The sequence below is a fragment of the Crocodylus siamensis genome, chromosome 1 (genome assembly GCF_052110815.1).
Source record: "Crocodylus siamensis isolate JL-2025a chromosome 1, ASM5211081v1, whole genome shotgun sequence".
NCBI lineage: Eukaryota > Metazoa > Chordata > Crocodylia > Crocodylidae > Crocodylus > Crocodylus siamensis.
Genome location: NC_143395.1, coordinates 153,509,494 through 153,581,582, shown reverse-complemented (window position 1 = coordinate 153,581,582; position 72,089 = coordinate 153,509,494). Strand labels below are relative to the sequence as shown.

Here is a 72,089-nt window from a genome sequence, read left to right as displayed (position 1 = left end):
TGATTTTTGCCAGACATTTCAGGCTTGTGAAGAAACAGGAATTATTGGAAATGTGAAAGAAAGGCATTGCTCACCTATGGCAGTGAAGAAGAAGTCTGAATGTATTTGATATAGAAGTTCACTATGTCTTCAGAAATAATCAGAGCTGAGGAGCACTGAGTTCAATGGGTAGTATATCTTATTCAGGTAAGCTGTACTAATCTATCTGAGGGGAGAGACCATAGTTGTTGGCCCAAGTGGTTGTATATACTTGGAAGGGGTAATACCATATTCTTGGCCTTGAATGACTTTGTGTACTTAGAGGGTAAAGGCCTGTCCCTTGCACTGTGGTAGGTTGAATTCTGCAAGAGTCTATAAAAGCTCAAATGCAAGGATCTTGGCTACACAAATTATGGTAATGGAGGATTCCTCTTGGTGTTTTTTCTCTAGCTGGTTCCTTTAGTCTTTTGAAAAGGAACAAGAGAGATGAGGGGGCATCTGAAGTCTAAGGTTTCTGGCTTGGGGCTTGCATACCTGCCATGGATGTGGGAGTATCTGAAGCCTGAGGCTGAAGAGTCTGGGAAGGAGAATACTTGCTAGTGGCAGCACCACACAGACTTGAACAATTAAGCTCTGCTCAGTTGACAGAATTCGGAACTGATTTGGCCAGCTTTGCCCAAGACAATTTTTTTTTTTTAATTTAGCATTTTTGGCACCAGCGGGACGGTATCAAGGCTGGCTCTGGCCTTCCCAGTGCTGGCGTGGTATTGCAGTACTCCCAGGCCCAGTGCCAGTTCCCTGTGGAGGGAACACCCACACATTTTTTAAGGGCCAAAAAAAAACAAACCAAGATTCCTATCAGTGTGTTTGCCCCGTATGTGTTTTATAGGCCATATGTTTTATAGGCATCTTCAGCATAGACTGCACTCAGTCAACTTCATAGTCACATAGGCACATACTGCCTCTAGCAGCAGCTGATGTGTTTAGAGGTGAAGGTGGTTTCTGGTAGGTAAATATAAGATAAGGGGCATTTTTCCCCATGCTGACTGTGGGGAGGGGAACTCATCTTATATTTGAGTAAATATGATGTGCTCGCTCATTTTTGGATGGGAATTGTCTAGGGCCATCAAAGGGGTGATTCATCATACATGTATAAGGAAAGACTGGTATGGGGAAATGTGGTCCCCAGTGAATAGAACATAAGACCTGGACTCAGGAGATCAGGATTTTATTCCCAGTGTGGCCATGTTACTGGGCCTCCCCTTGTTTCTGCTTTCATTTCTATCCTTTATCTTATTTATATTTTTAGCTTCTCAGGGTTGTCTCTCCCTAGTCATTTGTACAGTGGATAGCCCAAAAGGCTCCTGATCTGGATTGAGTCTTTCAAGTACTACTGCAATATGGATATTCAATCAAAAGACGCCCAGTAGGGAAAAGGTAATCTCCCTGGGAGCAGATGCTCTTAAGATGATCTTATATCCTGCCATTTAGCACAGAGCAAAAGTTCAAAACCTTCACATTTGGGTTTAAGAGCCAAATCGCCCCTCTGAAGAGTTTCCAACTTAGGGATTTTCTAAATGTGTTACCCTGAATAAAGTAAGTCAAAGATTTGCTATCCCTGGTGCTACAGGATGCAACATTGAGTCCTGACACAAAATAATCATCTCTGTGAGATAGTGAGGATTTGCCTGAGCCATGGAGCTGAGATCTGAGACCATCTGTCAAGCTTTAGGACTATTAATAAAAGACTCTGAGATTTACTTGATGATCAGTAAAAGAGTTTTAGATCCAGACCTATCATTCAGGTAGTGGCATAAGAGAAAGAGACAGAGACAGAAACTAACCCTGAGTCACTTGTTACAAGGGGTTAGAGCTACTTGCTTGCATCACTGCTGACGTAACAGTCTCTTCCAGAAGGCCATCCAGCACCATTATGGCTTCCATGGGGCTCCTTGGAAGTGAGGACAAGAAAAAGTGAGACCCAAGAATAGTTCCCCTTTTCAGCTATTTTCTAGGCAGCTTGGGTGTTAATGCTGCACTAGGGCAGTGGAGGCCTATCTTTTAGGTAGGCATGCCACAAATTAGCCCCACGGCCTCTCCATGTGCTACTCTGATCTCCTTCCCCTGTCCTATTTGCTGCTCTGTTTTCTACTCCCTGCCTTTGCTGCTGTGCTGCTTCCTCCCCAATCTGCCACATACCACACACTTGTGGCATGTGTGTCATAGGTTGGCCACCTCTGCACTAAGCCATTGTTTCACTGGTATCAGCCCCTTTTAATTAGCCAGCACAGGCTGATAAGAAGGTCTTGTGCTCAGATAACACAGTAATGGGCATGGTGTAGAAACCTAGAGAGAGAGAAAAAGATGGTTTTTAGGTCACAGTTCTACAGTACCAAGTGAAAGAGTTAGTTCTCAATCTCTCTCTTCCTTTTGGGACTCTGGAAGTGAGCTGGGAATACAGAGGAGGCATCTGAGGCTCAGCTTCTCAGGCGAAAAGGAATGGCTACTCTTTAGACAACTTTAGGCTATAGGACTATGCCAGCAGTCTTTGGCCAAACCACAAGTCCTAGAGATACGGTAGATGGGATCCTCGTGGTTCCAGAATCACATAGACAACTCCCTTAGAGTCCACAGCTATCTTTGTAATCCTTTACTGATTTCTGTCCAGCTCCATCTGTAGATATGAAGCCATCATGCACAGAATATCACAAGGCTTGTGGCATTACAGCTAATGCTGATCTCATATGTAGACACCACAGGAAGCAATATAGAGCTCTACCCAGCTCTGCAGAATGGCAAATCCAAGGTGCATGAACATCCCAGGCCCAGCCTCTCCCTGGTAAAATCCACATGGCCAGAATGTTTTCCACATGTCTTATAAATAACACATTGGCCTTAAATATTCAGAAACCACAGTTATGTCCTTTAGGACTGAGGCCAAACAAAATAAACTAACTGAAAAAAGTAACATGTCTTTGAATTTTGAGAGCTGGATGCTATAACCATTAGTGGCCTCAGATGTAAAAGCCCCTATCTGCACAGCAAACACAAGGAACGTACAGTGTGCCTCAGGCTACAGGCCTGAAGGGGCCAAAACCAGAGATGATTTGTATATTTGCATTCTGGATAAATCCCCCTCACCCAGATGTCTTCTGCTATCTACTCCTGAGAGGCCAGGAGCTGGGGCACATGTCCTAAAAGAAGACAGAATGAGACCTATTCTTCACTGGCTTAAACCCCATGCAAGCTTATTGAGTTAGGCTCATACAAAGGTTGTTGAGCAGAGAGGGTCAGGTTTTCACAGCAGAGTATGTTGTAACCCCAATATAATGAATGTGAAAGCACTTGCACATACAAAAACTAGGCTGTTTCCAGAACCCCAATGCACTCATCAAAGGGGACCAGAAACTGCCTGAGGGAAAGCCCAGATGGAACTCATTGCCATCAGTGAAGCCAAGAGCTTTGTGGAATTTGCAAAAGGATCAGACATTTTGATGGATAATAAGAACATCCAGCATTACATAAGAAGGATAAAAATATAGGAGGTAGACATCCCTTTGCTTCCAGATATAAGCCAACCATTGGCTGACAGGGATTAAGAAGAAACTTCCCTAATGGGCAGGTTATTTCATAATTGCCTACAGCTGGATTTCATGCACTAGCTACTTTCAGAAACAAGATTCTGAATTGGACCACTGGGATGCTTCAGTCTAGCCATGTCTGTGGAGCAAAGAGGTGGAAAGAGGCTGAGTGGAAGAGAAAGAACTGAGGTCTCTCAATTTCTATAGCATGTGTGCATTTGGTTCTTTTCCCTTTCTTTCTCATATTTGCCCAGCATGGAATCCTATAAAAAAGATCACCTTCTTTGACACTTTTTGATTGTCAGTTCAAATTTTCAAGCTACCTGTTTTATGCTGTTCTATTGAGAGATGACTGCTTGTCCCCACACTAAATTCAATTCAATTTCAAGGGCAAAGCTGTCATCATCTGGAGGTCATTTAGCTCTACCCCTGTGGAGACATCATTTTTGATATATCAGAAAACATATTGACAGAAACCTATCTGAATCAGATAAAGGCCATATTGTCTATTAGGTGTTGTTGGGAGAGAATGCATCTCCCAAAGACTTTGTTTAGAGACCAGGATTAAGGGAGGAACAACCTGGAATCTTCTAAGTCTCTAGTCTAAGTGTCTAGAACAGTGGTTCCACGGCACCTTGGGATGCCTTAAAATCCTTTCAAAGATATTATAAAGTGCCACACAATGTTAGCACTGTTGCACTGTTAGTGCAACCATGATTTACATGAAAAACCTAGACATTTCACATAGAAATGTGTAGTATCAAAACTATTCTGACTTGTGGTCTTTTTGAGTTTTTTGCAAGAGAAGAATTGCACTATTATTTTTCTGTAGCAAAAAAAAAATGTGAAAACTAAGAGTTGGCATTTTCCGAGGGATGCCTCAATACTATCCAGGGGTGCCTCAAATCTAATATAGGTTAAGAATCAGTGCTACTGAAAGGCTGAGAATTTGCCTCCAGTTGAAGGCGGCAAAAGAAAAGACAAGACAGGCTTCTCTAGCAACTGATTTTGTAGGACAAGCAGATCCCTAGAGATAGGGGCCATGTAAGTAGCTCTACTAGTAGTCCAGGTGCAATGTTGTCTTTGTAAATCAACCCATTCATGAACATAAGGCAAGAGGTATGGCAGAGGTTACAGGTTTTGTCTTCACTGGGGTAGAGGTGTGGAGTTTTTGATGGCATAGGGTAAGTCTACATTGCAATCCATAGCAATAACTGTAGCTGACATAGACAGCCTCACATTACATATTAGTTTGCTAGCCTGGATACTGAAAGCAATGCAGCAGAAGCAGCATGGAGCTCAGCCTGAGCTAGCTGCACAAAGCCTTACCACAGTACCTGGCAGTTTTTGCAGTCCAAGCTAAGCCCTATGCTGCCCACAGCTACACAGGCCAGTTTAAAGCTAATTTAGGTATGTCTGCACAAGCCTCTGTCACACTTTTGGATTATAATGTAGATCTAACCCAATAGTTAACAAGATATAATTACCCCTCTATTACAGACAAGACACAGAGTAGTGTTACTGTGATATAAAGTAAACACTGGTGGATAATTCAACACCACAGTTTAATTCACTGCTGTTCCAACTCCCCAGTGGCAACTCCTTTTCCCCAATTAACAACCCCTGAAAATTGGTTACAAACAGGATAATCTGCCATTATTTGCATTACCCCTGGAGTGGCAAATTAACCGGACTTCACTGGAGCTACCCAAGGTCCCTTCTAGACCATCTTCCCAGCCTATGGCTTGACTAACTACTTCAAGGTTAAACAATCCTATACATTCTCTCCAGTAGAATTAAACTAGTGAAAACTGCACCAGCTTCCAAAAGGCGACACTGCCACAATGAGGGAGTTTTAATGCGTACTGAAGGGATCAGAGGCAAGAGAGTTGGGCCCAATGTCAGATGTGTTAGAAGTCAATCTGTTGCTGCACTGTTTTATTGTACATCCTAATTAAAGGAATTTATAGCTAGAACCACAAAACCCGTCCACTTTACTTCTTTTTTTCTTCTTCCTCAAAGCCTGCTGCTTCTGTGCCTGAGTCACTAGATAAATAGACATTAAATTCAATGAGTGAGGTGTGGAAGATGGATTTGGGTCCTGCTTTACATGCAGCTCTGAATACAATCTTGACCGTAAGAGTGTGGACAGATAATACAGTTATACACCTTTGAAGGGTTGGGGGAGAAGCAAATTTACCATAGTTGTAGCCGATCCTGTGGAACTGTTATCGACCAACTCCTAAACCACTGGTTCGTTCAGATGTAAAGTACTAAGATGTAACTTCACTTACTGCCGGACAGGAGCAGACAGACCCAGTAGTTACACCAGATCACCTGACGTGGGTTCCTGTGTAGGAAGTTCACACACCTTTTAAAGCAGTTTACAAATATATGTGTCCATGCCCTGGAACTCCAGATATACTGAATGAGAAGATAACAAAGACTAAAAAGAAAACCCTCTTAAGAGGTGCATCTTCCCATGTCCCCATTGTGCAATGGAGTGGCAGTTTACACCTACAAACAAGCTGACTTCATCCTTTGAAGCTTCTTCTTGGCTGTAGACATGGGAAAGGGGAGACAGTCCACAATAAAGAGAAGAATTAAGGAGCGTGAGTTCCTTCCCTTCAGCTGTAATAGGCTCCAGAGTAGGTGTGCCATTGCTAATGAGTGTCGAGTCATGCTGGCTGGGATTTCCTCTTGAGCAACCTAGCAATCTATCTTTGTGGACTGCTCTCAATCTGCCTTGTGATAGGTCTGTATCTGGAGATTAGGGCAGGTATCTACCTCTGCTAGCAGTAGGTTTCATGCAATGCTTGGTGACCTTACCAGAACTGAACCTGGGTATTCTGTTTTGGTGCCCATTTTCAAACCTAAGGTTCACTTTTCCTCCCACCCCTTCTGTATCTCTAGCCAGCAGCTGCATTAAGCAGAGAAGGGGACTAGCACCAGAATCTACAACCCCAGCCATTCTCATTGCATATGCATTAGGACATCAGTAGCAGAGTCACACTCCTCACCTCTGAGATCATCAAGATCCACACCCAAGCACACCAGTGCCAGGACTCTCACTCCCAGCCCCTGAGCATGGGAGGAGTCATGCACTAGCACAGTGAATTATACTCCCAGTGCCAAATTCAATGGAGTAAAGTAGTATAAATTGGAGTCTTTCCCATGTACATTCCTTTCTATGCAGTTAGATTTCTGTAAATCCCTCTACCAGACCCTCTGAGACCCACCACTGGGAGTCTCCAGGGTGGTACAGCTTGTATCACAGAGGGCAGAGGGCAGTGGGCATGGCCCACTTCAGCATCCACTTACTGTTCTTTGTCTGTTTGTCTATGCCTTTCTTTTCTGCTCCTGAGTGAGATACACACATGCCTGACACTCGGTTAGGCTCTGTGCGCCATATCTGGATGGGGCATGTACCTTGTGGAGGCAGCAGTTGGATGCTGATAGGCTATGAGCGAAGGCTGGTAAATGAGTTTCAGTTGGTATAAGACACTGTTACAGGGTGGCAGGTTCCAGGACTCAGCATAAAAAATAGATGGCTCCCCTGTCTAGTCTGCCTCGTGTCCAGTGCCAGCCTACTCTGTCAAGCTGCTGAGTGAGCTCTGCTGACTCAGGCTGTCAGGAGTGCTGTGTTCGCTCCAGCCCAAATTTTAAGAGTGGTTGCAGCTTCTCTCCATGGCTCAAGTTTTGTGCTGACATTGAAGGAACCAGCAAAATGTGCATGAGCTCAGACCATAACTAACAACCTGTGGAGGGCAGAATGGGAACTCCACTTTGGGAACACATGCACATTGAAGGACCAAAGGAAGGTGTGCGTTATACTGACTCAGGCTCGCTGCTGAACCTGGCCTTCGGTCTCTGAGTGGATCCACATACCAGGGCACTGTGTCCCAGCATTAAAAATACCAAGGTTGAGAGACAGTGTTTTATTAATAGCACACGAGATGTGTATTGCTGAGCCACAGTCAGCAGCCTGGAGGTTACTGCATGCCAAAATCTGAGCTTCTTGCTCAGATCATACTGTTTCATTCCTGGGAGCAAGGCTGCATCCTCAGAGTAGGCTGCAGTTGAGCTACAAGAGGATGGCAAGCTCCTACTCTATTAGAAAGCAAGAGTTGCCAGGTGTCGTGTGACTAGTTTACAAACAGAGAATCACCTGAGTAATAGGAAAGCTCTGATAGGCAGGGAGGCTCCCCTGACTTTGGAGTGGTGACCTGTGTGACACAGCGTACTATGTGGTAAGAGGGTGGAGTTTCCTCAGGCATCTAAGTGTGAGTGTCTGCCTTCCTGTAATTGCTCAAGACTGTGGGCACACTTGGATGGAGTGCCAAGAGATCTTACCATCATTTCTGGAAACACCACCCCTTCCCATGAGGAGACCTCGCCCTTTGTGCAGTTGCTAATAGTCACACTTGTTCTCCTGAAATTTATAATACTGATGCTGTTCCAACCCTGTACATGACCCCTCATTCCTGCCTGACCTGCAGCCCCACTGCTGTCCCAGCTCTGGGCTCTGCACACATAGCTCTGCCAGTCCCCCTCCCTCCTGACCTGCAGCTCTGCTCTTCAAATCATAAACTACCACTCCAGCTAAATAATGTCAAAAGAAAAATGCTGGTGTAATGTAGACCAGAAGAATAGCAATGGCACCGAGTGTTTTTCATCCACAGATCACATAGTACTTTTTCACAGGAGATCAGGAACATTATCCTCTTTCTATAGAGAAAGAATCTGAGGCCCAAAGAAGTGAAAGTATTCGAAGTCACTGAACAGTTTTCCACAGTCCTGGTCCATTTTCCTATTGACTAGGCCATCAGTGTCTTCTAGTGGTTCTCAACCTGTGGCCCACAGGTTGCATGCAGCCCAATCAGCACACTGCTGTGGCCCATGTGCCATCCTGTTAAAACATTTTTTAACTGGATATACAGGAAGTAAGTTGTGTGGGTGCAGCCCACATAACACATTGAGAGCTGCAAGTGTGGCCCTCTATGGCTAGGTTGAGAACCACTGGACTACACTGCAGCCAATCCCCTTCTAATGAGGGCTGGGATTTAGGCCACTTTTTCAGAGGTGAATAGAATAACCCTGAAACTCACTGTACCCTTGCACTTACAAATTTAACACAGAAAACCTTGAAAAATACTTTTCATTACTTAACTTTCTTTCCTTTAGAGCCTAGTCATTGCTTCAGAGGAAGAAAGCAGCAACAGGACAAATATTTCGTCCTCAAGCCATGCAGCCTGCTATGCAGCTAGAAATAATGTAACATATGCACCAAATTTTTGCCTTAATCAAATGAGAAGCTTCCTTTCAGAGCAATGATGATAAGAGTAAAGACTCAGGAATATTTTGCAATATAGGCAATACTTGTATATTGCATGTATGTGACATTGTTTTAAGCCACCACTCTGTATCATCTAAGAATCTCAGAGCATTTTACCACTTTATTAACAAACTGAGCTTCAGCTTTTTAGCCATTATTAATTTACCCTTTAGCCATGGGGTAGATTCATATCATTATCCCCATTAATAAATTTGAAAACTGAGGTATGGAAAGGCACAGTGACTCACCTAAGATCACATACCAGGGCAGTGGTGGAGCTGGGAATAAGATCTAAGAGTTCCAGCTCTAATAAGCCAACAACTCCTCCTCATTACCAGGGTTTAAGACCCAATGGGAATATTAGATTTTCTAATCTGAGCTCTTGCATATCACAGGACATTTAATTTCACAAACCCTTCCTCCCTCCCACAGAGACCAGTGACCTGTTCATGGCTAAAGCCTATCTTCTAGAAAAGCATTCCGTTTTGATTTGCCTTAGTGATAAAGCCCACCAAAGCCTCCTTGTAACAATAGAAAGGGTCCTCTTGAATTGCCTTACCAAAAGTTTCCTTCTGTTGTTCTGCCAATAGCCTTTCCCCACAACCCTACCACTACTTTGTGAGTTTGCTATAGCTCTGAGTGTGTATCCAGATCTTGCCCATACAAAGAGTATGCTACAAGCTGTGTGATTATTTAATTCAGGGCTGTCCAGCTCCTAAGCAGCCTAGGGCCACATGCCCCCTGGGCTGCACTAGCAAGAGCCACACCAACAGGGGCCACGGGCCCTGAGGCTGCATGCTCTCCCTGCTGCACCACTGTCCCCAGCTGCACTGTGTATCCAGGCACCCACCTCCAGGGTACCATGTGCATGGGCCCTGCTCCCTACTGAACTCTGCCCTGCCTGCAGTAACACATGCCTCCACCCACCCTTTGCTGCTGGCCACAAGCTCCGAGGGCAAGGGCAGGAAGGAAAAGCCAGAAAGAGAGGCAGTCTGGAGCTCCCAGCTGTTACTGCAGCCACAGCAGTTGGGGGAGCAGCAGGCAGGTGGGGATCTGGAGGAGTGGAGGGCAAAATTTAACTCCTTACTGGCCACATTTGCCCACAGGCCACCAGCTGGATCACCCTGACGTAAAGGTATAGAATGCAATCTGCTTTATCACCCGCTCTCAGATGCAGGACCCAAGCAGGTTGTTCCTTAGCATGATGCTATTATAATTTGAAAGAGCATGAAGGATGTGCTTCAATCTGTGAGTCTCTTTGGGCATTTGTAACACAGTGTGACCTAGTTGATACACATATTGTGTACTAGGGCATATATATGAAGAGCTTGCATCTTCAGCGCTTAAAACAATGCAAAATACTCATACATTCAAAAATGCTCAGTTTTGGTCATGTCCAATGACCACAGTCTTTCATCCAATAATCCCTGAAAGGACAACACAGTTATGCTGTGAGCTATTTTGATGCTGCATCTTGTTGAATAGCCTGGTAGCACATTACCCAGTGCCAAGTATACAGCTGTTTAATGTCACTGGAGAGGCTCAAAGCTGCCAGAGTATACCTGTGAATGAGCCCTTTAATTGCTCAGAGAAGAAAGGAGCTTGGTTCTGGTTTTCCCTTCTTTGAACACCTCACAAGCAAATAAAAAATAGCACTGACACTCAGTCACAAAAACAAAAAGGCTCTTTGTCCCTGCTCTGCCTCAAGGAGTAAAATTGAAATAGGTTGTAATATATAGACAGACACGCACACACACATTTCTTTTTAATTAACATTACTGGAAAAAAACAACTGAATAGGGTTTTGCTGCTGCACTTGCACTCAGCTGCTCCCCCCGCCAACCCTTTAAAGTGTTAATCTTACTTTAAAAGACTGAATTGGCAGCCCTAAACCAGTCCCTGATTCAGCCTGGTGAAGTGGAACAGACCAGCAAACTGAAAGGAGCAGCACTTTTCCTCTCTGAGAGCATCATCTTCAGAGTTTATTCAGAGATGAACTGCCACTTCCCTTTATAGCCCAGCTCCAGCTCTCAGAGGTGCTGGAGGCTGCCATGCTGCTTTGTTACACTAGCCTCAACTGGGGAGTACTTTAAACTCTTGATTCAGCCCTTCAAGTAAGATTAATAACACCTTAAAGGACCCTGTCTGTCTGGAAAAGGGGCAGCTGGGTAACTGGTAGCTGCAAGCGACCATAGAAGCTGACCTCTGCCATGCTACAGGGTGCTGGCTGACCCCTGTAACCAAGGCCAGGTTATAAAGTGCAGACCCTTAGCCAGGCTTCATGTGTCCCAGCTTTTTGCATCTGCGATGAGTAGGCTTTGGCTGCTTTGTCAGCTGTAAGACTTATATACAAGACAGCTAAAATTGGACTTTGGAGATACAAATGTTTTTACCTCCCCTTTCCTTATGCTCCCTTAGCTTTCTTCATGCACATGCTCACTAAGGACTGCAGGGGAAACCTTGACCCACGCTGAAAGCCATGAGAGCTTTGCTATTGACTTCAACAGGACCAGGATATCATCCTGTGAGTGCAAGAATGGTTATGCGGTGATGAGGATCCCAGCTGTGCACTGGCGAGCGCTGACATCCAGGTGTGAGTTCCCTACACTTGTAGAGGCTTCTGTAGCCAGTGTAATGTCATATTAGTAAACATTAATAAGATGGTAAAGAAAATTAACCAGTGGACATGATCTGCTTGTGTTTCCAGAAGTTTATTTTTTAAATAAGACTTGTCACAGAAGGCTGCTAAAGATAATAAATAGTTCCTGGCAAAGGGGCAACGTCTTATACATTAAAAGCTGACTGTGTGATTAAAGGAAGAGCTATAGCAAAACAGCTGTTTCTCAGAAGAGAGGCAGGCTAACAGTAAGCCCCCCTGGGACAGCTAAGTTGTGACCCATGCTAGTTAAAGCTCCTATTAATGATCCAGATGGCAGAGCACTAAAGAGTTAATGAACTTTGCTGTTGACTGCAGATATTCAAGGAGCCTGAAATGGATTTAAAGGCATTCAGGATGGGGCAGAAAGATACCTTTTGAAATGTCATTTTGCTAGGTGCACAAAATAACCTAAATTTCTCCTATACACCAATGGGTTCTAAATTTCCCCTGAGGAAAAATATTTAGGAGTTGCTGTGGATACCTCAGGGTAGATGCCTTCCCTGTGCAGAGCTGTGATCCAAAAAAACAAAGAGCGTGTGAGTGCATTATTAACCAGCTAGGAAATAATTCAAGAATATTTATGATGGCACACTATAGTATATCAAATCATCCACTTTCCTTTTTACACAAGGTCTAAGATTAGAAGTCTAAAGATAATCCAGAGATGATGATAAGTAGGAGGAAGTCTATACATGAAAAGACACTGGGGGGAAAAAACCCTAGAAATCTGTAATCTGGAAAAGTTGGAAAGGAATTAATTAATGGAGGGATTTAAGATTGTGAAGGAAGATCAGTATGGCCAACCCCATGCATACAAAAATCATGTCAGGCCTTAAAAAAAAATCATGAGATCAGCTTCAAAATCATGAGGTTCTAAATATAATAAAATCCAGGGCTCTCACCTCTTCTCTCTCGCATCAGTTTTTAAGATGCCCTTGGTCACATATTCATGTTTTCTTTTATAGTCACGTGGTCTAGTAACTCTTAAATAAAAATTATCAAAGCTAGAAGTTTCACATAATCACAGAATTCCAAGAACTGCGGCTTTAGGTGGGGAAAAGCATTCAATCACACAAGACTCGCAATAACATCATGAGAGTTGGCACCAGTGGAAGCGGACTGATGTCTCTTTTTATACACAGTCCCACAGTCTAGGAACACTGGGTGACTAAATGAAATTAATACCCAGGAGAGGGAGCATCAGTGCAGGATTTGAGAGCTGTTAGGGTCTGCCTGTCAGTTTATAGGTCTCCCCAAGTGTTGACCCAAGAGGGAAGAGTGAGTTGTAAAGGGGGCTGTACCGGGTGAGCTCAGAGACCGTTGAATGCCTATTGAAGCTGAGGAGGGAAAACATTCCTGCAAAACCTAACTGGCAGTTTCCAGCACTCAAAGCAATTTACTCAAATGATAGATTTCTCCATGATGCTGGAAGAGATTTCATAACTTCACAGGGGTGGGGTTCCCTGTGCCTCAGGGCAGGCAGATCATCTTATGATTGCCACACCTCACTTCTGAGACACAATTGCCCTATGCCTTCTCATGCCCTCAGCTTCACAGGCCACCTTTCTCCCCCTGTACTCACCTTCTGATGATTCAAAACCAGAATGGACTCTCCTAAAACGTGCCTCACAAAGAGGGGCTTGTCTCTCTTGCCCTTGCTACCCTCCATCTATCTTGTCACTCACCTGTGGTACTGTAGTCCTTTACAGAAAGCCATAGCATGAGGCTACCTTCCCTGGGCATGGATGGATGACTGCTGCCATAGAAATAGCCATAGCAGGTGGGTTATTTAAAAGTGCAACAGTTTAGGATAGGAAGTGAAAATAGAGAAAGTGAAGAAATAAAGGGAATTGCCTGATTTGGAATTTGTGCGTGGTGTGGGAAATAACTCTTCCTTTGGGAAAAGTGTTATGTTTACAAATAGGCAGGAAGATTTCTATTTACATATAACAACAGCAACAACAACTAAGGACAAGACTTTCGTCTGAGGATCTCAGCATGCATGGAAAAGAGGAGGGTCAATCTCATTTTATACATGGGAACACAAAAGCCAAGAGAAGAGACTAGTCTGAAATCATGCAAAAAGTAAATGACCCAGTTGGGTTTCTCAGCTTTAAAGAGCGGGTCTTTCTGCCTCTCACAGCTACCTCACCTCTTAGACTGTGTCAGAAGACGACTAATGTGGCATGCGCTCCAAGGAAAAGCAACACGCACAAAATAGTGAATCCATGCTCTCTACTAGGCAGGGACAACATGTAGGGGGTGCACATGGGTGCATATGCACCCCGTGTGTGGCGGTGCACCCTCTGCAGAAAGGCACTGCCGACAGGCGGTCACTGCTCACCACCAGCACCACCAGCGGTGTCTGAGGGCAATCCACAATCCCCCCAGCTGCCACTGCCACTGCTGGCAGAGGCTGTGGGTGGTCGCTGACCCCTGGTCAGTGCTTGCCATGCCTCCCACCCCCACTGCCAACAGTGCCAGTGGCATCTGTGGGAGCTCCCCACTCACCCCCGCCAGGCTGCTGCCACCGCCACTGTGCCCCTCCAGCTTCTGGGGGCATGCACCATTCATGCTATTAGGGGTGTGCAAAGCAGGTCCTGTTTGATTTGGATTCAGATTCGGCCGAATCGGATCAGGGATAGCAATTTGATTTCCTGATTAAGATCACTATCCCTGATTCGATTCAGCTGAACCCGAATCTGGAGATTCGATGCTGATTTGGAGAATTAGCATTTCAGACATAGACACAACTTTAGAAATTTTGGAGCAGCCCACAGGAGTGCAGGGGAGCCTCCAAGTGCTCGATGCTGAACCTGGTGAAATACTTCTGGTCCACTTCCAGGCCTTCCAGGGAGCATGCAGGGCCCTACCCCCCAATCTCCCTGGCTCAGCGATCTGCCACTGGGGGACTCCAGGTGCCCCTCCCAGACCCAGGAGGCACCAGTCACCTAGCCGAGGGGGGCAGCGCACTCCCTGGCAGACCCAGAAGTCCATTTCCAGGTCTGCTGCCGAGCACGCTGGGGATTCCCCGCACTTCTGTGGGATACTCCATATGCCCCAGCATCACAGCACTCACAAGCCCCTGCTACCTACAGGTATGTAGAAAAAATATTTAAAGCTGTGTCTGTGTCTGAATCTTTCTGAATCAATTCAGAGGGTTCTGATTCAATCTGAAGAGATTAAAAGTTCCTCTGATGCGATTCAGATTCAGAGATTCAGCCACCAAATCGGGCTGAATTTCCATTGAATTGAATCAGGGACTGAAGCTTTGCACAGCCCTACTATCTAAAGCATAGCCTTCCCTACCACCACTCTAGGGCAGGGCTCTCCAACTGACAGCCTGTGGACCACATCCAGCCTGCAGAGGGTTAATGTGTGGCCTGCAGGCTTCTGTCCTGCCACTACTCCCCGCATTGCTCCTGCTGCTGCAGTGGCTAGGGTCTCTGCTCACAGTGGCACTGAAGTGCAGGAGCTGTGAACTCCAGTAAGGACAGAAAGATAATGCAAAAGGATCTGGAAAGTTTAGAAACATGGGCAGAAGACAAAAGGAGATTTAACTTGGACGCACAAGAGCTAAATACCCATGGTGAAGCAGATTTATAGTGTGAGGGATCAGCTTGAGAAGCAGAGATGCCAAAAGATACTTAAAGATGATAGGGAGCAGACATGTAGATATGAGCCTTCAATGTGATACGGGAGCAGAAAAGGAGGAAAAAATGGAGGTGATTGTCGAGGAGATGTGTTCAGTGGTGTCTTGTTACAGGAAAAACAATGATTAATTGGAGGGAGTTCAAAGAAGTCAACAGAAATTGTTAAGGAGCAGGTGAAGCTCACATGGGCAGAGACTGGAGAAATTAAGCATAGTCTATTGAGTAAACACTGTACAAAATAGGAAATATGCTAACAGTCCACAAGTATCTGAGGGGTTAATATCAAGGAGGAAGAGGAAACATGTACAAAAGTGCCAAGTTTACTATTGGCAAAAGTTTACTATTAACAAAAAATGAAATTAAGAAAAAGAAAATACAGGAAGAATAGGATGATTTACAGACAGGAAGACGTGTTAGGCTGTGGAACAGAATATCAGAAGGAAAGGTGGAAGCACACTTACAACAGGGACACACCAGCACTGGCAAACAGATTAAGTAGATAGCGTGTTTGGAATTTTCCAGCCCTAACTTCTCTAATTCTATGACCCGTTACTGCAGCGCAGCCCTATTTTGGCACCACTCTGAGACACAGGCATGGAACTTATACAGAAGAAAAGTATCCCGAGCTGACTCACTGATGCCACTGCCTGCAGCACTGCATCCCATACTACCACACTGGGACACTGGATAAGGCCACTTGCTGAGTCATCAGGACTAGTTCCTGCAGCAGGGCAAGTGCTTCCCATCCACATATTGGCCAGGCCTGCAACAACTCAGATTATGCAGTCTCAACACAAAGCCACAAGAACAGCCTAGAATTATTCATCTATCTAGCCAAAGATGTGGCCTGTGACTCAGAATGTATTATGCCTAAGGAGCATCCAGACTCAATAGTAATGGCCCCATTCATCTTACTTTCAAAGGTAAGAGAATCAAAATAAGTAGGAATCAGCTTCTTAGCCCCTGGCACAGCAGGGCTAGTGCGTGTTGTGGAAGAGGCACACTGAGCTCCTGGCACTGACTGCTTATGACTTCTGACCTGTGCCCAGAGAATACAGCACCATACCCAACCATCTGAGAAGGAAGCTGTTGATAAGGCAAGAGATGGGAAAGGAAGACAACTGAAGGAGGCCTTTCAGGAAAAAGAAGAGTGGATACAAAGAGGAGTAAAACTAATCAAGCCTGCAATCAGTTTTTGATGCTATCAACCCAAAAGATACCTTTCCAGAAGAGGGCACCTCTGCTGGCCTAGAAGCAGCCAGGACAGAGGCCTCTTGGGAAGAAATAAAATCATCACATGGATTGACTTGCTATTTGGTCTTATACTACTGCCTTAAAATGGAAGAAAGGGTGACACTAGGAACACTTGCCCCTACCCTATCAGCTTCTTTAATGGAGAGTAGGCAAGGGGAGTTGGAGGCCATCCTTTAAGTAATAAGCCACTTGCAGATACTTACATTAGGCTCTGACCTCATCAGCCTCCTCTCTGAGTCCTTCCACTGTCCTTCACTGCATCATAACTTCACACATCTCGACAGCTTCTTGTTCTGACCTTCTAGGCCTTCCACAATTCAGCCCGTCCTATTATGTTATTGGGCTGGTCACCCATGTGAGGCCCTAGACTGGAAAACAGGAGATCTGGCAGAGGCATGCTCACTGCTGCACATTCACTGTGGGCTTTTGGGTAAATCATTCACCTTCCCAGTTCTTCATCTGTAAAATATGGATAATTACTTCTTTGTTCTGTCCTGTATATTTGGATTGTAGGCTTTTCAGGGCAGAGACTGGTTCTTGTTGCCTCAGTGGGCAATATGATAACAGATGGCATCTCTAGACACCATCCTACACAAATCCGTAATAATAATAATGACATTCATCCTTCTGGAGAAGGTCTGTACATGACCAAAATACTCCTCAAAACCCTTATGCATAAAGGGGACACAGCTACTATCTAGGCCTTATTCCTGGCTCCCTGCACAAGGGTGAATATTACCAAGAGCAAATAATAGATAGGGGTGTATTTGCCCTCTGGGTCTTCTTGCCTGGGTTCATTTCTACAGTAGAGGAGAAAGGGATTAACGTATGCCTGGCAATCCAGCTGCCATTACTGCTGCCATCACCCAGGATGTAAAACATCTTAAATTACTTCTCTGGGGGACTCTGTCTGAACTCATGAGGAAGCCTGAAGACCTAGACGTCAACCAGCACCAAGGCAGTTAGTTGAAAACTGTCTTGGGGGCATCTCTACTCTTCACTGCTGTGAGTGCAACTTTGATATGACCCGAGTACAGACATCTACAGCAACTAACAATGGCTATTTTGCATCCAAGCATCCACAGAAGAAAATGCAGACAACTTTTGTGGGAATAGATTCATAGATTCCAAGGCTGGAAGGGACCTCAGAAAATCATTGGGTCCAGCCCCCTGCACCAGGCAGGAAAGACAATTGGGGTCAGGTGACCCAAGCAAGGTGACTGTCCAATCTCTTGAAGATTTCCAGGGCAGGTGATTGAACAACCTCTGGAGGGAGCTTATTCCAGAGTCTGGTAACCATAGCTGTGAAGAAGTTTCTCCTGATGTTGAGCCTGAAATGATCTTCCAGGAGCTTATGGCCATTCCTCCTGGTTTTCCCCAAGGATGCCCTGGTGAACAGTTGTTCACCAAGCCCTTGACGTATGCCCCAATGTAGCAGTAAGCCACTATCGAGTCCCCTCTCAGCCTTTTCTTTTTCAGGCTGAAGAGCCCCAGGTCCCTCAGACTTTCCTTGGATGGCTTGTCATGCAAGTCTCTGATCATACAGGTGGCCCTTCTCTGGACTCTCTCAAGCTTTACCATGTCCTTGTTCAAGTGCAGTGCTCCAGCTGTGGTCTCACCAGTGCTGAGTAGAGTGAAAGAATCACCTCCTTGGTTTTGCTGGAGATGCATCGATTGATACATGCCAGGGTATTATTTGCCCTCTTGGCTACAGTATTGCACTGACGGCTCATATTCATACCATGGTCTATTATTACTCCCAGGTCCCTTTCATTCATGGTGCTAGTCAGTTTGGTGCTGCCAAGCCTGTAGGAGTGTTGGGGGTTGTTTGTCCCCAGGTGGAGCACTTGACATTTCTCGATGTTGAATTTCATCAGATTCCAATCTGCCCAACTTGCTAGCCTGTCTAGATCCACCTGTATCTACAGTCTATCTCCAAGTGTGACCATGCTTTCCTATTTTCTATGATTCTATAACTTGGTGTTGTCTGCAAACTTGGCCAGTGAGCTCCTAACCCCCACATACAAATAATTGATAAAGATGTTGAAAAGCACTGGACCAAGCACAGACCCCTGAGGGACACTATTGGCCACTTCTCACCAGGATGACACAGATCCATTCATTAGAACGCTTTGGATCCTACCCGGTAACCAGCTCCCTACCCACCTAACTGTCTCATGGTTAAGCCACAGTCCTCCAATTTTTTCATGGGAACATCGTGGGATACCAAATCAAAGGCCTTTTGGAAGTCAAGGTATACAATGTCAACCTCCTCTCCTTTATCCAGGTGGCGAGTTACCTGATCATAAAAGGAGATGAACTTGGAAAGACAAGACCTGCCTGTGACAAAGCCATGCTGGCTGTCATTCAGAATCCTACCTTCTGCAGGCCTTTTGCACATAAACCCCTTGATGATTTTCAAGTATCTTCCCTGGGATAGAAGTTAGGCTGATTGTCCTATGGTTACCTGGGTCCTCTCTTCTCCCTTTCTTGAAGATGGGCACAACATTGGCCCTCTTCCAGTCCTCAGGGACCTCTCCAGAGCATGAGTTTTGGAAAAGTTTCACCAGCAGTCCCGTGTTGACTTCCGCCAGCTCCTTCAGCACCCTCGAATGAAGTTAATCGGATTCTGCTGACTTATATGTCTAATTTTTTCAAATGATCACAGACCAGTTCTACAGTAATAGTAGGAAGGCAGTCATTTCTACCCTGCTCATTCTGTACTCTCTCTGGCATGATTTTGCCTTTGGCCTGGTGAAAGACCAAAGCAAAGGAGTCATTCAGTTCAGCTTTCTCCTAAGTGGCAGTAACCAGCTGTCCTGAGTTGCTGAGCAGTGGCCTCACACTCCCATTTGTTTTCCTCCTGTTCCCTACATACCCAAAAAATGACTTCTTGTTGTCCTTGACTCCCGTTGCTAATTTTACTTCACTTGCTGACTTAGCCCTTTGAATCTGTTGCCTACAAGTGTGGCCCATTGTTGTATAGCCCTCCTTGGGACGTGCCCAAAGCTTCCATTGTTGTACGCCTCTTTCTTCTTTCTTAAGAAAACCATGATATCCCATGACAACGAATGTGTGTCATCTTACCAGACAGCGCTATTTAACTCAATGAGTAGCAGGATACCAGAGTTGCCTGACTTTGCAAACGTCTGATTTTTCCAACACCTCTGTGAAGTTTAACATGAGAGACACATTGTCATTACCATTCCCTGTGCAAATAAGAAGCAGGTCGGGTGACAGACTGGGTTTGGATCTCGCAGCTTCTCTGAGCCCTTGGATTCATCCTATCCTAATGATACCTTGAAGGAAGCCAGCTGAGTTCCTGGGGCCCAAGGTTATACTGCTAAAAGGATTTTGCGCCTGTGCCTGTAGTAGCCACCCAGATGGCCTCTATTACTTGTGAACATGGGAACATCTACCCTTTTGCTGGGCTTACAAGGTGTTAGTAAATGAAACCGGCACAAGTTAATAAAAAGGTGGGGCCTCCTAAAAACCCTGCTGCCCTTCCCCCAAACTGCTTCCTGTAGGGCAAGTTATGTAACTATGTGTGTGTTGACACTGCCACCACAGGCATAGTAGTTACCTAAGCTAGCGTCATACAACCTAGCATGGGTCCTGGGAACAGTAAAACCACGGCAACTAGCAGCTTGGCATGGCCTTTTTCCTTGCTAGGAAGTCATATGCACCTGTGGCCACAGTGTAGACACACCCTGTATTCCACTGACTCTGTTAATCCTACCAATGCTAGTGAATAATATCCATATGCCCAAGCTCATGGAAGGCACCTGGGAAGGGCTGCTCTTTTCCAAGGCACCTAGAGGTTTAACCATATCTGATACACTCCCCTCCATGGCTGGGAAGGAAGAAAGGAAGGAGATGGTTTAATACTTACACAGTGTTACTTAACCCAGTGATCCCATTTTACAGAGATACCTTGGCATCATCATCCACATTTTATGAAGGGAAGAACTGAGGCACAGAGATCTGGAGGGATTTGCCTGAGATCATGCTACAAAATGATGTCTTGACTAAGCCATTGCTAATGTACTGATGTAAAAAAAAAATCAAGCGTTTACAATAGTATAGGAGAAAATCATGTCCACACAGTCTGTTATGTCACATGCCTTAGACCGCAAGATCCTTGTATACCATTAGGCTAATGTCTAGCTCTGCGTGTCTATAGGTGAGCCAGGGGCATGTCTAGTACCCAATGATGCAAGAATGGATCTAGACCACACTGGGATAAGAAATGTAAAACCTGCAAATACATCACCACTCTCACAATAACTACGCCCCAAAACAGAACCATCACTATTCCTGGATCTTATACCTGTACCTCCAGAAACATAATATATCTCAGCCAGTACACTAAATGTCCCGATGGAAACTATGTAGGAGAAACCAAACCACAACTGCATACCAGACTGAATGTGCACTGAAAATCTATAGAGAACAAAAATACCCAATTACCTGTGGGTGCACATTTCTCACAAGATAACCACTCTCTCTCCAATCTCTCAGTTCTAATCCTCAAAGGGAATTTACAAAACATCTGTCATAGACGAGCCTACAAACTTCACATCATAAATCTACTGGGTACAAAAAAATCATGGATTAAATATAGAAATTGGATTTGTGGCATGTTATAACCTGCCTGCCATCTGATAACCCCAGGTAACATCTCATTTTCCCAACTGAATTACATCACCTGTCAGCATTCCCTTTTTGTTTCCCTCCCACCCCCAACCTGTCTCATGCCTATTATCTCTGCTACCCATTTGCATTTTCATAGACCTGCATTTTGCATATTGGCTTCAGCTTTGATTTGGACCCTAGAGAAAACACGAAGACCAGCAGACTTTCCCTATGCCTGAGGAAGGGCGCCTGTGCCCAAAAGCTTGCAAAGAAAAATTATTCCAACTATTCAGTTGGCTTAATAAAAGATATCATGTTTACCCAAATAACCTTGTCTGCCTAGCACCCATTAGATGCATCTACATGTACACCATTACTGTGCTATAACTAGATTACTGTGCAGTAACTGAAAATTACTGTGCAATACAGATGCGCATCTACACATGCACACCCATACTGTATAGTAACTATGGTGACTTATGCCGACTTGGGCGTAAATTTGCTACCTGCATCTTGCTGAGTATTTACTGCGCAGTAAGGCACATGTAGATGCCTTACTGTGCAGTAACCCTGTTTGTGTGGACTGACCTGGGACTGACTTTAGTCCCAAATAAGCCCACATACAGTGTTACTGTGATGTAACACCTGCACATGTAGACGCCACTGTAAAAGCCGCTTACTGCACAGTAAGTTACTGCGCAATAAATACATGTGCAAATACAATGAGGCTTTGATCTTAGCAATTATGACAGACTGAGGAAAGACTTGTCTCCTGACTCCCAGGCTGGCGGTCTCACCAGAGACAAGGAAATGACCCAAGACTGCTTGAAGACCCAAGCCATTCTTGAGAACCACATCTAGAGGTGACCCACCATTTCCAAAGACAATTCTTGAGGGGCTGTTTCCACACTGGAGGAATAAAAACAAACAAACAATGGGATATAAAGCAGAAGGAGAAGGCAAAGGAAATCAAGGTCAGAATTAAATTCTTTAATACAAAAAAGGTTTGTTTGTTGCCGTTGTTGTTTTTAAGATATATCTGTAAATTCTTTGTTTAAAAATAAATATGTACTATGGAATATCTTGAAAAAATTCACTAGACACAATATGTAGTGTTAATATCTTTTTTCCCCGCAATTATTACAGATAAACAGTAGCACCAATAAATAAAATGATAACAAATATTAAAATTAAAAAGGAGAGAGATTCAAGATGTAGAATTTTCTATTTTTCCTGGGTTTTTTTTACATATATAAAAATTCGTAGTGTCTATTTAATCCGAATCACACATATACATAAACATATATGTGTATATATATACATATACATACATACATACATATATATATATATATACACACACACACACATTATATATATACATATACATATATACATATACATATATATATATATATATATACACACACACACACACATACACACACACACTTACATACATATATACACACACACGCATAGCCAAATATATATATACATATATATATATATAGTATGTAGATGTATATCTAACCCTTGTCGCAATAGGAATGTGTAGGGGGATGTGTTAGAGAAATTAATTAAATAACTGCCTATAACATGCTACTGACTCTGCCAATAATTGGGGAGATATGGGATGGGACCATAGGAGAGTTAAATTTATACACAACCAGTACAAATAAAAAAAAAAAAAAAAAGAGGTACGACTTATAAATAGTTGAAATTAAATATTAACAAAGAATACTGAAAAATCCCTACTCTTTAATTAAATTATCTGTTTAATTTCTAATTTTAAAAGGGATATTAAATAAGTATATAAAACACTTTCTCTTCCCCCTTGGAAGTCTCTGTCTTGCACATGATGCAGCAGGAACATGTATATGTGTTGGAGGCAGGCAGATGCTGGCATGTTTCTCTCTCTCTGAAAGCCATCAGCTGCATGGGGAATTCCTAGTGGTTAGTAGTCACTTGTTGTGAGTCTGTTTTTAGACTGTCTTGTCTTTTGGAAGCTTCCCATTTGGTAAATTATCAGGCGTTGAAAGTTCAATTGCAGATGACATTTGGCAGCATTCTGACACAGACCTAGTACCTTTTGGGTGACTGCATTTTTAAATCACAGAACTAGATTATATATCCAAGTAGACAAACAAACACACATTTTTGTGTGTGGGCATGGGTGTGTGTGTGTGTGTGTGTGTGTGTGTGTGTACACCCATCACGTATTACTGATATACACACATACACACAGCCCAGACTTTCAGCAGCGACTTGCGATTTTGCGTGACTCAGCTTTGAGTGCCCAGCGTAACACTCTTCAGAGGCACCTGCCATTAAGAGGGCAGCTGTCCAGCACTTTGTGAAGAATCAGGCCTGTTTAGGGAGGGAACAGCTTTGGCACCTGAAAAATAAGGCAGACAAAATCCCAAGCCATTTTTTTGAAAGTCTTAGTCATGTATATTTAAAATAATATAATTATACACACACATGTGCGCACACATTCATGACACACATACACGCAAACCTACTGTGTATATACTTTTGATTAATATCCCTTTCCAGAAACGTTCCATAAGCATCTTGGATGCTCTTCAGTGGCAGCTCTGTGCATGAAGAGAGCAGACAGTGCTGAACAAAGGCGTGGCTATACACCGGTCCCCATTCTTGCTTCAGCACACTGTAGGCTATGTGTCCTTTTTGCAGCCACCAACGGCAGAAAATGTAGACTTCTGTGATACTTCCTTGAACGTAAAGGTTTGTGTATCAGCTGCTCACCATCCTTTAAGGCCAGACTGTACCCCTGGCAGAGTTTCTACAGTGAGTGATATCAACACAAAACATACACTGATGTCCCATGTGCAAGCAAGGCAGACAGGTCATGAGATGAGTCAGAGTGAAGGCTGTGGGAAGGAGGGGAGAAGGAATCCTCAAACATGCAGCTGGCCCAGCATCCTGAGCCATTTCCGTGATCTTTGACCATAATACCTTGAGGCGCTGCTCTTTAGAATCCCCTGCCCCTCCTCTCTGTTAATTCTTCTCCCCTTCCAAGGTGAGGAGAATGTGGTTTGTGGAACAGCACGCTCTACAGAGAAACAGCAGAAGCCGCACAAGTCAGTAAGGGTTAAGAAGATTACACTCAGCGCTTCTGCCAAAGTCCAGTCTTAGCTTGTTTCTTATGCCCCAAGTAGCCCGCTTGTGTCCACAGCAGTCGAATATATCCAGTGAAGACACCAATAACATTAGTAATGTTAAAAAAAAAATCTGTCTCTGTGTGTGTGTGTGTGTGTGTGTGTGTGTATGTACACACACACACACACACACACACACATATACACACATACACACACACATTTTCTCTCTCTCTCTATATATATATATGTATATGTGGTTAAAAATAAACACATATCTACACACACACATACACACGTGCGCGCACACACAGATATACACGTGTATGTGTGCGCACGTGCACACGTGTGTATGTGTATATATATGTACACACACATACATACACGCACACATGTATACACACACACACACATATATATATATATATATATATATGTATGTATGGGAATCCCATAAAATACACCCTATAGTCTTCCTGGCTCCATTATTTAGCAGCATGAAAAGAAAACAAAAAACAACAGTTCAAAACCAAAAGGTGTATTCTGTGCGGCGGGTGCCTTGGGGAATGTTCCTTCCAGAGTCCATCGTCCGTACTGAAAGTGCTGTGCTCTACCGATCCTTCATTTTAGGGTTCATTTGGATTAGTGTTTTTTTTTTCCCCTGTCCAGGTGAGAAATCAGGCTCCAAAAACAGGGCTGTTCCCCCTTCTTCTCCGCTGCTCACCGTCTTGGCTTGTCACATCTGCCAGGAAGGAGAGGGAAGAAAGAGAGGTTACATTTGTGATTTGTGGGGGATGGGACAGAGGTAAAGAAGGGTTGGTGGTGAGGTTAAGGCGGCAGCATTTCTATGCTACTGCACCCCTGCTGGGGCACTGCAGACTTTTCACACATCTGTGGAAGGTCGGGACAATATAACTAAGGACATCAACCTGGATGAAACACATTCCCCTGGGTTCTCCGAGGCTGAGGTTAGGGGGTGAGTTTAGGAGCAGAGTCACAGCAAAAGAGCTTTCTTCCTCCTCAACCTTCAACCCCACCTTGCTTTCCATTTACCCTTACCATCTACCCACACACACACACACACACACGTGCACAGGGCCTGAGCCTCCCACGCAGAGACAGACACACACACACACACACACACACACACACACACTCTCTCCATCTAGCCTATCATTTCCATTTGAAGCAGTGCAGCCAAGAGTCTCATACAAGCAAAAAGATGAAAGGAAAGTGCCTCTCATTCCACTGGCTGCTGAGAGCAGGGGTTAGTGCCAGAGAAAAGCAGCAGCAGCAGCTTGCAGAAGCAGCAGGACAAACAAGAACTTGCCCTGCCCCATAGGGCCCAACTTCAGAAACTCCAGAGAAGAGAGGGGGAGGAACTTCAGCTTAACCAGCTTTAAATCCGGAAACAGCTAAATTACCCGCTCCCATGACTCCATCCTGTGCTCCTGGCCAATGCACTACCTCTGGAAACCTCTAATCATGCCACTCACCCCACCACAGGGAGGGACTGGCAAGAAAGTCTAATAATTCCTCAAGCCAGGAAGATTTTTTTTTTTTCACTTGAGATTATTTCCCACCCTTAAACTCTGTAGGGGTAATGCCAGCTGTTCTGGGAGTGGGGAAAGGGAGGGGGGAGTGGGACACAGCAGTGAGAGATAAAGGTCAACGGCAGGAAGCTGTCTGTTCTCACTCTCCAGGGAACTGCGCCTGCAGGGTGAAACGTAACTGAAGAAGAACAGCTCTGTTCTGCCCCCAGCACTAGTCGCCCTCCCATTCAGGTAACAGCTTCCCAGATAATTTCTCTGCATCCAGAGCAGTTTCTCAAGCCCTGGCAATGCCGGAGAGCCAGGCTTCATAGGGTTTGGCACAGAGCACAATGGCATGAGGCCGTTGGCTTGGTGAGCACCAAATCCCCAAGGGAGGGCTCAATACACAGACACTGCCCAGCCACAAAGTTTTACCAGGCAGCCAAACAGATGCCTCAGCTTCCAGCCTCTAGCCACAGGGGACCCTCATTTCATAGCTGTTTGACCTTTTAGCCTGACTATAAACAGTGCAATGCTCTCTAGATGGGAACAGACTCCAGAATCTTTGTGAATGGGAGCTAGAGTTTATAGCACCAGGCCAGTCCAGAGAGGGATCTCAGCAATCAGTTTCATGTGCCTATATAAATATATATATAGATGATCTCACGTACAGATGATCTCACACGTTACACACATGCACGCAAAGCCAGATCTTCAGCCAACGTAAAGCAGCATAGCTCCCCACAATTCAGTGAAGCCGTACTGATTGACACAAGGACCAGGCCCACTGTTCCTAGTCATGTTTCTCTATGGAGATGCACAAAAGCAAACACACAGAGATATATACAGGCAGTGTAGGTCACTAAACAGGCCCTGAACACAGTCTCTCTGTACCTGGTTCTCATAGGCAGACTAAAGAAGGGACCCTCTGCCATGCATATCCTATAAACAGGCACCATGGTGTGGGGCACAGCACAGAGTGTAGGCCTCAAACAGAAATGTGCCATTAACAGTTAGTGGATGTGAGGCATATTGTGTGCAAAGTGCAGTACAAGAGTGCCCCCCTGGGTTTTAGGAGCGGGAGGGCAGAAAAATGCTAGGGGGTTGCAGGTAGGGATTTGGCTTTTCTCTCCCCAGAGGAGAGGGGCTACATTTCCTCTGAAGAAAAGGGGCTTTTCTTGTTCTCTCTACAAAGGGAATCCAGTATGAAGCATACAGAGCTCCAGGCTCCTTCCCTGATTAACACAGCAACCCAAAAGCCACCATCTTATTCTATGAGAGAACCCCTTGAGCACAAACACCTCAGCTGTCAGAGCATCTCATCCAATCCTGACAAGCACACACACAAGCTCACAGCAAACATTTGGCAAAGAGTAAATGCTGTCCCCATCCTAGTTACCCCTCAGCCCTCCAGCCCCCAAAGTACAGAGGAAAGGAGCGATCACAGAGCAATGGTGCCAGAAGCCAGCAGAAAGCAAGCTCCCCCCTCTTTCTCTCTCTCTGTGTGTTTCTCTTTCATCCTTCAGGACACAAACCTGCAAGTGCGCTCGTTTAACTCAAGCTGCCTCGATTTGCAACGTGAATCTGTGTTTTTGCAGGAACATTTACAGGTCTGGGGATCTTGTACAAACAAGTGCTTTCTCCTCTCTGAGCAAGGCTCACAGTGACTGCAAAAAGGCAAAAGGAAAGACGTCTAAGCTACAGCGCTTCAGCAGGAAGAAAATACACATGCAACACCCTACACATCAAAGCAATCCCCTGCCCCCTCCCAACAGCCCCCACGCTGTCCCATTGAAGCATCATTGGCTGAGGGACACTCATAGCACTGCCCCGAAAGCCCCAGAATCTGTTCACGACAAAACCCTCTTGCATCAGCATAAAGAGACAGAAAACAGGTTCTCTGCACGGTATTCACAAATCCTGCATCAATTCCAATCTGCAGAGGGCCCAGGGACTGGAAACCGACAGACCCTTGCTAGCAACAGATGTGTTAGCAAGGGGGCTCCTGAAACAGAACATCCAAGCTTCACTGAGGCCAGCAGCTAGCAGGCAAAGAAGCAGGAATCTATCCACCCCTGAAAAGCAGGCCAGACTCCTGAATCATCAGGGGCAACAACTGTGCAGAGAGCAGAGAGGACATCCCTGCAGCTTGCACCAACTGCCAGGTATTGCCTGGTCATTTCTTGAGGATAGGGGAAGTGAAGTCATCTGTTAAGCCCCCATCCCACTCCAGACTGGCCACCCGAGAATCTACTAGGAGACGGGCCAGAAATTTACAATGCAGAATTGTGTGAACCAGAGTGAGAGAGACAGAGACCAGAAGACAGAGAGAGAGGAGCCGCCAAGTCCAGCAGAGGGAGAGAGAGACGCCTTCTAAATTTCCCACTGCTCCTCTCCGCTTGTGTTTCCACCAGACACACATGCGTGAGTGCACACACATACCCACACATACATACACACCCACATGCATGCATGGTAGGTGCCAGCCTCCTGTTGCAAGACTCTGTAGGAGTGACTTGCTGGGGACAGAAGCCAAGTGGTGAAAGTGGACGGCACAGGTGCGTCATAAAGGAGCACTAAGAGTGCAGAGAACCCTCCCGCCCCACCCTCTCTGGCACGCTTAGACATGGCTGCTGTTGCTTGTTAATAGAGAGAAGGCGCCAAGCAAGCAAAAGCCACCTTCCCTGAGCTCTGCTTCCCCTCAGTGCCAGAGCTGAGCCACCACCAGCGCAGCCCCTGAGAGGGATCTGAGCCACCCAGTGATTTGAGGGGGGGGAAAGGTAAGATTTTTCAGTGTGCTGCAAGCAGGTGGGACAATTTAGGGACAAGCTCTACGAGCACAGGACACAAACGTACAAGCTGTGTGGTTTGTACCGGCCTTTCTTGCGCTTTCTCTTTTGACCCTTTCCCTTTCCTCGCTTTGATTTTCTGGAAGAAAAACAAAACAAAACAAAAAAAAAAAAAACAGAAAGAGAAAGAGAGAAAGAAAACGGAAAGGGGAGGGAAGCCCCAGCCCTGTGCCTGCTGGGAGGAGGGGGAAGCACACAGTGTTGTAGAGAAGCAGGTCTGTGGGGTGTTGTATTTGTGTTCAGCCCCAAGCCACACACACTGACTGGCCTCTCCACACTGCCAGCGCCACCACACTAGGGCCACGTATGAAGCAAAGGCAAGGCCAAAGGCTGGAGTGCTGCAGAAGCCCCCTTCAAGGCAAAGGCAGCTTGGACCCTCACCAGCAACAGCAGCTGTCCCAGGGGTGCCTTCCTCCTCTGAAGAGGGGCTTTCAGAGATTGGGATGGGACAGGGGCAGGGAAGGGAAGCAGAGACACTCAATTAAGTGCCGCACAATACCCGTGCCTTGTAAATGCTTTTCTGGCAACAGATCATAAGTCAGTGCTTGATGAGAGGCAACATGAATGAAGGGATTCCCTTCCCGCCTCGAATAAGGAAAACACTTAGGCAGTGCTAGCACCACCCTACAGGGCAAGGGCATCCCCCACAGTCCAAGGAAAATGTTGGCACTCCAAAGACTCTTCCCATGCTGAGCAGCAGTGCTGGGTTAACATGTGAAAGGAGCAGGTGAGGAAGCCACTTCCTGTTAGATGCAGGGAGTGGAGGCTGGGAGGGGCAGGAAGGGGGCCTTGCCACGTGAGGCTCACCACAAAGAGGGAAAGTTTGGAAGCATGTGACCACCCAGCCCTTTGCCCTGCAACCACCACCCTTGCAGCAGCCGGGGCAACCCAAGGAACCTGCTCACCTGTGGAGCAAGGGCCTGCAGCACTGGGCACCCAGCCCACCTCCCTTTGCCACCCCTGCAGCTGCACAGGCAGATCCGAGGAGTGACTCATGCAGGCAGGTGAGCAATGTTGCAGGAGGAGGAGGAGGAGGTGGTTGTCTAACCTGAATCGCCTGTTCAACCATTCTGCCTCCTGCCTGTCACTCCACTCAGTGGTTGGGAGCCCCTGCCACCTACCTACTGGCAGCTTCCGAATTGATCATATGAAGGGGAAGAATTAAGAGCCCTGACCTAGTTAGGACATGTGGCGGGGGTAGGGGAAAGAGCCCCCTCTCAGCCAACCAAGCTGTTTTCAGTCCTCCCCACACACTTTCCACATGGATCTGCTGGGCAGGCAAGCGAACGGAGCCAAGACGCTGACCCATTTGACACTTTCTTCTTTCAAAATAATTCACTGATTGCACCTGGTTTGTAGCAGCAGGCTGGGATGCTAAGCGCACTAAGCACCTATCTTCATGCCCAGGGAGAGAGCCGGGGAGAAGTCTAGAACCTGCTCTGTTCCTTGAGCCACACAATCACCAGGGCCAGGAACAGACACGTAAACTGGGATAGAGAAGGGCCAGTGTTTATTGGTCGAGTGAGCCCTAGTGGCACAGCTTTTCAGTCCACCTTGGGTGGGTAGGAGAGGGGGAGATAAGGAAGAAAGAGTGGGGAAGGAACCTGAAGGTAACTGTCAGGGTATTTTGGGAGTCCCGTTCAAGCTTATGTGCTGCAACTGGCAACTGAGTGCTAGTTCCCTTCCAAACTCTCTCCTAGCTGCAAGCAAAGGGAGCATCCCAAGAACACACCAAGAGTCATAATGTGGTGGTGGTAGAAAGACGGGAATTTCCTTTGGGAGAGATTTCCACACCCTTGCAAACTAGAGAGACATTAAGGGCAAGTAAACTCCAGGGTCAAGGGAGAAAGTGCATCAGACATAACAGGGACTTGAGGCCAGCCCTAGTGTTCCTAGTGTACAGAAACAGCAAGGGACTGCACACCTGGTCAGAGAAGGCAGGGACACTACAGAGTCAGAGAGGAAGGCCTGGCTGCCTCACCCGCTCCCCATTGGCACCCGTGCTCACACAGAACCAACGCTCTCACACCATCGAACCACAGAGTCACGTGGATGAGCTGCCACTGCACAAGTGAGTCCCAACTCAGCCTACTGGTACCATGAGCAAGACTCCAGGGATGGGTGAAAGGCTGGTGAGTGGCTACACCTATGAAGCCAACCAGAAGATGCGTTCTCTCTCTCTCACATGCATGTGTTCTCTCTCTCTGTTTCTGCTTTATCTCCCCAAGCCCCAGCCCATTCTTTACTCATTCAACTCAGTGCAGCCACATGGCAAAGATGCTGTCCCAGCAATATGCAGTTCTGCATAACCGCTCACATGAGGGGTTGCTCTTTATTTATGTATGTGTTTATGTATTTATTCATTCATTCACTCCACGTTCGTTATCATCACGGCGGTGGTCGGGATGGTGTAAAAATCATCACCCTCTGCAGGCAGGCTGTACCCTACCCCTCTTATGTCCCTAGAATGGAACCACAAGCTTGAAAGAGATTCCACCTTCCCTTGAAGCCCTCAGCCAAGTTCATCCCCATCTCCTGCTAGGAGGGCTAAGATGGCTCCTTTCCCTCACCCGCCCACCCACCCACCCAGCCCCGTCACCAAGCAATGCTCATCCACATGTAGAATCACCCCTGCCTTCACCAGACTTCCAGTGCTACCACCTCCTACTGCCAGCCAGCAGAGCACCCACTCAGCTAGAGGCTCTACTAGGAACCCAAGCTGAGAGACTGTCTTGCTTCTGAAAGAGTCTCTGCGCAAGCTGCTGAGAAAGAAGCCAGCAAGTTCTCACCAAAGCAGCAAGAAAAAGAAAGACAGCAATTTCCAGTGATCAAAGAAACACCTGGGGAGGGGGAGAGCAGGGAGCACCTAGAATCCATTCCTGATAGACACATCAGATTCCACTCCAGAATACCCTGGGTACTCTCTGTAAATCATTAGGGAACCAATTCCATGTTCTGGGTCAGGAAAGTTCCTGCCCTAGCCTGAAGCAGGGAGAACTACATCTGGATTTCTGTGCCCACCTGGAATGGATTTAGGGCTTGCCACCTAAAACCACCACCTAATAATTAAAGAAACAGCTCCTGGATTTGAGCACCTCTTGCTGACAAATGACCAAAAGAGGGAAAAGGAAAGGAAAAAAAACAACCAACCACCATGAGAAAAAAAAAAAGGGAGAAAAAGCTCGCCACTTACTTTTCTTGCTTAGCTTTGACATCTTTCTTTGGTCTGGAAGGGAAAAAAGGACAAAGGCCTGATTAAAAGGGATCCCCCTAGAGACCCCACCAATTATACCCTCCCCTGGCCTGCCCCAGGGTCTGCAGTCACAGGTCTGCTCCCCAAATCCTTGCCCCGTACAAGGCAGGAACTGCAAGCACCACAGAACATGCCCATTCTGACTAAGGGACCACCCTGGAAGGTTTCTGCCCTTCCTTGGAAGCCAGTAGGCTCCCCCATGACATATCATTTGTCCACAGGATACACCCTACCCTAACCCATCCCAGGCACTGTCCTCCAATCACCTGCCATCTTGAGAGTGGTAACACCTGCAATGGAAGGACCCCCTCCCCACTAGTCCAGCTGTCTCTCTGCACACCAGTTTGGAACAGACTTGAAGTGCTAATTGGGCCAGGTCTTTAAGTTTAAGGCAGTGAAAAAAGACAAGGCCAAATCCCTGGAGGTAGGTTTATTATGACAGCAGTCAGAGCCCTGGAGATCCCAGCACTGTTCCATTCTCACCTGCATTCACATTTACTGTGCTGTAAGAAGCTCATGTATGCTATGTGTTGACTCTGATGGGGTTTAATTCTCATGATCTGGAAGGAAAAAAACAAAGTGTCATCATCCTGGCCCCTAATCAGCACCTCAGAGAGGGTCAGCAACCCCCACACAAGCTAAAAATACATTCTCAGCCCCAGCTGACCCCTGGGGAGCACAGCAGAGCCTATAGAGAGTCACCAGCCACATCCCCACTGCTCCCGGGTTCAGCCCCAGGTTTTCTTCTTCCAGATGTTCAGTCAGGGTAGAGCTGGTGAAAAGTGCAGGCTGACAACCCCAAAGGCTGGTGGTGCTGAAATAGCAGTAGCAATACCAGCTTTCTCCATGGAGCCTTCCCTACACCTCTGATGTGACAGGGTCTTGCCTAATACAGGCCACTTGTCCAGTCGGTCCAGAGCCCCTCTAAGAATGACAGTCAAGTGACTAATTTCACACCAGACACCAAAATGCCCTCAGATGGCAAAAGGCTTCAGGTTAAAGTGGAGGCTGAAAATGAACCAGTCCATATCTCTCCTGACTGCTGAAGCCAATCACTTCTTGGAGGTTGTACTCTTTTGGCTGATTGATGTGTACAATTAAAGCTGCTAATTAGTTGGATGGGCACACCCATTGTCCCAGTGCTTAGTGGTCAGATCATCCCTGAAGATCCAAAAGCTCCCAAGGATCAAGTCAAGGAAGCTCCACTGATGTAATCTGAGTCAAGGATCTGATGCTATACATTTATACTGCACTATTCACTGAGCCTTGCTGGGAGATGGGCACTGTGACTGCATCAGAGGCTTGTCAATGCACCCATCCCCCACGCCCCAATGGATGATTCCAATGATCCCAGACTGGGGATTCCAGTAGGAAGAAATACATCTCTAACACATCTCCAAATAAAATGGGGAGGCAGGCTGACGGGGGCCTTTAGAAGCTACCACACTATAGGTAACAGTGCAAGCCTCCTTGATGAGCTTTGTGCATTTCAGTTCACATACAGCTTAGACCCCAAGAAAAATGAGTGTGCTGGTATCAGCACAGTCCCTTCTGGGCTCTTCTACATCCTATAAAGCCACCGCACCATTTACAGCCTCTGTTTGAGAGTTTCAGGGCTGAGACATGAGATGCTGAAGGGCAGGAGCGAGGGACATCAGCAAGAGCTGGATGTGGGGAACCCAGGGCTGAGATAGTAGGGGGCTATAGGTCAGTTACAAGGGGAATCAGCATTGCCCTAGGGTGAGAGAGAGAACCCAGGCTCATGCAGTGGCACAGTGGCAGAGCTTTCTGAGGAAAGACTGCCCAAAATGTAGCCTTCCTGTGCGCCCAGTGTTAGCCACAATTGGTAGCCTCTGACTTGCAGAAGCCCTTGATTCTGTAGCTGCAGAACAAAAGAGAGAAAAGCATAGAGTCTTTCCCGCTTGACACTGCAGCAGTGTGTTTCTTAGAGCCCCTTCACACCCCTGCTGTGCCAATGTAGCTAATGACCCAAATCCCCAGCCCTGTCTGTACAGGCTGACCTGACATGCCCTCCAGGAGAGAGAGTTCAGAGAGGACTTCCTCTCTTACAGTATAGCCAGCCGCATTAGGAGCAAGAGCTGTGTGATACAAGTCCCAAACCAAAAGTTAAGGTGGAGCGAGAGACGGTTCCCTCTGGGGCCTCAGAGACCATGCTGGGAAAGTTCCCTTTATATTGCTGTATCTCTCTTTGTAACTACTAAGGTAACTCCACTGACCCAGAAAATGGATTCTTCCATTAACCCTAATGGAAGCAACACATGTTAAATCCCTGGGGTGCAGCCAAAGGGAATCACACCCCTGCCTTACCGAGTGGTGTCTCATTACTCCAGGGTATGGCTGGCAGCAAGACACACTCTCCCCCTGATTCCCCAGAAGGTCCATCCCCCATCTCGGAAGAGGTCTCTCTCCCCAGGATAAGCTTTACTTTCCAAGCTGCTACTGCAACTTAGGGAAGGCCTGAGGATAGGAGGCATTTTTTCCTCCTCTGTGCTTATTCCCTAGCCAGGCCCTCACCTCCATGGTGACGTTGTGCACTTCTCCGGGGACACACTCTAGGCCCTCATCACCGCAGCAGCCCGCACACCTCATCAAGGGAACACAGGATGGCTTGAAGATGTATTCCACTTCATCCGGGTACTCCTGGAATATGTCCACCAGGGTCTCGATTGTCCTGCAGTAGCTGCGCTTATAAACGTCCAAGAACTTGATAACTGTGGGGAGGGAAGAAGCAAATTAGCAGCGGCTCAGCCTGGAAATACCCACACAAGTTGCAACTCCTGAACCCTCTGCTCCTCAATGGTAGTCTTGCAGTGCTCTGCAGTCTCTGCAGCACAGGCTTCACCCCCTCTCCACCACACCATGCTGTGTTAGGCCACCCAATAAAAGTGTAAAGTAACTCGCCAAATATCTTGCTGACCCTTTTGGTGCGGTAGAGAGGAAGGGGTGCAGGCTCCTGACTGAACTAGCTTCTGCTTCTGAAGAGCGGAAAAAGGACAGGAGTAGCAAACTAACCAACTGAATAGATCCTCCATGATGCTGCTCTATGCCTGCTGATGCCTCCTCTACACACACCCTGTCTCCTGTTATCTGACATGCTCCATCGTATGTGCTGCTGCTGAGTGCATTAGCTCAGCCAAAAAGCACCACAAAAAGTCATTTGGTGTGGCGACTGAGTCATTGACAGGGCTCATCTTTCACCCCTCTCAAAATATCAAAGTTTTATCTGGTGGTTTTTGGACAGAGGGGCAAGGGGTAAAGTGGGAAGCACCCCTCAAAAGATGAGGGCAGAAGGGACAGGGTTTGGGAGCAGGATTTCCCCAGAGGTTAAGAAGAATGGGCCTGGTCCATGAAGCATGCCTTTCCACTCCTCCATCCTGTCCACCTCTAGCTCTTTTCACCTTCTCTGACCATCCCCTACACGGCCCATCCAGAGACAGCCCAAGCATCCTTCCCACTTTGCCATCTTCTGAAATACTGTGCAACATCTTAATGACACGTGCCAAAGTCTCAGGCCCTAAAGCCCTGGAACTCTGAGAAAAATCATACTTTCTCGGCCCAGGGAATCCAGGGGCAGCCATACAGCAAGGGACTCAAAACCACCACACACCACTCACAGTAATCACTGGGCCACACACATTTGGCTACTGAACCCAGATAAGGCAGAATGGGGACATGGGAGAGGAGAGCAGTCCGTCCTTTATTTCCTGTCTTCCTCTGAGCACCGAAAAGGAGCCAACATCAAGCACTGCTACCCTCTCTGATTTCACAGGAATTTCCCAATGCTCCCCCAACCTGGTGCCAAAGATGCCTCTCGTTGCTTGGTCAAGGGTCAGAGAGATTTAAAGACATGATAAACAGGACAGATAAATGCACCAGCAAACCTGCTTCCGGCATGGTTCCACATACAGTAAAGGCAGGGTGGCCCTGCAGCCTTCCTAAGCTTCTCCAGCTTTCTAAGGTGGAAGTTATGAGTGGAGCAGAGGGACAGGGTAGGCAGAGGGAGACTGCATCGCCTGTGCTGTTCTGCATTAGAATGATAGGCCCATAGTGTGTGCACAGCCCTGCAATGGTAAGGTTGATAACCCGGTGTGATAAGCACAAACTGCTTGCCTCATGGAAAAAATGGTCTCTGGTAAGCATTTCTGGAGTGCCCTGAACCTGTGACAAACTGGCATAAAGGTTGCTTTGCCACAAAAAAAGCTGCAAGGCTTTGAGCTCAGGGCCTACGGTTAATTGTTGAAAGTTAATTCTAGGTCACACAGAGCTGACAGTGTCACAAGCGCTGCTGGCAATGTGTACAAATGGGGAGGAGCTTCTCTCTGGGACTCTGAAGTGTCAGAAAGCACAAGCACGTATTAAAAGAGCAAGTGGCTCAGGGAGGGGAAATGCAGCCTGGAAGGCCAGGACTGATTACTGGCATTTCTCCTTGAGGAGAAAAGTCCTCCCTCCTCCCTGCCTGCCACTGCAGTTTGTCTCTCATCTCTTTCCCTGTCTTGTCTGCACTGCCTCCTTCTCCCTGTTCACCTTCAGGGTGACCTTAACCTTAAAAAGAGGCTATCTATATTAAACAGTTTAGCACCTGAGAGATTCTGCCAACATAGTGACTGATCAACCTCCTGCTCCACCTTGCTGTCCTAGGGTTAAGAATCTGAGAACTATTACCAAAAAATAAGTTGGGGATAAAAATGTTCATGGATTCATTGTTGGGGGTGGGGGGAGGGGGAGGGACTCACAACCCATGCAAACCAGATGCTACCCCATGCGCTAGCCTACAGCATAAGAAGCAGAAGACTCTTCCACTAGACAGATGAGTGAAAGTGAGAAGAAAAAGCTACCAAAAGCATAAATGGGAAAAAATGGGGCAAGCTTTCAAAATTTAATTTGCTTTTGTATAACCTATGGGGTTATTAGCAAAGGCAATTCACACACACATACATATACACACATTTTACACATATATATACATATACATTCACACGCACACAACACACACGTCAAGCTGAATTGCCTTTGCTAATAACCCCATACATTATACGAAAGTATATTAATTTCATGTAAACTATTAATTAAATTTAATAATAAATTAAATTGTGTAATTATTTATTAATAGTATAATAATTATTTATATTAATATATATTAATCAAGATTCAGCTGTGCACTTTAAAGCAACAGATAATGCCAGTGAACCCAGGCTACCAATTGGCTTCTAAACTTTCTTTTTGTGTGTTCCTTTCCAGAGTCCTGCCTCAACCTGATATTAAAATACAAGTTGTGTGCTTTGATTTGTAGAACAAAAAATGTTTATTAAGTGGTCTGCTGACACTCTCAGCAATTTTCAAGTGGTCCACAAAAAAAAAAAAGTTTGAGAACCACTGCTTGAGCGTTTGGGATGCAGGGTGCTGCCAGAACCAGAAATTCCTCCCAAAAAAACTCCACAGCAAATTGTGACTTGTTGCTGTTAGCATCTTCTGTGGGAGGATTTTTTGACAGTTTCTGAAAAGGTGGAAGGGAATCTGTATCTGCTGTTAAATTAGAAAACCCTCCTCACAAAGAATTATTTTCATGGTAGCAGGTGCTCTGCATGTAGGTTATATCTGTGTTGTACAGTTATTATGGAACCCATGTCTGAGGACCAGGGCAAGCTTAGCCCAAATATGAACTTCCCCACTGCAAAGTTGTGTCTGTGTTACTGCATTCTCACTGCCACTGCACTGGCTCATACATGTCTGGAGTCATACCCCACGGTTCTTTGTGCCGAGCACTCCAGAATACTTTCCCAGGCAGTTGTATCAACTGCAGAAGAACTCATCTGTCCTTCAGAGGGAATTGTGGGAAGGTCATTAAAGGACTGTCAGTACTCGAGTGATCTAGCCTGCACCCTCACTGCAAACTAGCAGGCTCCAGGAGAGGTAAAATTGATCCCACTTTCTAGAACACATTCCTCAAAGCTAGGGGCACCAGTCCTTCTACACAGATGGCAGGAAAATTAAAGGAAAGACACAATCAGATCCCAGGTTAACTCTGTGATGGAGCCATAGTCTTAGCAGAATTAAGCACAATTTCTTGGCTGTGGGGCAGGGAGAAACTGTGTCATGTATATAAACAAATAAACCTATATAAATATATATATAGTATATATACAGTGTGTGTGTGTGTGTACACACACACACACACACACACACACACACACACACACACAGTTCTTTTAAAAATAAAAATGCAGCCAAAAAGGCTGGTGGTTTCCTTTATTTATACCAGAAAGTCTTTTCTCGTGGAGCAAACAAAGAGTATTTGTCTGACTTGTCTACAACGTCCTGTGCCACAAAACCATGCGGAAGACTATCTGAGAGCTAGAAAGCCTGGGGCTAGAATTACAGAGACCCCAAACTGGTTCAGGTCCATCCAATATAAACCTGGCTGAAATGGCTGTACAGATGGGTGATAAAAATAAGCACACACACACAAAAAAAATCTCTCACTCCAAGAGCTCTAAGACCTTACTAACCTCCAGCGAACGAAGCTGTGCGACCTCCCTTGTAGAGTTGTGCCATGTTATCACCCTGTTATTACAGAGGAGAAACTGAGGCACCATAAGAGCAAGAGGAAAAGGAAGGTGATTTACTCAAGATCACATGGCAAGCCAGAAAGGTACCCCAGGAGTCTTGATGTCTACTGCTTTAGTCTAATTACAGCCATGTTTGCATCACAGAACAAGCAAAAGAACCTAACAGTCTTGACTCCCAGCCCTCGCTGCTCTAACCATTAGACCAAACCCATTCAGGATGAACAGAAGCACAAAAGGGCACAGACTAGGGGAGTAGCTACTACTTATTTCTATCTCTCACAGACGGACTGGGCACTAAAATAAGCCTATTAGCCAGATCAATCTGAAGTCCATGTTTGCTGTTGACTGCAACTGGAGCAAGGATCAAGCTCCAGGATGTGGCAGTCCACCAGCAAAGGAGAAATGGATGATGATGTAAAATGGACACCTTGTACTAACCCCTCTGGCAACACCTTGCCATGCCAATAAAGTTATTGAAATTGAAATTGAATGTGGCAAAGTCTTCGGTCCCCAGCTGCACTGCTAGAGCCCCCTGCTGCCCTTCGGAGGGAACAACACCAAAGGTCACAACCTGTCAGCCCTTGCCAACCAAATGACGCAAAAGACAAGCTGCAGCTGTGGGTGGTCCCAGCAAGACAGTGGGTTTCTCCACCATGCAAGCAGAAAAAGCATAGAAAGCCTGGAGAGTCTGAAAGGTGCCTGAAGATCACATCAGCCTAAAGCTCCAAAGTCCATACTTCTGTAATCCCAATTCTAAAACAAGGATTATAGAGAAAAAGCCGATACATTAAAATATACAGCCACCCACAAGTCAGAAGTAGACTACCAAGAATTGAGTTCTGATAGCCTGTTACCTATGGCCTACAGACCAGACCTATTCAACCTTGCAGCTGAACTCCTGGTCCACTACTTATTACATTGGTCTCTGGGCAGCTGGAGTGATATGAAATAGCAATGGCTAGGGAAGCACTAGCATCCAATTTTCTTTCTGCCAGCATTTTCTATAAGTACTACACTCCCAGCAGCAAGCTGAACAGAAGCAGCTGGACTGTGCTACTAGCCTCACCAGGCCAGGTAGCTCACAGACAGCAAAAGGGAGCCTTTTTTTGTATTTACCACTGTAAAGTGCTTAGCAGTACAGCCCTCTCACAAGCTATCTGTGGAGAAGAAGAGTGTGAATCTGTAAAATAAGCCCAGGCTATTCTGCTGCTTCTCTCTCTCTCTCTCTCTCACACACACACACACACACACACACACACACTCTTTTTGGGTTTTTTGGGATGTGCTAACTTATGGTCTCAGAAGAATTCAGGTGCTGATTGGTCTGTTGTCTGATGATCAGATATTATCACTGAGCAGGGCACAATGAGTGCAGAGGGGAAAGAGAAGAATAAGAGACAGGCAGCAGAGATGACAAATTCCCTCCTGCAACCTTGTGGCAAATCCCTAGGAAATTATTCACAGCTACTCAGCTTTTCATGTGGCTATTTTTTTATTCTTATTCTTATTCTCAGAGTTCTGGGAAATGTGAAATGGGTTCATGAGCATCTCTGCAATTTATTCCACTGCACTGGCACAGCCAGCCTGTCTCCAGAAAAGTAACTGCTGATGGGAAGAGAAGCAGCCCAGCCCACCCAGCTCAGAAAAAGGCTTTCTGAATGAAAGAGCCGCCCTGCTAGGCATGCAGCCACAAAGGGTTAAGTCGGATTTCTCACGTTTCCTCTCATTCCCCCTTCTGCATCTGCGCCTCTCTTACCCCCCCGCCCCCCTCCCAAATTACGCCTGTTTTCCAGAAGGTGGCAGTATTGGTCCTCAAGAGCTTCTGGGCAGTTTGGCTCAATGTCTCCCCGCTCTCCCCTCCTAGCACCCCATTTCCATTTCCCCACCTCCCAGAGCTCCCCCTAATTTAACTTGTAAACCCTGTAGCTGTTGAAAGGAGAGATGCAAACCACTCACCTTCATTGGGTTTCCTCTCCCCATCCCCCAGGGTCGGAGCCGCCTGCGACAACTGCAAAGATAACAGAAAATTAGTCAAAACACAAAGTCATTACCCAGTCCCCAGGGGCAGTTAGGGAGCTGAACAGCTTTCTGGGATTCTGCAGGCAGGCTCCAGAGTGCTGAGGCAACAAAGCCGCTGGAAGCCCCCAATGTTTCGAAGCATGACTGCAGCATCCGGATGTATTCATTCACACCGCGGCTATACCCAGCCCCCCATTCCCCAGGCCTGAGAAATAAAACCCCCACAAAGGAGCGTGTCAGACTTCCCTGCTGGAACTGTATCGAGGGGAATCTCTGGGCAGGGCGGGTGGCAGGGAGGAGGGGTGTTATTCAGAAAGGTTTTTGCTCCCTTTGAGGTGAAGTGTGTGTCCCCCTTCGTGACAGCATGACAGGCACAGAGAGACCTTTGTCTCCTCTTGCCCTCAGAGCAGAAGAAAATGAAATAAAAATAACACCCCAGCTAGAGCTGAAAGGGGTGGAGAAGGGCAGGGGCCATGGAATCAAGGCAAAAATAATTCCCCTTGGAATATGTGTGTGCGTGACAGAGGGGGGGGCATTTGGAGGAGGAGCAAGGCTCTCACTCAGTGCACACCGTTGCTATAAAAAAGAAACTAACTGTTCAAAGGCATTTCAAATTATTAAGGTCAAAAAACAGAGAGCGAATCTGGGCTGGGGGCGGAGGAGAAAAACAACATTGGTGACCTTCTAACGCTGACATGACAAATACGCCGGGAGATTTGACCACGTTCATGTTCCAAGGAAAGTTAGTGGAAGGTATTTCAAAAAGGGGCCTACGTTACAAAGCACACCCGCAAGTGCAAAGAGATTGGGCACTACTTTTAAAGGGACCGCCACACACTTTTTCCTCTCTCTTCTCTTCTCTTAATTTGCTCTGTTATAAAAGTAAATGATTCAGATTAACATATTGTGGCATAGGGAAAGGAGGGGGAGAAAAGAATCGGGGTTTGAAAGGACATCTGTGCTTTTTTCAGTGGTGTATGCCTGTCTGCTGCTGAGATGTGAAGGTGTCAATATTTGGCCTGATGTCAGACTGATTAAGTGTTACATCACTCCCTCCCATACTAATTCCACCAGACTACTTCTGCTTCCCAGCCCTGGAAGGAAGGACACCGTGCAGCTCAACATGACGGGGCCACAGTTCTGGGCCTTTGATTTGCTGCTGTGAAGCAAGACCCCTCTGCTCTCTCTGCTACATTCCCCTAGCAAAAACACACACACACAAAAAAATTACTCCTGCTGTTTTGTTGTGACAAGAGACACTTCTGTGTGGCTGCAAGAGGTATGAATGGAAATAACTAACCCGGGGCAGAACCAGGGGGAGGAAGGGAGTTCAAGTGCTACAGTGTTTTATTAAGAACTGTTTTCACTTTCAGGTGAGACCTTAAAAACTCAGCTCCTCTTTGCTTTATGGGAGCATTATAGCTCTAATGCAACTTTCAGAAGTATCAGGCTTCACTCTGGTATCCTGGACCAGAAGTGCCCTCCTTCCATCACCTGTGCAATGCCCTCCACCCCAGACGTGGCCATAGGTCAGTTGTATTAAGTTGCTTTGCATATAAAAGCAAAATACTGTGTGTCACTAATTAAATGTATTTAGCCGTGTAAAGAGACAACTGTCCAAATTCTCATTAGACAGATCACCAACCCAGCCAGGCTGTCATGGCTCGGTGTCAGGCTGGCCGCAAAGATCTGCTGCCTATACGCTTCTATACAGACACACACACATCTCTCAGCCAAGCAGCTTGAAGCTTTAGCTTTCACAGGACAGCAGAGATGGAACTGACAAAGTTCAAGAAGCCCCTCTCTCAGTTATGCCTGTGAGGCTGAACAGAATTACCTCTCTCTAAAGTCCCCCCAGCATCTCTGACCTGCAGAATCCCTAAAGTCATTAAGTGCCAGACTCTGGGGATAAGGTGAAAATCCAGCCTTGAGGGCAGGGGGACTGTCTGCCTGTTCTATCAGTTTAAAAGCAAGATCCCAGGACCAGTTTCATTCCTAAAGTGTGAAGGTCACTGCAACAGCACAAACAAAATGGATGTGGCAGCGGTCCTCTGAAACCATGCTGTGCCACAAAACCATGGGCCAAAAGGAAGCCATAGCAAGAGTAGAAAAGCATCAGTTATCTCAGAGTATGAAGGAAGGAAATCACTAGCTAGATCAGTCTGCTCAGTCGACAAGGCCCAAAAAGTCCTATTAGAGGAGGTTATGTCCTGCTAGGAACAGCATGAACACTACCCTGTACTGAAACTTTTATATCTCAGCTTTGTCTATTACTCCCTGAAGCAAGCAGCCCTCCTGTTGCTGGCCCTCTTTCCCTTCCCCCACCTCTCCTGCAGGTGTCAGAAAACAGGTGTATGCAGCTTTTTCTTCACTCTCCACCTATAATATGGCCTCAATCTCCTTCTTCAGTGGAACCTACACAACCAGCACCTGGAGACGCAACTCAGATCCAAGCTAGGAGCAACTAAAAATCAAGCCTATCGCTGTGATTTAATTTTTTTAAAAAGCAGCAGAAACTACCAGTCAGCAACATCTGTGCACATGCTGAATGAAGTGGGACAAACTGGATCAAAATAAATTCTCCAAGCAGCTCCTGACTACCGGCTGGCACCCAAAGGAAGGTGGTTCAACAGTTGGCCTGTCCTTCACCCCATGCCCTTGGAACTATAGAAGAACTTCTTAGGATTATTAATAACAATATTATTAACAATCCCACATCACCCTACGGGCCTTGCTATACTCAAGAGAGTGCTCTTGTCTTCTCTGACTGCTGTATGCTGCCTATTGCCTGTCCTGGTGCCCAATTCTCTTGGGGCAGAATTGCCTGGCAAGGAGGGAGTTTGCTTCATATGGGACCACAATATTAGGTACCCTAGCAGGGCCAACTGGAAATGGAAAACCTATCAGGGACAAAAAGGCCTCATGCCCTTCGGTGGGAGCCTGAAGGTCATGCTGCTTGGGCGCTCTCTCCTCTGCTAGCTTTTGGAATTACTCATTGCTTCCGTAATATGATTTCTTTCCAATGGATTTTATATTCTCTTGGGCCAGGGAAGAGATCCCAGCACTTAAGGGGGGCATAAGCAGCCTGGAATTAGGGTCTGGTGAAGGGAAAGGTTTCTCTGAGCCATTTGCAGGTTGCTAAGAGTGCATGGTCTAAAAATCAGTCAAACACTCCCCAAAAGAGAGTTGGACCCTGTCTCGTCCTGGCTGTGTCTGCACCTTCCCTGCCCCCCTCCTGATCCTGTGCAGCAAGCTATTCTCTGGAGGAAGAGAAAAGGTTAATCTACGTGTTTCCCCCAAGCACCACCACCACCACTACTCTTTCTCTTCCTTCCCCTCCCCCTAATCTGTGCAGCCTCATTAAAAGAGCTTTGTAACTGTTTAGGGCTGGAACAAACAATCCAGCCACTCTAGGAGAGACTCTGGGAGAGGAGTTAAGGCACTTTCTGTCTAAGGAGCTAGAAATTCTTCCCTCAGAGGTTTCTACTTAAGGGGGAGCTTAGCTGCAATCCTTCCCACTGTAGAAGCAGGGGAAGTCAGTAATCTTGCAAACAGGGAGCTCAGCGGATGAACCTCTGACACAGCAGAATGGGCAGGAGTTTTTTGGTTTGTTCAGGAATCGGAGCAATCCTCCGAGATGTCAGGATGGAATCCCCCTCTTTGCCTCCCAAACACCATTCTCCCAGCAGAACTGAGAAGCAGCTTTGGAGAAGGTGCCCCACTGCCGCCGATCTCCTCAGTGTGCGGGGGTGGGGGTTGGGGGGTTGGAAGTAAGCTCCCTCGGTCTTCCCAGCGTGGCCTGACACAACACACACCAAAAGCAGCAGCCCAGTGGATGTGAGATCATTAACAGTCTAGTCGCAGCTTCCCTTTTTCTCTCTGTCTTATGATTGCTGATCCTGACAGCAGTACAGCTGGAGGACCCAGGTCTCTTCACATTCCCGGGCATGAAAGAAAAGAACTGCTGGGGTAACCCCTCCCAGGCTACAGTTTAGAATCAGACCCGTCAAACAAAGAAAGAGTGGGAGGGACCTGAATGGTCCCACTTTCTAGGAAACAGGAAACGGGACTGGAGAGGAAGGGGGAATGTCATCTTACCTTCTCCCCAAATCCCCTGGCCTCACCTGATCCTGAGGGGAGGAGGACAAAGTGCCAGTTCCAGGGTGGCCAAGTGCTGAGAGGGGGTGGCATTCCCACTGCATCTCCCCCTCCTCCTCCTCACTTTAAAAGGCTCTTCCCTACAAGTGAAGTCAGATACCTGTGGCATCAGTGCTTTCTGCCCTGGGCCAGTGACATAATCTGTTACAGTCCTAGCCTCATGCAGGGTGATCATAATGCTACTAATTGACTCCATAAGGGGTCATCAGCACACTGTATTCACTAAAACAGCATTGTGATAAGTGCACCCTGACAATGCCTTACCTGGCCCTTGATTTTCCTGCCAGCCCGTCAGGGCTTTATTTAATTCTCCCCAACATGGCCAGATAGATACGTTTATTCAACACTACTGCCTGATTAGGAGTGGAGATAAAGATTATCATCAAAGCGCACAACACTGGTCCCGACACAGAGAGTCACGCTTTATGCCATGTTCACAGTCACCGCCATGCTGCCTACGTGAGGTCTGTTTAGCATTGGTATTTCTAATGTTCCCATCACCGTGGTATCTAGGCGACCAATGTACAAATAAGGACAGAACTAGAAACTGTCTGGGGACCTCACCGTTTGCCTGTCCGAACACTTACGTGGCCCACATCATTGTACAATGTGAGCATCTTGCAATCTTTAATACAGTTTGTCTCACAACACACCCCTTCACTGCTGCCCTATGGTTCCCCCCTCTCCCTTTTCCTCTTCCTTTCATGCTTCTCACTCTCTGGCTAAGGAAGAAAGGCAGAATGATTTTGCTCTGTTTCTGAAAACAATCCGACTTGGGTTCTGACTGGCAGTTTCAAAGTTGCTTTTCCCCACCCTTTAAAATAAGAGTAGATGGGTGCTATTACCCTAACCTAGTCCTTGTCACTCTCCAATGGAGCGCTGCGCCCTACCAAGTGCAGCCGAAGACGCTGCTGTCACTAAAGAAAGTGGCAATATCACCGGCTAGCAACAAAGCGGGTGCTGCCTGCCAGACTTCGGTTCCACGTGAAATGGCTCCTCATTGAGGAGTTACCTCCCAGCCTCCGTGCTGAGCAAACAATGTGCACACCAGGCCAGTTTGCAGGCAGCATTTCTTTTCATGCTGCTGGTGGGGAAACTGTGGGGGCCCAGAGGGATGTCCCAGGCAGCTGGCAGGAGAAAACAACCCTGTCCGGGCTCTTACATGTACAATGCCAGCCCAGCCAGCAAACAGAAGCCACCTTCACGTGGACTTTTGCTCTCAAGCCCTCTTGGCAAAATGCCCCACTTCATGCAAAGTTAGAGAAGCCGGGCTGGAGGGGACCTCCAGAGGTCAGCTAGTGCAGCCCGCTGCCTGTGGCAGGGGCGCCCCTATCCCAACAACCCGTATGAACTATAATCTAACCTCAAACTAGTAGTAGAGTCCTAGTAGAGGCTACCTAGGATCTACTAAGCCTTGCATGAACCACGACACCCGACTGGCCGCGAGTCCCTGAACCACAATCTAAACTCCACCTCAGACTGGCATAAGCCTGCCATGACCCATAATCTAACCGCCTCAGACTAGACGTGAGTCTTACACCACAATCTAAACTCCACCTCAGGCTCCCCCTGAGCCCCTTCAAAGGAGCCAGGCATCTGGCTTGTCATGTGGACCTCATGGTGGGGAGGAAAAGAGACCCGATTCACTGCTGAACCTGGGGGGGAGCAGCCAGATCAGAGAGCGCCGGGGGGGAAGGGCCCGGCGAGCAGGCAGTGTTGTAATCCGGGAGGGGCAGCCGGCCAAGGGGGGGCGGCTCTGGGGATGTCGCAAATGGAGCGGGGAAGAAACTCCCAATAATCCATGTTGTCCCCTTTGATCTCCATGTGGTTTCTGCCAGACAGGGACTTCTGCACTGCTGTTTTGGGGGTGGGGGAGCAAGCCACATCCCCCTCCCCTGCACACAACACACACATGCACAACCCCGTCTGCTTATGTCCTTACACCAACACGGCTACAGCCGACACCCCTTAACACACACTCACACTGCATACAGAGTACACCCTCACACCCCACATCCACACGGAGCACAGTGCCACGCCACACGTACCCCACGTCCACAAACATACACTCCCACACTCGCACCCCACGCACACACACCACACACACACACAGAGCACATTCAATTTACATTGACACAACCGACTCTCTCTCACACACACACACACACACACACACACTCTCCCCCCGGCCGGAGCTGATGCAAGCCACCTCCCCCGGCCATGCCCTGCATGTCCCGTCCCAGGCCGGCGCGGCGCGGGACTGGCCGGGGAAGGCCTCCCCGCGCGCCCTGCCCGGCCCCGGCCCCGGCCCCGGCCCCCCCGGTGGCGGCCGTACCTCCGCGTGGTGCAGATAGAGCAGCGCCGGCAGCCCCCAGCGGATCCAAGCGAGCAGAAAGTTCATGGTTCCTGGCGCGGGGCGGCGGGGGGCTCCTGGCCGGGCGCCGCCGCCTTCCCCGCTGCGCTGAGCTGGGCGCGCTGTGCCTCCGCCGGCTCCGCGAGACGCTCCCAGGGTCCGGGCTCAGCCCTCCATGCGCTCCGCTCCCGCGGCTCTGCCCCCCTTGGCACCGGCTCCGCTGCGCCGCCGCCGCCCCCCGGACACGGACACGCACACGCCCTCCGCCGCCTCCAGGGATCCGGGCGCCGCACGCTCTGCACACCACCAAAGTTTGCCCGCAAGTTTCAGTGCATGATCCCAGCTTCGGGCGGGCTGCCTGCCGGCCCGGCTGCTCTGTCCCTTCGCGGGCGCCGGGGTCCAAAGCGGGGAGAGGAGCTGGGGGTTGATCCCAGCCTCGGGTGCCTGGAAGTAGGGAGAGGGGCTGCCTGGCTCGCCCTCCTTGCTCCCCTTGCTCTGGTCACCGCTGGCAAAAGGAATCAAAGAGGGAGAGAGGAACAATCCGAGCTGTGCAGGCAGGGAGGGAGAGAAAAATAAATTAAGGAGCGGGTAGGAAGAAGAAGCGGGGGGAGACCAAAACTGCTAGCAAATCCCGGTTCACAAGGAGAGCCGCTCCTCCTAAATCTGCTCTCGTCCCTCCTGTGCGGATCTGTGCTGTCCCTCTCCCGCCTTCCTGGGGGAGAGCCTGCACTGCGCTGTGCCTCGCACGCCGGGCAGAGCACCCGCTCTCCGCGCTCTCCCTCTGCAACTGCTCTGCTCTGCTCCGCCGAGGAGATCTAAGAGTCCCTCCTCCGCGGAGTCCCCACCCTCGCTCCTCCCCCCTGGCCAGGGAGGGGCGTAATAGCACCCTAAAGCCCCCATGTCCCAGGTCTCAGCCTCCTGAAGGAGCAGAGGGCACCGGGGCCTCAGCTTCTGTCACCCAAGCTCTGGCTGCTCCTGTCACCCAAGCTCTGGCTGCTTCTCCCCCTCTTTTTTGTTCTGTTTTGCTGGCTGTGGGCAGGGATTCAAGTTGTTTCCAGAGAGGGGAGAAGGGGTTATTCCCCACCTCCCCTTACCGCTCTTCAGCAGCCTACCTAGACTCCTGGCACCCCTGAGCAAACTTGTAGCATCAGGCCTCCCCTCACCAGAAATAATGATAATAATGATCAAAAAAATTACTATTTTCTGGCCCCCTTTCTGTCCCGGGCCACCCAGCTCATGCATGTCAGTGTCCAGCCCTGCCAAAGGCATTCTGTCCCTAAAAGCTTCTCACATCTGAACAGCCTGAGCAGGGCTCTGAGCAGTCCCCGCTCCCCATGTAGGTTTTACTTGCCTCTTGTCCCATGTGAAGTCCCTTCTCCACCCCGAAGAGGCATGTGCACACGGAGTGGGTGGGCAGCTGGAGCACCCGCACGCTGTGGCGGGTGAGCTAGCATGCTCTCAGACAAACCTCAGTTCACTTTCTGGAAATATGTTTAAGGGAAAAATGCAGTTTAGACTAACTGGGGCCACCACACATTCCCCAATCAAGCTCCTTGACTCTTGCCACCCACAGTATTTCATCACCGGGGGATACTATTTCTTTCCCTTCTCTCTCTCGTAATCATTTGTACACATAAAATAGAAACAGAAATATCTCCGGTCGCTGTCCTCCACAAGTCTTAGCTACTGGATGGCATGGAGATTCAGGGACAGCTTTTCAGGCGCACCACAGCATGGGAGAAGGAGACCATGAAGGAGAGCAGGATGGGGAGGGCAAAGCCTTATAATCATCAGAAAGCAGGTATTTCCAATACTGTGCCACAGGCCTGTGATGATGAAACAGGCTAAGTACTGACTCTATAGAGGCACCTGCTGGTTGAGGGAAAGCAAAAAAAAAATCTTTTCATTTGGTAGTTCTTAGATCTGTTCTTCCCTTTGTTTATGTTTGAAGCATTTTATGTTGCCGACTCAGGCAGCATTTGGCAACGTGGGGCCCAATTATGGCCTAATACTCTGAGAATAACCAGAGTTTTGTCCAAGTGAGGGCAGGACTTAGTTCTGCAGGATTGGGCTCATCGTACAAACGGTGGGGCTTGCGGCAGAGGGGAGAGGTCAAAGCTGTTTGAAAGCCTGGGGAGGGATATAATCCCCTTTCCCTCAGGGATCACGTTCCTGCAGTGGGCTGATGGGGGTTGTTCAAACATTGCAAAAGAATCCCATCTTTTTTTCTAATTGTTACAGAGAGTCCTTCTGTGGCAGCAAATATCCATTAAAACAACTGGACTTTCCCGTATTTAGAATGTGCTTGCCAAAAATCTCCTTGGGGAAGGGGGAGGCCGAGAGGCCTAAAGGGAAGAGGAGAGGATATTTCTCTAAATAAAGGTAAAGCCAAAAAAAAAAAAAAGTCCCCAGAGCTTGGCCCTTATCCAGCGATGTTATGCGCTGCTCCCTTTATACAGAACCATTATCCTCTCTTGGCCCCAACACTGCTCTCCACGGGCAGCAAGAAACAGATAGCTGTGGCTGTGGAGAGAGCAAGCTACACGCATTTTTTCTTTACTCTAAACGGTTTCTTTTTTCGAATGTTTTTTTTTTCATGAATGAATGTTGTTTTAAATCAAACAGTGTTACCAGTCCTCTGTCTGGGCAAAACTCACAAAGCCTGAAAGCCCCACGCAGGAGGGATCAGGGCTGAAGGTCCCACACAGGAATCCATCACAATCATTTTTGATCCCCCTGTGGGGTCATATCCCTGGAAAGCTACAAAGAACTGCAAATAATATACAGCATTTGAGCTTCTAAAATTACCCCTACCGCACTGCTCAGCTGGTCTTGTGTTTCATCTGGATCCTGTGGACCCCAGATGTGTCAACATCCTGTTACCCAAAAAACAGACAATGTGAAATTTGCACAAAGCTTTGTGTAATTCCGTGAATTCAGGCCCAAGCGAGGAGGTGTGTACGCTTTCCCTTGTTAAAGTTATACAATAACTGTTGTGGGGTGATTAGCCGTAAACCTTTCAATGCTGCCAAGAGTGTTTATGATAACTGTCACACATCAGAAAAATAAATACATGCCAGTGCTACATTTTCTGTATGGTTTTTATTCTCTCTCTCAGGGTAAGAAGTCATAAGCAATTGGAAGATCGGAAGAAGAAATCAGTGGCCAAGGTTTTAAATAATGGCTACCTAAAAAGTACTACCTTAGATTCAAAATGGCTGAGCAGAGACTTATATGAGAATCATTTGAATGGCTGAGCACATTTGAAAACCAGGCCATAATTTCGTACTTAATCCTGGACCACTAAAGTCAGCCAGAGCTTTGGAATTGACTTCAATGGGCATATGATTAGGCCCAAATTAGGTGTTTACATATGAATTTAGAAGCTTAATTTTAGGCTTCCATCTCTATTTTTTTTTTTTAAATCTCGACTGATGCTTCCAAAGCCCCTCATTTAATCTCTCCATTAAGCATAAGAACATGGAAAGATCAAGCTGTTTTCAATAACTCTTCTGGTGGGCTTAAAAGAACCTGAGATTGTATGCTGAGAAGCAGGAGATCTATGAAATGCATTCCCATTGGTTTTACCACTTGTTCTCCCAAAAGAGCAACCTGAACAATTCTGAGGGGGTGCATCTACATTTTCATTAATGTGCCATAGTTACAGCGCATTAAGTTTAGTACCTGTAAAGACAGGTACTAACATAATGCACCATAATCAGTGCTACTGTGCATTAGTGCAGAGGAACGCTTTTTTAGTGATGTTAATGCACATTAGACTAAATCTACCACACATTAGCGCGGGTTTTGCCCACCGCACTAATGTGCAGTAGAATTAGTCTTCTGCACATTAAGCATCTCATGTGGATACATCCAGGGAGCCCCAACCAATTAGAAACTGGAACAGGAAGTCTGAGAAATGTAGATATTAAAAAACAAATGAAACAAAACAATATTTTCTGAGAATTCCATCTTGTGGGTGAATCTGAGGGGATCTGCATCTGGATACTCTAAATTAGGAGCGAAGTCAGAGAAAAAAAGAGTAATTTTAAACATTTTAGTACCGGAGGTATTTCTTCACACACAAATTACTCTCCAAGGCTGGAGCACAGCACCAGAAAAAGAAATGGCTTGATCACGTTTATTAGCAGACCTGAAAAAAGGGCCAAAAAGGAGTAAGACTATTATAAAAAAAAAAAAACAGTGAAGTTGACAGGTCTGAATCCTAAGTGTTCAAAGGCATTTCAGGTGATTTTTTTTTACCTTAAGAAAATCACATCTATGCAACACATTCACTTGACAAGGGTAGAGCCGGCTGCTGGATGACAGCAAGGTAGCAAATCAGTTAACTGTTCCATTTTTTTCATGCACCAACAAAAAGGTATAACGAGCTTTCTGCGATGCTTTGCCAACACTCCCTCTGGTGTAGTACGGATAGAATACATGCAGCGGGCACTGGCAGTGTTAATACAGTTTTTGTTTGCAATCATTAGAGATGCCCAAGCACCACCCACTGGCTTCTCTTTCCTCTGTCACTCAGGAGTTTGTGTGAAGATCTTTAATGCCTAGAAAGAAAAAAAATGCACACTGCCGTCAACACTTCCACCCATTCTGTTATTAATGTTACATCCCAGATGGCTTCTTCCACTAACAGAGACTAATTCAGGAAAGGGGTTTGCTCCTCTTCCCTTATTTTCCTTTCCATATCTTTTCCTGTTCTTCTTTGTGCTACACCCTTAGGTAGCAGAGGCAGCAGAGTTGGATTGCATATGCTATGTGCTTTATTAATCTAAGTGACACTAACATCTTTACTCTGCTATACAGGTGCTCAGGTCACATAGTGGTAAGTACAGATACAAGTTAGACAGAATGCCTTACCTGGGCTTTCACTATATCCCTAGGAGCACATGCTCTTGCAAAAGGCTCAGGTATTAATGAATTTGTCAAGAAAATAATTTGGACTAATTTTCCTTCTGTTACTTGCAGCCCATATTTTATACTACCAGTGTTGGTAATAATGTACATGAATCTGGGTGTGAAAACCAGCAGATAAATTTGGGGGAGCTATCTGGATTTTTAAGCTGACCAGCTTGATGATGACTCAAGTTCCAGGGTTCTGGACCCATGTTGCTTATTGAAAGAAATGGAACTCAGCATCATTTTTTATAACTTTCATTAAAACTATTAAACAAAAATAAAATCAAGGCAACATATCCTCAAAGCCAAGCTATTGTTAATAACATTAAAGTAAATTAAGCACAAAGTAAAACACTGTTAAAATCAAGATCAAATTACTGATGATTTAGTATTGAATTAGAATAACACCATCAAATTAGATCATCATATTAATGCAACAAATAATCATCGCTTATGAGTCCTAAGAAAAGATCTAAGGTGGTGGCTTTTGGTTATAAAGCCCAACTCAAGAATTTTAAAAACATATCTATAACTTGGAGGTGGTTAAATATTTTGATGCTGAATAAGTGGATGTGTGACTGATAACTCTTTTGAATCAAAGTTAGCATATAATATCTTTAAACTTCTTAGTACTTTTAAATATAGAATGCTCAACACATATCAATGACCATATTGAGAAGACACCAGGCTGTTTACACCTGGAAAATATTCTCCCTAGTGCCATAGCTGTGTGATGTGTAAATACTATAGGTGCTTATATCCATTTGCACACACTCACATTTTTTCACACTAAAATTAGGGAAGAAAAGGCTGGAATGTTTCCCAACTAATACATACAATCAGGTAATAATGGAGGAAAAAAATTTTAAAATAAGATACTTGAGATGACAGGGGTTTTGCAGACCAGTTCTCTCAGACCGCTGGACACTCCTGGCATAGGATTTGGAACTGCAGTCAAGAGACGACCTGTGATACTGCTCTACACAACTTGCTTCAGTTCATTTTGAATTAGGTCTTCCTTAGGTAGCATAAGCTCTTGGACAGGCCATTTAGGCCAATGATTCAGAAAAAAATAGGTATTGTATGTGTCATAGAGATTGAAAGCCACAAGGCACCTCTACCACTTACATACAAAAAAAAAATTACACATTAAAACACTTCTGAGAAAGCAAGCAGAGACTTATCTGGATGAAAGGTCTTTGGCTAGGAACAGAAATTACACATAAATTGGTATAAGTGATCAGAAACTGGTTCAAATCTGTGACACAACAGAAATTCAGTGTGCATAAACCACTTTCAAAATGTCTGAAACAGATTTAAGACAAACCTGGACTGATGGAGTATCAGACCTTCTGTCCCAGATCCCCTCCAAATTTAAGTTAACTCACAGACCCCCAGCATCCCAGGATGTTTTGCACCTCTCCTCCAATGCCCCTCCCTGCCCCCCAAGGTGGGTGGGCTAACCTTGGCTCAACCTGTCTGCTCCAACTGAGCAGGGAAGCATGCTCTAGTATACCCCAGGTTCTGGCCTGGGCCACTGCAGGCATGTGGCTGCATTGCTGGAATCAAAAGTGAATGTCTGTTCACTTGCTTATCAGTTCAGTCTATGCAGCTTAAACTAACCTGCGAAGGCTGAATCAATTCAGCCTTCGGCTTTTTGAATATCTCTACTTAGCCTTAAGGTCATGTGACCAGTTCAGAAACAGTTCAATATACAGGAATCTACAAAAATAGCTAATAGAAGAACTCTAGCAGCAAATATTCAACCAACAACTAACCATCAACAAAATTAAAGTTCAAACATATGATCTGTTTCATCATTTCCAATTTCTTTTCTCCCAGTCTAAAAACAAATGTACTTTCTGGAACTAAGCTCTAGGTCAAATGGCTTGTCCTCTGAAAGCTGCATTCTGATAGAGAAAAGTTACTTTAAAACATATTACGATAACATTTAATTGAAATATATATATATTTTTAATTACATGAAGCCAAGATTACATATTTATATGAGATCTTATTTTCCCCCAGGGTAGCTATATTAAGTCTTAAAATGGTAGATGGGCAAGAGGAAGGGTAATTGGATTACCATGGCTGTCATTATTAAATCATATGAAATTCCACCCAAATGCAATATCCATTCTCTCATTTAGTGATGATTACCTGGTGAATAAGTTTATATTTTTACCATCTGTATATATAGAAAGAGCAATATGCACGTATTATTGGCACAGCCAAGAGCCCAAGAGACCAGGGCAGTGGCTAGTAGTTATTATTTGTTGTAGCAGCACCTGGTAGGTGCTTTTCAAGCCCAGACAAGACAGGCTGTGCCCCAAAGAGCCTGCAATCAAAATCTGGCAGTGTGTTCTCACCTCCAGGGAGATGTAACTACACTACAGGCATTCCAAGTCAGGGATCTCATCTTTTGAACTTCACACTTGGAAAACTTTAGCCAGTTTGCAACCAGAACAGAAAGGAAGCTGCATAAGATGGAAGAAGCATGTATGCACGCAGAAGCTTCACTCTGTGTGTGGGAAGATGAAGAAGAAACTACAACTGGTATGAGGCCAGTTATAACTACAGAACTGGTATCTGTGCTAGCCAAAGATCACCACTAAAATAATTCCACTGATACAAAAACTGAGGCCTAAGACTGACCTAACACCTTCATCCCTTTGAGGTTTTTGGCTCAGGGACAAGCATGCCATCTTGGGCTGTTCAGTAGCTAAAAGGTCAAGGTCAAAATGGGCCCCAGCCTAGCAGTAGGGGTATGTGAAACGGGCCCTATTCAATTTGGATTTTGCCCAAATCAGGGACAGTGATTTGATTTGTTGATTCAGATCACTGTCCCTGATTTGATTTGGCTGAATCTGAATCTGAAGATTTGATGCTAATTTGGAGAATTAGCGATTCAGACATAGAGTCAGCTTTAAAAGTTTTTTCTACATACCTTGAGGTAGCAGGCATGGCTTGTGAATGCTGCAATGCTGGGGCACAAGGAGCACCCCACAGGAGTGCAGGGGGAGCCCTCCACATGCTCGGTGGCAAACCTGAAAGTGGACCGGAAGTACTTCTGGTCCACTTCTGGGTCTGCCGGGGAGTACGCAGGGCCCCCACTCCTGCACTTCCCCGGCTCAGCAATCGGCAGCAGGAAGATTCTGGGTGCCCCCCGCCCCCCCCAGACCCAGAAGGCACTAGTCACCAAGCCGAGGGGAGTGCAGGGGCGGCGGGGGGAGAGGGGAGGCAGCGTGCTCCCTGGCCGACCCAGAAGTCCACTTCCAGGTCTGCTGCCAAGCATGCTGGGAAGCCCCCCGCACTTCTGTGGGACACTCCACATGCCCCAGCATCACAACACTCACAAGCCCCTGCTACCTACAGGTATGTAGAAAAATCATTTAAAGCTGTGTCTGTGTCTAAATCTCTGAATCTTTCTGAATCTCTCCGAATCGATTCAGAGGGTTCCACTTCGATTTGGAGAAATTAAAGGGCCCTATGATTTGATTCAGATTTGGAGATTCGGCCACCGAATCAAGCCAAATTGATTCAGGGACCAAAGCTTCGCGCAGTGCTACCTAGCAGCCCATTGGGCTAGCATGATTAAGGCAATTTCCATAGCTAATAACAGAGAAGTGAGCATTATGGCCAGTATCACACAGCTGCCTTGGAATTCCCACCCATTCATATAAAAGAAATGCAAAACTCTAGAGCCCTTGGTTCAGAAATTATACCTTTTATTAGACCAACTGAACCAAGCATTTTAAGAGTTTTGCTTTTTTTTTTGTATCAGATCAAAATGGCTACCAAACACATCCCTCAAGCACTTACATCTGGTTCAGCTGGGGGCAGCCTTCACCTCAAGTCCAGAACAAAGATTGAATTCATTGCTATAATAAAACAATGCTTGCTAGAACAAAACATCTTAGCTGTCCTGCCACTGTGCCCCTCACTGGTTAACATTAAGATACTGACTACAGCAGGAGAAGTACTGGGGCAGGACCGTTTTCCTGGCTGCACTTTGGAGATTTATGCTGCTGATTCTCATTAGACTTAGTTTATGTCTCAGTTGATTGGAGCCTGGACAGTATTGCCATAGGAACCCTCCATAGTTGGTAGACCAAAACTTCCTGAGAGAACAATACATCCTCAGATATCATGGTGTCAGATAAACAGTTTTCATCTCACACAAGATGAGCCCAGTTTGGTGAAATAATCCAGGCAGGGTCTGGTTCCCAGCTAAAATGGTTTCACAATCTAGTGCTATCTGTAAAAAGCTAAGAAGCCAGTCTCCTGTCACTCACTGCAAGGGTACACGCAGAGCCACTTTCATGGGACTAATAATGCATGAGAGATTGACAAATTTACTCAGCTCTGTTTCTGACTTTCCATTAACATGACAGGCTGCCCACCCTTTCCCTTGGGTACTGATGTGCTGTTTTACTGTATCATTGTTAGAAGATTTATCTCCTGTTTCTAACATTTGGGCTGGGCTCAGCTAGAGAGCTTTGCAATGTTCCTCGCTGACAAAAGTGTTTGTTTGTTAAGTACCTCTGAGATGGACTGTGTGTTTATGCTTAGGAAGAATAAAAGCAGGTTTATGGGCAGTTGGTTTCTCAAAGGTCAGCCATAATTTTCTGGAAAGAGAAAAGTTTGTAGTTACTGCAATGTTTACTTCATACTTCTACAGTTCATTTATTGATTAATGCATGAGCAGGTCTCATTGTCCAACAGTCCCCGATGGGGTAGTGCTTATGTGGGGTGTAATTTCCTAATCTGTTTTAGGGAATTATGCATAGATCATGAGAAGGGGCAACCAGTCAACTCAAACGTGTAACATTTCACCCCTACCACAGTGACCCTGAGAAGTCATGCCAGGTATCCCAAGAAGTCACAAAGTGTAAGTGCCTTTGTCTCATATTTGAAACATACATACTCTCTGTGATATTTCTGGAAGCCTGGCCTAATGCCAGAGGGACCCTCTGAGGAAGACAATGTATTTCTGAGAAAATATTATGCCTCTACAAGGCCTAGGATGTATTCAGGAGATCTCCAGAAAGGCATTGCAAAGTCCTGCTATGATGTAGAATTGCAGCCTGCCATGTATGGACTTTGGAACTAGTGATGGTGGGGGGTAATTAGTGCAGGGTTTTTCACGCAGAAGCTGCCTTTATTATTTTTTATGAACTAGAAAGTAAAAATGGAGGAACTTCATTTACTGATAAGGATTTTATCTGGGCAGATATTGAGCATATCCTAATGAGTCAACAGCCTCACTAAACAACTGTCACCGTTGATCAAACAGGTTGCGTGTTTCAAAAGTACACTTTGGAAAGTGTCTGTACACCTAATATTTGCTCTTCCAGGTGCTACCCACACACCCGTGAGGGCTGTGAATCTAATACTTGCACCTCTTGGATGGGATTCCACCTTCATGTGCCCTGAGGCCTGAGAGAATCAAATTCTCCAATACTGATGGCCACACAATTATAAAGCCCAGTTTTCATCTCCATCTAAAGTATGGGGCAATAGACCTCTAACATATGGGATTTCTGTAATGCAGGAAGGAGTTTGCCCTGCTGGGCAATGATTAGCCACAACAGCAAAAGTGAGGGCTGAGTCCTGTAGCCACAGCAGCTCGGGGGCATTTTATCGAGGATAGTCTGGGTTCTGTCAGTGCAGACAGAGCCTGGAGATTGGCACCCTCTGACAGAGGAATGGTCCATTATCAAACAAAGTAAGCATAAAGCATGTGATGTTTATTCCTGGCTGCTGTAGTGTCTCTCTCTTACCTTTAGGAACCATGTCTAAAAGAGAGAAAAGAACCAAAACGAGAGGGGAATCTAACACACACAACCCCTTGCCCCCAAACCCAACTGCTCACAAACAAGCTCAGTCAAAGTCCAGCCATCCAGCCAAAAACAGATCCCTCTCCTTACATTGCTAATAAAATGAGATCCTTATCACCATCTCCAGCAACAGCAATTTCAGTCACTGTGCCTTCCTGACATTCACAATAGGGGCTCCTCTTCCATACAGAGCAGCAGTCTGTATCATAGGAGGACCAGTGCTGATATTCTATAGTGGCCATACCTAGGTTGCACTAGATGTAAATGCCACAATACCTATCACTTCTCTGTAACAATAATATGTTGCCTGAAGGCCCAGGCAAGAAGACAGAAGATGTGCATTTTGTCCACACCCCTGGAAGGGCTGGTCTTTCAGTGGAAGCACCCGCATTTCAAAAGATAAAAGGAACTGATGACATAATTAAAAATTAGTTGGTGGTTAGGTGGTAGTGATCGTGACTTGATTTCATTTATTACGTGCAAACAAAATAAAGTCTAAACCAGGAACACAGCATTTGCTCTGCTGATCTTTCAAAGGACCAATTTCACAAAACTTAGAAGAGTTCTAAGCCAAAATACACAGGGCTGATAACTGACAAATGTTTAAGTATATTTTGCTAGATGGTCAAAAAAGGCACAATCTAACAATTAAGAGGGCCAGCTTAGAAAAGAAGTGAAAGCAGTTATAAAACTTACATACACACTCACAAAGCAAAATGAGAAGTCAGAAGCTGATAACAATGAATACAAATTGAAAGCCAGGAATTGCAGAAAAAATTATAAGAGAAGCAAAAGGTCACAAGGAGAGGAGAATTAAAGAAAAGTAAAAAAGTATATTAGGAACAAAGGAATGCCATTGCTCCATTACAAGATGGAAAGGGTAGAATTATCAATAATAATAATGCAGAAAATGTTTAAGTATTTTAATAACTATTTGTGGTCTGCATTTGGGAAAAGGCATATGGTGTATTCATATGATGATGATAAAATACTTTCTAGTGCAGCATTGCAAGGAAATTGTAAACAGCAGCTAGTAAAGGTAGCTCATCCAAGAGATAGGTAAAGAGTGACTTGACACTTGTATCTGTATGGAGGAAATTTAATAATGGCTCTTCAGGCTACCAGACAAAGTTTTAACAAGAGTTTTTACAATAGCTGGAAGAGGAAAGTAGGCAAATTCAAATGAGAAATAAGGTGCACATTTTTAATATTGAAGTTATTTACCCACTGAAACAGCTTACCAAGCTCTCTGGTACAGTCTCCATCACAAGTCTTTCAAGATTGTGTGTGTGGGTGGGAGGGGTGTGTCTAAAAGATATGCTCTAGCTCAAATGTAAATGAATGCAGGGAAGTCCTGTGGCTTGTTTTATGCAGATCAGACTAGATGATCCCTGCTTAGACTTCTTACAAGTCTATGCTCTGAATGGATACTGTGTGAAAGAATGGCATGGTTTTTTTTTCTTGAGTGAAGCCTGAGTTCATTCCCAGGCAGATAGGCTTTGACACATACAGTTATACTGGGAATTTACACATCTTAGAATAGTGCAGACCTTGAAGCAATTTATGCAGGTTATGTGCCCCAGTAGGATAGAGACATATATGTATATATATCCCTGTAGGGATTTTGATACATTTCCCTCTGTATTATTCCAGCTCCCCCTAGCCACACCAAGCAGAATGTCCTGACCTTTCCCGTCATTTATAAGATTTTAGCCCTCCTTGGTAACTGCAGATCTCCAGTTCCACACTATTCAAAATCATTAGTGAGATGCTAGAAGCAAAACTAGATCTCCCCTCTGCACGCCTGTCTATATGGCAGCCTTCTAAATACTATTAAATTAATCTGGAGTAGGAACCTGGAAGGAAAGGATCCTTAACACAAGTTGCTATGCTCCTTGTTCTCCTTGTACTGGCCACGCCAGTAGAGAAGATGGAAAAGTAGTGTACATGCACAGCTGGATTTGAAGACAATCATGGCAATAAACCCATATAGCAAATCCAGGCTAACCCTTCTAGGTAACCCTACAATAACAAATGCTATTATCAGTCCCATTACACTGTCCACAAGGATTTGCGCGGGGGGGAAGGATTTCATATTAGTATGAAATTGGAACTCAATCCTGTTTCATTTTAGAAAAAATAATAGTACATCTGTCTACATGCACATTTACACCAGTTTAAATGTACTGTGCAGTAAATTACTTCACAGTTAAGCAGGAATAGCCAGAATCTACATGTGCAGGCATTAAAGCACATTAACACTGTGTATGTGGACCTGCATGATGCAGGTATCAAATTTACACTCAAGTCAGCATAAGTCACCATATTCACTGTGCAGTACAGACATGCATGTGTAGAAGTGCACCCGTACTGCACAGTAATTTCAGTTACTGTGCAGTAAATGTGCATGTGTAGACGCACCCATAGTTTCCTGAAAGCTCTTCAACTGCCATTCAGGGTACACAGGAAACATTAATTTCCTGGAATTCAATGTGACGTAAGTATTCTTTGAACTGTCACATAAAACTTGCAAGAGTTCACAATTTGAAGGGAGAATGATTCCATTCCTTGAGTGCCCTGCTGTACTGTGGTACTACAGAAATGAATTGATAATAGTGAATTAATCATTATAGTTCTTGTTAATGATCACATTAATAATAGTCAAGTCTTGAAGTCCTTACCCAGAGGAAACCTCTCCTTGAAGGGAAAGAGATTTTATTTATTTTTTGTTTAAGATGTAGAGTGAGAAACTGTTTGAGAGGATCTGAGTCTGTGATAGCTATTAATAATTTTTTTAAAAGATTAAAGTACCCACCTACCCCAAGGACTCCTGTGGTTAAGGCATACCATGTTCTTTAGTCAGAAAAACAAGGGAGTGATGTAGTTAGCATCACATCCACCACCTTTGGTTGCACAGCCTGACTGATTGTACCACTGGGTTGACAGGAGACAAGCCTTTAGCACAAGTCCAGAGCAAGGCTTGAACTCAGAGCTGCAGTGAGATGCCATAACTACTCTGTCATTACACCCCTAGCATTAATAATTAATAGCCAATGTAAGGGCATGCTATTTGAGGAAGAGGAAAATCAGCAAATTCAAATGAGAAATAAGGTGCACATTTTTAATATTGAGGTTATTTACTCACTGGAACAACTTACCAAGGGTTTGAGGAAAAATATGATAGATGCTGCACACAGAAAAATGTCCATGTGAAATTTCACTGGGCTTAAATTTTATGTTTCTTACATTCCCAAAATTATACTGGGCAGCCTGTTACAGGGCATAATACAAAGTCTAGTTAATGGAAGCATCTGCATTGACTCTAAAGGGCTTTGAAACAGGGCTGTTAAGCCCATCAGAAAATGATACCGGTGTCTCAATCCTGTTACTAAGAGCTGGGAATATATAAGATGAACAAATTCTACTGAGTTCTACATCTTCTATGCAATACGCTAAGTCAAAACATCCCCACCATCCACAGCTAAACTCCCAGCATCTCCCCTCTCTTCCAGCAGAATGTTGTACAATTACCAATGCAGCATTTTCAGCCTTTCATCCAGAAGTATTTCAAAGAGTTTTACAAACTGTATAGTCTGTAAGAAAGCCATCACTAACGTCCTTGGGAGTGGATCATTTCTGTCACTCCCAGCTAGCCACACTACATAACTAGTTTCCAGGAGAGGAAGCAAAGAGCAACTTCTCACAACTGGAGCTAGACAAGTTTATATACAAATAATAAAAAACACAGCGCTATCATTGTTTACTAATGTGTGTGCTGCAGGAATAGCTAGAGATAGGGTAAGACAAAATGTTTAAGTCATACAAACATAGATTCAGGGGTATTTATGAGGCTAGATAGTGTAACAAGGAAGGATAGATAAAAGCAGTATAAGAAGAAAAGCGGCTGAGGAATTTTGCACAGTACAGCTGAGAAGCCATTGAGAGGGAAGTCAAAACCTTTCAGGAGAATGTTTTGAATGTTCCTGAAAATTAAATCACATGTTTCTGGGAAACAATTGTCTTTTTTAAGTGAAAACATGGTAGAAAGATACACTAGCAGGAAGGGCTCCAAGATATCACGTCACATTAACAAATATATAAAAAATGAAAGAAGCCTTACATTCCACACTGTTTTAACAGACGTCTACTGCCTGAAATTCACAAAGGAAAGGAGAGTAAAGGCAGTTCGTAATCACAAAACCAATTCTCTGTGATTACCATCCAACCTTTAAACAAAATGTCTTCACACACTGCCAACCATAACTGTAGTTCTATTGTCTTTAGTCTCTGATCACTGAGCTCTCAGTTGAAAGAACGCTCAAGCAGAACGCAGCATATAATACAGAAATCAAAAGGAGACAAAGAGAAAGTCCATCAGGGAAAGATAAATATTGTTCAATAAAGATCACCAACCAAAATCTACTCAAATTCCATAAGATAAGAATTGTTAATAATTTCCTGCTCTGAGTGGTCAACCCTGGCCCCTCTTGCAACCTCTTGTTCCCATGAAGATAATGTTTTTGAATTTAAAAAAAAAAAAATCATCCCAAACTAATGCAGAATTCCCCTGGGTAAAACCATGAAATATTTCTGTCCATAACTTAGAAATCTGGCTTTACTCTATCAAATGTCTGCCTTCTCTAATAGGCTATATGGGACATTTGTAGAAACATATCTATGTCTAAAAAGTTAGACAATCATTTTATTTTAAGGAAAATCCAGTCTCTGCCTCCAATAGACATAAATTCAGTACTTAGTGTTCCAGCAATTGGAAAATGACCATTTCATGACACCGCACTTCAAATACCTGTAGGTATCCAAGAAGCCAAAACACCTGCCAAAGGACATCACACTATGTCTAAGGGTCTGATCAAGCTCTAGTTAATTTAAATGAGAGCAAAATTAATCCCCAAAATAGTTTTTGGGTTCCAAGCCCATTAAGCTTTTGTCCACACTCCAATGCTCAAAGATTTGGACCGCGGTGTTATGTTTTATTAATGTGTTTTTTTAGCTAGAGAAATCAGTTTGCAGGGGGCCCTACCTGATTGCCATGTCTTTGCATCTCAAATTCTTGTAGAAGTTCTTGTGAATTGTTATTAAATCTTTCCTCATGTGCACAGTAATCATGAGGCAAAACCGTGCTTGGCTGCAGGAAGCATTATCCTCAGTGAGAACTCCCAACCAAATAACCAGATTCAATATTGTCCTTGCCTGATTAAGGAAAGTAGCAAACTGCTTGCATTTGAGGATATGGGCATTGTGTCTGACAATTTAACATTGAATTCATCAAGATTCCATAGAACCAGAGTATTTAGTATGCAAGCTGCAAAAGTGGATGTAAAAGTGGGTACTTCCTACCACATAATGGTAGCCTGTGTGCGCACAGGTATTTTCTGTGCTGAAGAAAACACCCACGTACTGCTTTTTCCCTATGTTCCCTTCAGAAGCGAACCAGGTATGGGAGAGCAAGCCAGACTACCCATCAGAATCAATGACTACGTTTCCTCTTCTCATTGTCATAAGCCAGAAAGAACTGGGCTTAACAATTAGATCCCCTGCTGAGTGTGCACAGCTGACAGTGGCTATAAATGAAGCATTCTTTCACTTGTAAACTGAGAAAAGTTCACCTGGAGTTAGTGGAAACATGGATTCTAGGGGTATCATTTCAGAGTTCTTTAGATACAAACGGCTTATCCTCACAGAGGCAGGAAACAGAGAAAGAACATAATAGTAATGATGACACTGCCTATCTGTGGGACATTTGGTCTCAAGATCTTTACAAATACTAATGAATTATGCTTCCTAGTTACCTCTTACAGAAGCAATATTTTTAGCAGATCAACTCAAATGAGAAGCAATTTTCCTGGGTCTGCAACAGAGATGAGACCAAAGCCAAATCTTGATTCAAATCCTTTATTTTTAATTTTTAGAACCTCTTTCCTCTCATATGTTATATGGTAGTTTACAATTCTTGTATAAGGAGAGATGTAGAACATTTCTGTCTTTCTGTCATATTTTCATTGCTTCTCCTTCCAATGCCAGCATAGCTAAATACTACAGTAAAAAAAAATCAATTAGAAATCTATAAGGTGGGCTGAAATTATATCACTAGCCTGTACAGCTGTACTCACATGGGTAAATATCATTGGCTTCTGCAGGTATGATGTCCTAGAGACTCGGGTTTGAAGAGGGAGAAAGAATTTGGAATCTGTGTTGGCTTGATGAGAGAGCACAGGAGATTACAGAAAAGAAAGGAATGACAAAATTTTCAAGTACTCAACAACTATGCAAAAAAGCCAGTTCTCTCATGGAGTAAAAGCACATGGCTCCTTTGGGTTGTAGGATCTGATAAAGAAAGTGTGTGTGCTTTGGTGGCAGACTACCTGGTACTGTCTCCAAGCAGGAATGAAGTTTGCTCATGGATCCCAAGACTCCAGCTCCTTGACCATGTTTATTCTGAAAGAGGTTGCTTCTCTGATAAGGAAAGGTATGCCTCACTGGATGATCTAAGCCATGAGGACTATTTTCCTTTAGAATACCATGTTATTTCATCCTTACTGTTTCTGCAGCACCCGAAACTATGCTAGATGCTTCATAGTTAATGCTGTAGATCAGGGGTTTTCAACCTATTTTAACAAGTGTACCCCTTCTTCCTCAAAGTTCTAGCTCATGTACCCCTTTATTTTTTAAAGGGGAAGCAGACCAAGGCCCTCATGGTAAGTGAAGGAGGGAGGGAGGGAGGGAGTGGGGCTGGGGCTCAACAGCCGGGGCAGAGTGCAGAACGGAGCCACAAGAAGCTCATCTGGGGGGCACAGGGAAGGAGGGATGACTCCCGCCAGTGCACACACCCCTAGGAGGACATGGCGGGGAGGTGTTCCCAGATCCAAGTGTGGGGCAAGGTGCGCTGCTGCCGTGAACAAGGGCCAGAGGCTGTGCTGGATGTTCCTGGTGGAGGGCTGGGCCAGCCTGTGCTCAGGGTGGGCAGTGGCAGCACTGGGAGGGAGGGTTGGGGGATTACAGTGAATCCTGGAGTGGCTGGAGCCCCTCCTGTAGCCTCTTCCTGGCGCTGCTGCCACCCACCCTGAGCACAGCCTGGCCTAGCCCCCACCGGGAAGAACCTGGTGCAGCCCCAACCCACAGCGGCAGCCTGCCCTGCCCCGTGCAGATCTGGGGACACATACCCCATGCCCTCCCGGGGTGCATGCAGCAGTGGGAGCCACCCCCCATGCGGCTCAGTCCAGCGCCACACCCCGGCTGGGCAGACTCTGCCCCAACCCCACTCCCTCCCCACCCCTGGAGCCTCGATCTGCCCTGTCCCCCTCACCCCCATGTCCTTTCCCTCACAACAGCCTCACCAGCTGCTCTTCTGGCACCCTGCATGCTGTGCTGCAGCTGTGTGCACACATGCAACATTTAGTGGCCCCATTAGCTCTGTGTACCCCCTATGACCATTTTAAGTACCCCTACCTTTTTATGTACCCCCAATTGACAACCACTGGTGCAGATTCACAAAGTTGGAGATCTTATACAAATATTATACAGTGGTTTGCTTAATAGATTAATAAGCATTCATTTATTTGCATTACCTAGTGGTGCTCACCCTCCAGCCCACAGACCCATTTTAACTGGCTTGCAGGATTTTCCATGGGCCTGGGAGTTTGGTGGGAAACATAAATACTGGTCCCCTGCTTCCAAATTTCCAGGCCCATGGGGAGCCCTGCAGATTGGGTAACATGGCCCTGGCCTAGTATGTGGAGTTGGACTAATGCATAGCCAGAACAGGCTGCATGGGGTCAGGGTAGTGCATGGAATCATACCTACAAACCAAACTTTTGTACCAACCCTGGTCCACTCAGCTGGCCCCCAAGGTCAGAAGGTTGGGCACCACTGGCATAATCCATCAACCTTTCAATTCCTCATGGTTTCTCCATATAAAAACTATAAATTCTTCACATCAGATTTAGAGTTAAGGAAGTAGGCGTGAAGTCCCTAGTCTTTCAGTTTATCCCCAGAAGAATACTAACCCTTTAAAAGGTTTATACTATTATAACCATGATTTGTAAGCAACTGTGTGTTACCAGTGGGTTAGGAGCAAGGACGCCAAGTATTTATACTAGAGTTCTCTCCCAGTTACATCACTCTACTTTAGTTATCAGTTATTGTATTAAAGTATAACCTGTTCCTGAGGGCGGTTCCTCTACTAAATCCATAAATAACTGGACCTTTTGCATGACCATGGACAAGTGGCTTCAACCATCTGTTTCTCATACAAATTTTCCTCTATCCCCTTGTTTTTCTTTCCCTTTCCCTTAAGTTTGCTGATTTGCAGATGAAGAGAATGAAGCAGTTGCCCTGGAATCTTCCAGGGAACAGCCAAAATCAGACACTTTTGGTCTGTTCCTTCAGTTCCTAGCTCTGATTGGCTCTCTGAGCACTCCTTGCTCACTCACTGCTGTGCTAGTGATGGAAAACAGTAATAATGCAGAATCTGCCATTTTCTGTAGGAACAATAAATTGTAATGGGAGAGGATTTCTTCTCCTGTGAAAGAAATGAATTTATTGAGCCAGTTTGTGCCTTCTTTCACTTCTGGGGATTGTGTGCTGATATTATTCATGTCACTACTGCATAGTGACACACATCTAAATGATGAGTATCCATTGCAAAGGAAACCAGAAGAGTATCTAGTCAAGCAGCTTATTTACATCAATGCCTTACGTCAATGACTCTGAGGCGGGACCCCAAATTCTAAGATCCAACTAGCTATTTTTGCAAAATTATACAAAAAGACACACAGGGCACAATTCTTTCCTGGTTTCTGCTTATGTGATTAGATCAAGCCTTGAAACATGAAGAGTATATTTTCTGTTCCTGTGGAAGAAATATAAATAGCTTTTAAATGAAATATCCCTTCTCCACATCACTGATTAATATCTACAATTGGGGGGGTGCAAAGTGGGCCCTATTTGGCCTGAATCAGGGACAGTGATTTGTTTCGTTGATTCAGATCACTGTCCCTGATTCAATTCAGCCGAATCTGAATCTGAAGATTCGATGCTGATCAGAGAATCAGTGATTCGGACATAGACACAGCTTTAAATGTTTTTTTTACATGCCTCGAGGTACCAGGCACGGCTCATGATCACTGTGATGCTGGGGCATCCCACAAGAGTGCAGGGGTCCTCCCCATGCTTGGTGGTGAACCCAGAAATGGACTGGAAGTACTTCTGGTCCACTTCCAGGTCTGCCAGGGAGTGTGCTGTCCCCCCCCCCACCTCCCTAGCTCAGCAATCAGCCACAGGAGGACCCCAGGTGCCCCCCCCTAGACCCAGGAGGCACCAGTCACTGAGCCAGTAGGTGGGGAGACCCCCAGCGCACTCCCCAGTGGACTCGGAAGTGAACTGGAAGTGCTTCCAGTCCATTTCTGGGTCCGCTGGCAAGTGTGCTGGGGAGCCCCCCACACTCCTGTGGGACACTCCATGTGCTCCAGCATCGAAGCATTCACAAGCTGCTTGCTACCTAGAGGTATGTAGAAAAAACATTTAAAGCTGTGTCTATGTCCAAATCTATGAATCTTTCTGAATCTCTCCAAATCTCTCCAAATCGATTTGGATGGTTCCATTTCGACTTGAAGAGACTGAAGGGTCCTCTGATTCGATTTGGATTTGGAGATTCAGCCGCCAAATCGGGCCAAATCTCTGCTGAACAGAATCAGGGACTGAAGCTTCACACAGCCCTACCTACCATGATCAGTCTGCATATGTATCATTGTCCCCTACCTCACTAGTTGACCATCTGTAAAAGCACAAGAAGAATCTGTAAAACCATAAAAGTATTTGCAACCAAGAGTACATTTTATGCCATGAATTCCCCCACCCTCCCTCCACCCCACTATAGCAAAAAGAAAGATATATTGCTCACAGACTGAGAGGATATATTCCAACTCTGATAAAGGGAAGGGAAATCCTTCTGTTGCCTTCAGTGGGATTGGACTGGACTCTCACTTAGCAAAAGGAAGGTGATTTCATAGGTATCTGATCTCAATAAGAACCTTCACGCTATTTCTCAGGTATGTGTAAGGAGATGTCCACAAGATGAAGCCTTCCATGTTGCCACCTGTTCTTTTTCCAGTGTAATTGTTCATCATCTCTAACTTCACAGTAAGAAAGCATAATAGTTCATTCAACAAGATACCTCATTAGTAGAGCGGCCATCATAGAGGACATTTCGGTTGTCCTCTATTGATCTGAAATGGGATGCCTTTATGTCCTCTATTTTTCTCTTGAAGAGAAAACTGAAGGACATAAAGGCATTGGGTTTTGTATCAGTAGAGGACAGAGTAGCAGAAAACCAGAATGTCCTGTATGATGGCAACCCTACTCATTAGTAAAGTTAGTGCCTTGTCACCTTTAACACCTCTTTAATTTACCAGTTCTGTCTCCCCTCAAAAATGTCTTCATCTTCACTCTAGACAAAATTAGACATCTCCCTTTACAGACTCTAATGTCTGCCCTACTTCTATGCCTGGGCTAAAGATTGTTGTATTCCAAATCCATGTTCTTCTTCATATTCAGTCTTCCAGTCATAATTACAGGACTTCATTGATTACACTAAAAATGACATTATCATCCAATCACTTACAATTGCTCAGAGGTACTGGGTTTGTTATGGAGGCTTCTTTCCTCAAAAGCAAAGTTTCAAAATATTTTTAAGAAAGAGGGGCAGATTTCTGGCGTCAGCTCTTAGCATGATCATTCTGTTCACATTTGTATAGCATATGGTTCCAGTCCTCTCCTGTTTTCCCAGGAAGTTCAACATTTCTTTGATGCCCCTCAGTCAAAGGCCTTGTTAGAAAAGCTATGCACAATGGTTTGTTGTTCTTGTATTCAGACAATCTGTGTGAAAAGTGAGTTCTGAATACTGTCTTCTTGCAGAATGAACTAAAATTGTTTTTCTCTGTTTTCATTTTTCTATTTCTCAAGAATTTTGTAGAATAGAAAGGTCTTTGTTTCTTTAGTGTTCATCTGTTCTTTACACCTGTTTCTCACCTGACATCATACTTTTCTGACTTTTCCATCATAATGATTTCCACAGACACCACTTGGTGATGCCACAAGAAAAGATTCTGAGCACAGACAGGGGAATAAGAGCAGTAACAGAAAAGACTCTGTAGAAGCAAAGATCAAAAACAAGGAAAACAACTACTGAAAGTCTGATTGTTTCTAAAAGGAATGTTTTTTTTCTGAGTTCCTGCAATTTGTCATCCGCTTTTTAGTATTTTTTTAACATGACCTGCAAAGGAAAATAAGTTTTGTGTGCCCTTTTACTTAAGTGTTTTCTCACTTTATGGTGCAGAAGGAAGCCCTGACTTCTGTTAAGTGTGGTGTCTCTTTTTTTCTTTTTGTTGCAGACACAGGTTTTGCATATTTTGTAAGTATAAAGGTAGCCACACAACTATGGGCACTGTGACTGCTGAGTTTCAAACACTCGGTCACGTGCAGCCTTGGTCTGAGTAATGAGTGATGTCTGCCTTACAGACTCCCGTAATTTGCCGAGTAGCTGTTCACTCCAGGAGGAGTCTCCCCCATCTCGCCTGCCACAACTTTGAATGTTCCCAGTGGGGGGGGTCAACTATCTGGGGTCCCTCTGCAGCACACAGTCTGCCCAACGGTCACTTGCGGGGCTCCACCACCCCTACACCCCGACCGCACGCCACCTCAACAGATCCCTCTGTATTCTTGGCCACATCCCCTCTCTCCTGTAGCTATGGTGCCTCTTGGGTTTCTTCTCACCCGGCATATCAGCCCTGGAGCCTGCTTTGCTAACCCCTTTGTGGGTCTTCTATGTTCAGAGGTCCTGATCATGGAAACTACATCCCTGTCCAGAGCAAACTCCTGCCCTCAGGATCAAATCACGACGTGATGCCCTATGGGCTTTGCTCCATTTACTCTATATAACTAAGCCCATCCTGCCTCTCAGCCCCTTCACCCCAGGAAACGAAAAGAACGAACACAAAAGAAAATCACAAGACACTTTGTCTGTCGCTTCACTGGGAATTTGGATAGCCCTCCTCCCTGGTTCCTTACAACAGGGTACCGGGAGCCTAATTCCCCTATAGCCTAGCCAGGGAATACCCTCCCCCTGCTTAAATCATATCCTCGTATCCTCCTGCTTGGGCCATCCTCTCTGCCTTTGCAGCCCCTTTCGCCAGCCCTGGGTCACCCTTCTTCTCTCCCTCCTGAAGCATCCCTGTCCAAGTGCCTCGTAGTTCTTTTACATATGGTCGCTTACTCTTTGTATTCAGTGTAGGTGCCCTCCTTGTCTGTAGCCCTCCCTGTTGCTCTTGCCAGGACCTTTCCGACAGGGCCACCTCCTCCTCCTCCCAACCATTTCCAATACTCCTTCTCTGCTGCTCCGGCCGCTGCTGCCATTGCAGATTGCAGGGGCTGCTTCTTGCTTGCTTCCAGCACCAGTGACCTGTTCCCTGCTGTCACTGCCAAGTCTAGGATCAGGAGCCTCTTCTGACTCCTCATCCGACACTCATCCTCTCCTGAGGGGTTCCCAGAGTGGGTCCTGAGGCCACCCGCTCCTTCAGTCCATTCTCCCTTCTCCCTTCCTTCCACCATCTGCCATTTTTATTTTTGCTGGCTGGTGATTGCTGGTGACCTCACCAGCCAGCTTCAGCAGAATAAAGACATGACTAATGAGCTGCGCGGGCTTTTTTTCTTATTCCCACTGTGCCGCAGCTCTTGCTGCAGGTAAGTGTTTTTTTCTTATTTTAATTTTTTCATTTGTCCCCTCTCCCTCTCTTTTACTCTGTTCCCCATAACTTTCTTTTCTTATATGGGGTCCTTCCTCCTGTCCTGTCCTAGGACAGGCACTATTACATCAGCACAAATTTGAAATCTACAAAGAGATTTAGGTGTGTTTTAGTAACAATAAATCTCTTTGATTTGTTTTCTGTTAGCAAGAATTCCTGATAAACACTTTGGAGAAAGTGCTGGGAACTGGGGCAGGTAGGGCAGCCATTGCCAGGCTGGGAGTGCAAGTGGGGGATGGGCCTGACTGATTCAAAGATTCAGAGATTCGGCAGCAGCCTCTCCAAATCACATTTGGCCACATCGATTCAGGACAGTGATTCAAATCACCAAATCAAATTGCTGTCCCCTGAATTGTCCGAATCCGAATCCAAAGTGATTAGGCTTTGCACAGGCCTAATGATTACACCTTCAGTTACAGGACAAGAAAACTCAGCAATTTGAAACAGTGATGAAGTTTTCTATCAAAACCAGGAAAAAACAGTCTTAATGTCTCTGATATTTCTAAATTAAGAAAGAAGACAAAGCCCCTTCCACCTTCGCTTTTATTTTTTTTAAAACACCTTTCAGTTCTTTTTGCCACATAAATAAAATAAAAAGGCCACAAACCCAATTTTATTTGTCTTTGCAGGACACCTGTGTAACATCTGTTTGTTATTAGACATAAATACAGTACACATACAGTGCATGGGGCACCTCTGGGAGTTCATTCATTCACAGAGAGCTTCTTAGTTGATTTTCCTACTTTTTGTTGACTTCTTTCTGGTATTGAAGTGCCCATAACCGCACACAGCATGGTAGGCATGGTCTCCCAAGTGCTTCCATGGGCACTGTGCTGCCAGGAATAACACCACAGAGGGACAGGCTCAATCTGTGAAGGCAGATGTATCAGCAGGCTTAGGAACGGTATTTCTAACAGATCACAAACCTATGTGGATGTACATGCCTGCACGCCTCTTCCATGGCCCCTCACAATTCATGGTGAGCTTCCTCGAGTTTTCTGGCATCAGTGGTAGGGCTCAGTTTGGCTTTTTTTGTAATATGATTCTTCATCTAAGACAGTGTGCTTTTTATGAAGCCTCAGCACCACCTATATAATTGGGCCCTTTCTGCCCCAGCAAAAGTGCCACTAATGCGAACATTGATCCCAATCTCAACACAATGGAATTGCAAGACCAGCCAAAAACAAGCCCCATTTCAGGACTCCGGATTCACCTTTGGTTACAGAAAGGCCCCTTGTTTTCATTATTTCAACTAGAAATGCAGGCCAGATTCATTGAACTACGCAAGAATTCTCTTCCGCCTTCCAGCTTGTTCATGCAACCCCAATTAGTTTGCAACCTTATTTGACTAAAAACCCTCTTATCCAGACATTTTCCTTGTTGCCATAAAAAACTCCAGTGCCCCATAAATCCAAAACTTCTGCACTTATGTTACTTCAGTCCTTTGGTCTCCAGTTGCAATACTCCTCTCTTCTTCTCCACTTATAGATTCATAGATTCATAGATGTTAGGGTCGGAAGGGACCTCAATAGATCATCGAGT

General features: G+C 45.7%; 1 protein-coding gene across 3 annotated transcripts; it reads right to left on the bottom strand.

Annotated features, from left to right (window-relative positions):
- Nucleotides 1-22,065: 22,065 nt before the first annotated feature.
- On the bottom strand, nucleotides 22,066-47,776 carry VEGFA (vascular endothelial growth factor A). 3 transcript variants are annotated; one of them, XM_090046217.1, is made up of 8 exons: nucleotides 46,955-47,776; nucleotides 40,399-40,450; nucleotides 34,391-34,587; nucleotides 32,339-32,415; nucleotides 31,796-31,828; nucleotides 28,610-28,681; nucleotides 27,289-27,420; nucleotides 22,066-24,963 (listed from the first exon to the last, which is right to left on the bottom strand). In XM_090046217.1, exons 1-8 carry the CDS (start codon nucleotides 47,018-47,020, stop codon nucleotides 24,942-24,944), a joined length of 651 nt encoding a protein of 216 aa, XP_089902343.1. In that variant the 5' UTR covers nucleotides 47,021-47,776; the 3' UTR covers nucleotides 22,066-24,941. The 3 variants fall into 3 exon arrangements, with proteins under 3 accessions (XP_089902343.1, XP_089902352.1, XP_089902360.1); XM_090046226.1 differs by lacking the exon at nucleotides 28,610-28,681; XM_090046234.1 differs by lacking the exons at nucleotides 27,289-27,420; nucleotides 28,610-28,681.
- Nucleotides 47,777-72,089: the final 24,313 nt, after the last annotated feature.

Excerpts from the sequence above, each read along its gene's own strand:
- VEGFA (XM_090046217.1), bottom strand. The coding sequence starts at position 47,020 with ATGAACTTTCTGCTCGCTTGGATCCGCTGGGGGCTGCCGGCGCTGCTC. Across the intron at positions 32,416-34,390 it reads TGCACAACGTCACCATGGAG|ATCATGAGAATTAAACCCCA; the intron begins GTGAGGGCCTGG and ends TTTTCCTTCCAG. Across the intron at positions 24,964-27,288 it reads TTAAACGAGCGCACTTGCAG|ATGTGACAAGCCAAGACGGT; the intron begins GTTTGTGTCCTG and ends CCTTCCTGGCAG.